Below are 72,089 nucleotides of genomic sequence, written 5' to 3'. Positions count from 1 at the left end.
TATACAGTAGGTAAATTTTTTTAAAGACCACCAGATAATGGGCTTTAACATCAGTTGAAACCTAAATTTTTCTTAGAGGGATTATAGAATAAAAGGATAAAAGTATCAAATATGATTAACCATATTATACTTATTTACATTAAAAATACTATAAAATTAGCATAAATAGAAAATTCCACTTTTGAGTATATAATTTGTTCAAAAAAATTACTTCATGTGGTAATTTTTATGAATAATTTCATATATTGATAAAATTTAGAACTACTTTTCACTTCAGAATTTTTCTATCTTTAAGTTTGGGGTGAATGGGGAAGATGTGGCTGATTAAAAAGGGCTAATGGCCCAAACATTACATAGATTTCTTTTCTCATTCAGAGGCCTTAATTGATATTTTATAAGTAAATGACAGTTTTTATTTTTAAACTTTTCTATTCATTTTGGGGAAGGTATCCCTTAATTTAATGACACATTATTCACATAGTTTTTATCCCAGGTAAGAATTACAGAAAATAAGCTACATAATTGAGATTAAGTCTGAGGCAATTCACTGAGGCAGCTCCAAAATAAAACGTTACTTGATATATAATTATTTTTTGTAAATAATTGTTGAGTTAATTTATTCTTGGTCTTTTTTTGGTCTTGGTGTTTAAAGACATTTACTTTGTTTTCCATCCCATACTTTTTTTGTTGTTAACAGAACCTTAAATTTATGTCTGAGAGTATGTACTGCATAGGAACTTATTTTATCAATAAAGATGAGTGATTAAAATTCCAAAAAAAAAAAAAAAAAGACCAGTCTATCACCAGAGAGGGACAGCACATTAAAACACAAGAGCTCCCACAAGCACTTTAATGCTAGTTGCTCAGAATAGTGGCCCACCTCCTTGAAACATGGTGTCTGGAATCTGAAAACCATCCTCTGCTCCACTTCATGAGAGGGTGGGAAAAAGCCAACAAGGGCATGCATCCTCTTAGTCAGAATGTGGGCTGTCACTGCGCTGCTATGAGACCTATGACAACTCTGTGCTAATTAGACCAAGGCCGTCCTTCCTCCAGATAGATACAGTCCCATGCCAGGGTGCATGGCTTGGTGAGTGGAGAGGAGGCTAGATTTCAGCCTATGTTTGCCCCCTCAACTAGGTACCCTCATGCCGGACACAACCTGCCCAACCATTTATAGTAACTGTGAGAAAAGTGGTGCTGGGGAGTAGATGAAATTGAAGGAAAGAGGGAAGGCTTTCATTCATCCATTCATTCAGTCATTCATTTAGCAAACAATTACTTAAGTAATTGCCAGGCAATGTGCTCAATGCAGGAGACAAAAATGCATAAACAAAGTGGGCAGGTCGATTGCCCTCCGTTATCTTACAACCTAGAGAGAACTGAAGACAAGGCCACAGACAAAAACAGTACTGTGTGGTAAGGGTCAGCATAGGTGAGGAAAAGAGCTCTACCAAGGTTGTCTCAGTTGTGATACTTTGGGCTGCAAGTAAGAGAAACCCTACTACAAGTGGCTTGAGAAATAAGGCACAACAAGGACAACAGAACAAGGGGAGGCTAACACAGCAATTCAATGACATCATCAAGAGCCCAGACTGTTTTCAACTATCTTTACCAGTGCTGGCTTTTGTCTTCATATATGCTCCTCAAAGTGGCTGCTGCACCTCCAAATATCATGTCCTCATCTCATGGTGTGAGATGATTGCAAACACAATTCTCCTCTAAAATTGCTTTTTAATCAGGGAAGACTATCTTTCTCAGAGTCCCCTGGCATACATGCCCATGTCCTCACTAAAGCAGAGAAAGTGAGAATACAGCATTTTTACCCTTCAGAGTAGGAAGCAGCTCTGACAGTAGTCAAAGGGCTGAGTGTGGGAAATAGCCACTGGTTAGATAACCAACAGTGCCTGCCAGAGGAGCACAAAGGGGGGACAACACAGCAGGTAAAATAATGGCCCCCTGTGAAGTCTCTGCCCTAATCCTCAGAATCTGTGAATATGACAAGAGTATCCTGGATTATCCAGATAGAACCAGTATAATCACATGAGTCCTTAAAAGCAAAAGATGCAGCAGAGAGGGATGTCAGTGATGTCTAAAGCTTGGGTAGTAATTGGCATGTTGCTGCTGGCTTGAGTATGGAGAGGGCCATGTGGTATCAAGGAAACAGGGACCTAAGTCCTACAACAAGCTGAATAAGTTTGGAAGCAGATTCTTCCCCAGAGCCTCCAGAAAGGAAGGTAGCCTTGCCTTGCAGGAACCCAGCCAAGCCCACCTGGACCTCTGGTCTGCAGAACTATGAAAATTATCTCACATGGCTATAGTCAGCTAAATATGTCATAATTTGATGCAGGCACAATCAAAAGTAAAACAACTCAATGAATCCCCAACAATAAAAAAAAAAAAAAACCTACTTGGCTTATTGTACCCTCAATGAATCCCTAACAATAAAAAAAAGAAAAAAAAAAAAAAACTAAAACAAGATCCCAGATGAGAAGGTATTCATGCTGTGTCTTGAAAAATTCAGAGTGAATACCAGGTAAAGGAAATAACATGAATTCAAATCTGGATGAGAGAAAGACATGTTATATTTGGAGACCAGCAGAAAGTTTGTTCATCTGAAGCATAGTGTGGGAGAAGGAAAGGAAGAGGAGAAAGATGAAAAGAATAAAGAGCTAAATAGAAATTAAATTGGATGGGTCCTCAAATGTCAAGTGTGGGCTTCATCACGATGGCAACAGGGAGCCATTGCAGGGTTTTAAGCAGAGAAGTGATGAGATCCGATTTCTGTTTTTACCAGATCACTGCCATTGCTACATGAAGAACAGATTGGTAGGTGGCAAGAAAGGGCCAGGTTACCAGGTAAAGGGCTCAGTAGTTGTTCAGGTGAGAGAGAATGACAATTTTGACTAGGAAGATGCTGGCGACGATAAAGGTAAGTGGGCCACTTTGAACAAAGGAGAGAATTGGCAGGACTTACCAATTAGACATAAGTGACGAAAGAAAAGAATCAAGGCTGAAGCCCACTTATTCATTCATTCAACACATTTCACAGGACACGCTCCAAGGACTGAGCTAGAAACAGGATGTTGCCTCAACGAAAACAAACATAGTCCCTACTCACAAAACTCGGAGACTTCTGAATTGATCAGCTTGGCCGTTTGTGGTACCATTCACTGAGAGAGGAGGAACAGGTTTGAGTTGCAAAAAAAACAAATATGAGAATGAAGATGTTGAGTTCCACTCTGTGTCTGTGGATACTTAATGCCCATCACTTCTCTGCAACCAATGGAGGTGTCCAAGCCTTGGGCCAGAGCCCATGGGGCAGATCTGAGCTGGAGATGGGGGGCTGGAGATCACCAGTTCACACAGAGAAGTGACCTTCTGTCACTCAGAAGATGATACCCAAGGGAAGAAAGATTAAGAGTTGGGCTGTGGGGATGTATTTGCCTTAAAATCTTCCACCTCCATCTTTTTGCTTTAGGGCAACCTTGGATGAGAAACCAACTGAAAACTGGAACTTTTTTCTTCAAGTCATGCTGGCTGAGCCTGGTGCCAAGAAGCCCAGGATGCTCCATAAAGCTTAATTGAATGAAGGAATGCATGAAACCCAGTGGGCAATTCTCTCTTAGACTATTTGGCATAAAATAGAGCAAAAGTTTGCTCTCTGCTTTTCTTAAATAGTTCTATTGCCCCAGAATGCAGTCCCTCATGATTTGGATACTTGAGTTTAATCCCAAATTTTCACTTAAATCATGCTATTTTGTCATATATAATGTGTTCCTGTGTATCATGTGTACCTACATTTTGGCTAACCTTTCTGGAAAATGCCCTCAAGAAAGTGGCCAGGTCTCATGGGAGAGAGGCACATCTTGGGAGGAATAATGCTGCCCTGGTAAATGTGCAGATCACACTGTCCTCCTCCAGCCACCTTCTCTACGAAGGCTGCCCCTTCCCTGTCTCCCTGGAGCCCTTCCCTTCCCACCACGTCGGGGGCCACAGCTGAGATGGCCATGCATGTGGCCAGCAGGGCAGGAGTTTCTGAGGCCACTCAGCCGCTGTGCAGTCAGGTGCATCGCTGGGGCCTGTGTGGGGCTCCTAGTCCCCTCTGCATGACTGGGCCTTGAGCCTCAGGCCTCAGGGCTCAGGCTTTGGTCCTTACCTCATATGCTATGGCCCACCTTGCCAGCCACACTACCATCCTCCTCCCCTGCCTGCAACACTCAGCAGAAGCTGCTCTGGCCTGCTTCTCCAAGATCCTGGATCCTCCCAGACTGGAACTTAATGTACCCAGCAGGCCAAGGCAGGAGGATACAGTGGCCCCAGAAGTCCTGCTGGGCTCCCCTGCTCCTGAGCTGTACTACACATGGATAATGTGCGTCCTTATCTTTCCCTCAAAAATTCTGGCAAAAAATTGCTTATTATATAGGGCAAAATGTGGTATCCTTTTTGATGCAGATCCTCTTCCTGGATGACTGAGGCACTTTCTTGGGAGACTAACAAGTAGATACCTGATTTCATCTGATTTCACAGGCTGTGGGTGCTTATGGAGGAATGGGCAGTAAGGAAACAGGATTTGGCATCCTCGTGTGCACATAACTGTTTTCCATCCCTGGAATTTATAGTTGAGGTAAAAATAAATCAATCAAAAGTGGCCATTTCACATCCCACAAGAAATCTACAGGATTGGAAACCAGACCAAGCCAGCAGTTGTGGAGTGGTTAGGAATATGCTGGTGTCAGACTATTACAGTTTTAGCCCACTCTGCCTTTTTACTAGTTGTGTGACCTGAAGCAAGTTACTCACCCACTCTGTGCATCAACTCTCTCAAGGATAAATTGGGAGCGATCATAACATCTACTGCAAAGGGCCGGGGGTGAAGATGAAATGTGATAATGCATGTGAAGAGCCCAACACGGGCCTCACACGTTGTCAGTTGTCAATGAGCATTAACTAGAACGTTGTCTTCCTAGGACTGCTGCAACAAAGGGCCACAAACCGGGCAACTCATTGTCTCTCAGTTCTCCCCGAAATCCTTGCTATGTGACTCTTGAGGCTGTCCAGTTCTGAGGCAGTCACTTAAGTGCCTGCCTAAAGAAAAAATACCCCTTTATTTTGCATTTAAACCTTATGATTTTAGTTCCCAGTAATAGAATTTTTAAGATAGGAGTGTATTAACTGCTTTGCAGGATAAAAAGAATTATTTAAATTATTCAAGAGAAATGGTTTTATACAATTTGAACGTACCCATTTACATGTAAAAATGAATGCTGAATAGATACAATTTCCATCTATTCATTAAAACAAACCCCAAAGCATTCCAGAAATCCTTAGCCTAATGTTATTCTTGGCACTGGAAAACAAAACTGCTTTTCTTAAGACAGGAAAATCACAACCCATGTTTTACAAAAACACTTATTGGCACTGAGAGTGGAGATTTCTTGCTCTTTTCCAGCTACTCTCCCCATTTTCTTCTCTGAATCCATCACACATTCATTCAACAAACCCTGACTGAGACCTTACTGTCTGCCAGCCTTTTTGCTAAATGCGGGGGCCAAAGCAGACCCAAACTATTACTTTCTTCAGCTTCAGTTTCACGGGGGAAAATAGACTACAAATCCTATAAGTGGTAGCTGCTTTGAAGAAACGGTATATCCAATAAAGAGACTGAGTGCTCGCTTCGGCAGCACATTTATTAAATTTGGAACAATACAGAGAAGAAAATCAGCATGGCCCCTGTGTGAGGATAACACCCCAATTCATGAAGTGTTCCATATTTTTATGGTAACAAAACCCCATATTCATCTTAACATGTTTCCAAAGGAAAATATTTTGTTTTGAGTGTTTCTTTTTTGTTCAGTGTATTACTTTTCATTTGATTAAATGTTTTTTGTTGTATTAAACCATGTATGTTGCTGCTTAACAATAAAAAAAAAAACAACTGTGAATCTTAATAAAAAAAGGACTGGGCTTGGCACCTGACTCAGTGGTTAGGGCACTGGTCACATACACCGAGGATAGTGGGTTCGAACCTAGCCCTGGCCTGCTAAACAACAATGACAACAACAACAAAAGAACAGCCAGGTGTTGTGGCGGGCACCTGTAGTCCCAGCTACTTGGGAGGCTGAGGCAAGAGAATAGCCTAACCCCAAGAGTTTGACTTTGCTGTGAGCTGTGACGCCACACATTCTACCAGTCTACCGAGGGTGAAAACTGTGAAACTGTCTCAAAAAAAAGGGACTGAGAATTATATGGGTGAGGGAAGCCTCTAATTTAGCATAGGCAAGGGAAACTCAGAGGAGGTGGACAAGGCTAGATTTGAAGAAAGAGCTGACGGAAGAGGGGAAGAAGCTCTGTGGCTTTGTGTGGGGGCAGGGAGGCATGTTTCAGGAAAAGGAACAGCAAGTGGCTCCATTTTAGGGGCAATGATTGAGATGCATTTGCTAATGGGAGGGGTTGCTATGTGTCTCCTCCCAAACCTGTCTACCTTTACTATATATACACAGTCTTCTTTTGCTAAGTCATTTTCTTTTTTTACAGGTCATTGTGAAAGTTTTGAGATACACAAAAATCAAAAAATGTAAAATCCACGAAGGCAGAAACAAACAAAGCCCTCCCGGAAAGACCAATAAGCTGAGCAAGCTGAAACTGGCACAGGTGAATCAGAAAAGATACCATGAAGTTTTGAACATATTTCCTCATCTAGAAGGATTCTACACATATTTCAGATAGATAGGGAGGTATATAGATATATACACAGAGATAAATGTCAGTACTATATACACACACATGTAAAGAGTCTGACTTTTGGCCAGGCAGCCATGGTGGCTCACACCCATAATTCTAGCATTCTGAGAGGCCAAGGTGTGATGATCGCTTGAGTTTAACAGTTGGAGACCAGCCTGAGCAAGATTGAGACCCCATCTCTACTAAAAATACAAAAAATTAGCTTGGCATGGTGGCAGATGCCTATAGTCTTAGCTACTCGGGAGGCCAAGGCAGGAGGATCACTTGAGCTCAAGAGTTTGAAGTTGCTATGAGCTAGGCTGACCCCATGGTATTCAGGCTAGACTGTCCCCACCCCCACCAAAAGAAGGGTCTGACTTTTTTTTTTTTTGATATGTGACTGGTGACAATTTCTAAACTTTACTCCTCTCTCTTACATCTCTACCACACACTCACACCTGAGCAAGCTGCTAAGAAAGCCTGGGTACACCTTCCTTTGGTGTAACATAAGAACAAAATGTAAGGTAAAGTTCCACAGCACACTCTCATCTGCGCTATTTAGTGCAAAAGGCACTAACCACTTGAGGCTATTGGGTACTCATAGTAAGAAGTACCGTACATATAAAATACGTGGGTCTCCAAAGATAGTACAAAAGAATATAAAAGATCCCATTAATAATTTCTAAGTTGATTATATGAGGTTAAACAAATAAGTTCACAAACTCATTCTAGAACAAGTGCTACCTACCTCATTGCTGAATATCACTACAGTCACCTTTGAAGTACTATTTCCTTTTGGAAAAAGCGGAAACTATGCATGGACACCAGTGCCTAGTCCACCCTTCAAACCACTTTCTCTAGGATGAGTTTGTGAACTTAATTGTCAGACCTTATATGATGACAGCTCTGATAGTCATTCCAGAAAAAGTGTTCCAAAACTGCTTTCCTAAAGTACTGTTTTGTTGTTGTTGTTGTTGTTTTGTTTTCAGATAGAGTCTTAAGCTGTTACCCTGGGTACAGTGCCATGGTGTCATCATAGCTCACAGCTACCTCTAGCTCTTGGACTTAAGCAATCTTCTTGCCTCAGTTTGTTTTTTTCTTTTTTAAAAATTTTTGCTAGGGGGCGGCGCCTGTGGCTCAGTGAGTAGGGCGCCGGCCCCATATGCTGAGGGTGGCGGGTTCAAACCCAGCCCCGGCCAAACTGCAACAAAAAAATAGCCGGGTGCTGTGGTGGGCACCTGTAGTCCCAGCTACTCGGGAGGCTGAGGCAAGAGAATCGCTTAAGCCCAGGAGCTGGAGGTTGCTGTGAGCTGTGTGATGCCACGGCACTCTACCGAGGGCCATAAAGTGAGACTCTGTCTCTACAAAAAAAAAAAAAAAAAAAATTTTTGCTAGGGACAGGGTCTTGCTCTCCCTTAGGCTGGTCTTGAACCTGTGAGCTCAAGCAATCCACCCACCTTGGCCTCCTAGAGTGCTAGGATTATATGCGTGAGCCACCTTGCTTGGCTGAAGTATTGTTAAAATTAATTTCGCCTATTTCTTTTAACCTTTTTAAACACGGGCATGGAAAATTTTTAAATTATATATGTGGCTCATGTTTGTCATTCACCCACAGCGTCTGTTACCACTAATATATACCAAAGTTATATTAACTTAACAATAGTTATATCTTAGGGTTTTTAAAAAAATCATTCTTTTGGCTTCTTCACATTTTTTGAGCACGTATTTAAAAATAAACAGATACTTCTTAGAGTTGGTGCGTCAGTGGAGATGAAAGGCCATTTTGGAGGCTTGGAGGAGAAAAGATCACTCTGCTCAAGAAGTGCAGAAAGTGAAAACATTTTCCAGTCAGCCGTGATTCTGAGACTGATATCTGCCCCCTACCCACTATTGAATTAAACTTGACCTGAGGCTGCCTCTGTGCCTTGAGTCCCTATGTAAGAACTGCAAACTAACTCTAGGCATGTAAACTAACTTTACACTAACTTGGGCATATACTTTTGTAACAAATAGCTGAGTCTCAGCCAATCATAGCAACCAAGCATCAGTCAATCATAGGCTCCCGACTGCTGAGAATATGCCCAAGTAAGGCAGCAGCCGGGCCATAACCAAGCTGTCTCTATTACCTCGCTGCCATTTTCTGTCCATAAACGCTGCCTCTCCATGCCATGTGGAGTGAAATTTTCAGAACCTCTGCTAGTTCTGAGAGCTGCACGAATGACAAATCATTCTTTGCTCATTTAACTCTATTAAATTTATTTTATTTTATTTTTTATAATAATTCAGCATCACCTAAATTTAAGTATCTAAAGATTTTCTTTGAACACTGCACATACTTTGGATGAAATGACTTTCTAATAGTGACTTTAGAGTTTGTAAATGCATTGACCTGCTGTGGCCTGCAAGTTGTAGCTCCTCAGTTCTGACTTATCATATTAAAAACTAAAAGTGTCCTATCTCTTCTAAGAAAAATTCACTGTTACTTTCAAATGATTTTTTTTCTTTTTTCTTTTTTCTTTTTTGAGACAAGAGTCTTACTCAGTTTCCCTGGGCAAAGAGCTGTGGTATTATTGTATCTCACAGCAAACTCAAACTCTTGGGCTCAAATGATCCTCCTGCCTTGGCCTCCCAAGTAGCAGAGACTGTATACACCGCCACGACATCTGGCTAGTTTTTTGTATTTTTAGTAGAGATGGGGGTCTCAGGCTGATCTTGAACTCCTGAGCTCAGGCAATGCATCCGCCTCAGCCTTCCAGAGTGCTAGGATTACAGACCTGAGCCACTGCACTCTGGCCAATTTTTTTTTCATTACCCAAATAAATTTTAAAATTTAAGTCTAATTTCAGTCCTATAAATTTTGGAACTTCACGAGCTAAGAAAAATACTAACTACGGATCTTCAAAAGGAAAATATATACAAATAAGCAAATTCGTGAGTTGATTGTTGGGGTCCAGAAAATGATCCCCAGAAGTATGACGCTTTCCACATTGAGTGCTTTGACCTACAGGAGAACCAAGGTCAAAGTTGACCTTGCTGACCTTTCTTCTGCCCTCTTCTCTCTCCTCCCTCTTTCTCCTCCAAAGCACAGGGAGGGACTATCTCTGTACTTTCCTTTCTGGGAATCTCATCAGTTTGGGAAGATTAACTATATCACAAGAGAAGAGACTATTAGTCTTCCCCCTGTATGCCCCACACCCAGACACACCCTGTCAGGCCTATTTTTATGAAGGCCAACTTTTATTACCTGACATTTGTTTACACACATTTCTTACCTTCACAATTTGTGTCCTCTTCACCCCACCCCACTCCCCAAAAGCTCCAGCCCCTTCCTTTGTATAGCTCAAGGCACTATATAACTATATACACTTTAATCATCTGGCTCTTCTTCGAGTCTTATATATTGTGGGACTCCCATCCATATGCACATAATTAAAATGGGTTTTCTTCTGTGAACCTGTCTATAGTCAGTTCATTTCCTAGATGCAATTATCAAACCTTCAGAGGGAGAGGAAGTTTTCTACACCCTACATCACATTCGACTAAAAATCCACAGAAAGAGAAAAGCTTCAATTTTAAATAATGAAAAAGTTACTCAAACAAAACCCTCATATTTAACTTCACTGTTCTTACTCTACAAACTAAAGCCATTGACTACAATTTGAACATTAAGGTATTAATTTTTTTTTTTTTTGAGACAGAGTCTCACTATGTCACCGTGGGTAGAGTGTCGTAGCATCACAACTCAAGCAACCTCAAACTCTTGGACTCAAGCGATTCTCTTGCCTCAGCCTCCCAAGTCACTGGAACTACAGGCGCCTACCACAACGCCTGGCTATTTTTTTGTTGCAATTGTCATTGTTGTTTAGTAGAACCGGGCCAGATTTGAACCTGCCTGCCTGGTTGTATGTGGCTAGCGCCCTATGCACTGAGCTACAGGCACTGAGCCAAGGTATTAAATTTTTAACAGCTGTAATGAGGTATAATTCATATACTTAACCATTGATCATTTTCAAGGGTATAATTCCATGGCTTTTTTTATTAAATCATACCTACATACATTAATGCAATCATGGGGTACAATATAATGGTTTTATATATAATTTGAAATATTTTCATCAAACTGGATAACATAGCCTTCACAGCATTTTCTTAGTTATTGTGCTTAAGACATTTATATTCTACATTTAGTAAATTTCACATGTACCCTTGTAAGATGCACCGTAGATGTGGTCCCACCAATTACCCTCCCTCCACCATCCTCCCCCTCCACTCCCTCTTCCTCTTTCCCCATATTCTTGGGCTATAATTGGGTTATAGCTTTCATATGAAACCTATAAATTGGTTTCATAGTAGGGCTGAGTACATTGGATACTTTTTCTTCCATTCTTGAGATACTTTGCTAAGAAGAATATGTTCCACCTCCATCCATGTAAACATGTAAGTGGTAAAGTCTCCATCTTTCTTTAAGGCTGCATAATGTTCCATGGTGTACATATACCACCACTGATTAATCCATTCATGAGTCAATGGGCACTTGGGCTTCTTCCATGACTTAGCAATTATGAATTAGGCTGCAATAAACATTCTGGTACAAATACCTTTGTTATAAAGTGATTTTTGGTCTTCTGGATATATACCTAGTAGAGGAATTGTAGAATTGAATGGCAGGTCTGTTTTTAGATCCCTAAGTGTTCTCCAAACATCTTTCCAAAAGGAATATATTAGTTTGCATGCAGAACTGTTCCCTTTTCTCCACATCCACGCCAACATCTCTGGTCTTGGGATTCTGTGATATGGGCTAGTCTCAGTGGAGTTAGATGATATCTCAAAGTAATTTTGATTTGCATTTCTCTGATGATTAAGGATGATGAGAATTTTTTCATATGTCTGTAGGACGTGTGCCTGTCTTCTTCAGAGAAGTTTCTCTTCAAGTCCCTTGCCCAGCCTGAAATGGAATCACTTGTTCTTTTCTTGCTAATATGTTTGAGTTCTCTGTGGATTCTGGTTATTAAACTTTTGTTGGAGACATAACTGCAAATATCTTCTCCCATTCTGAGGGCTGTCTGCTTGCTTTACTCACTGTGTTTTGGGCTGTGCAGAAGCTTTTTAGTTTGATCAGATCCCAGTAGTGTATTTTTGAAGCTGTTTCAATTGCCGGGGGTGTCTTCTCATAAAATATTCGCCCAGGCCGAATTCTTCAAGCGTTTTCCCTGCACTTTCTTCTCGTATTTTTATACTTTCATGTCTTAAGTTTAGATCTTTAATCCAGTGAGAGCTATCTTAGTTAATGGTGAGAGGTGTCGGTCCAGTTTTAGTCTTCTATAGGTCACCAGCCGGTTCACTCAGCACCATTTGTTAAATAGGGAATCTTTTCCCCACTGAATGTTTTTAATTGGCTTATCAAAGATCAAATAAGAGTAAGTAGCTGGGTTCATCTCTTGGTTCTTTATTCTGTTCCATACATCTACCTCTCTCTTTTTGTGCCAGTACCATGCTGTTTTGATCACTATCGATTTATAGTATAGTCTGAGGTCTGGTAGTGTAATTCCTCCTGCTTTGTTTTTATTTCTGAGTAATGTCTTGGCTATTTAAGGTTTTTTCTGATTCCATATAAAACAAAGTATTATTTTTTTGAGATCTTTAAAGTATGACAATGAATCTTTAATAAAGATTGCATTAAAATTGTATATTGCTTTGGGTAGTATGGACATTTTAACAATGTTGATTCTTCCAGCCATGAGCATGATATGTTTTTCCATTTGTTAACATTTTCAACTATTTCTTTTCTTAGAGTTTCATAGTTCTCTTTATAGAGATCTTTCATGTCCTTTGTTAGATAAACTCCCAAATATTTCATCTTCTTTGGCACTACTGTGAATGGAATTGAGTCCTTGACTATTTTTCAGCTTGACTATTGTTGGTATATATAAAGGCTACAGATTTATGAATGTTGATTTTGTAACCTGAGATGCTGCTGTATTCCTTGATCACTTCTAAGAGTTTTGTAATAGAATCCCTGGTGTTTTCTAGATATACAATCATATCATCTGCGAAGAGTGAAAGTTTGATCTCTTCTGACCCTATGTGGATACACTTGTTTGCCTTTTGTTGCCTAATTGCGATGGCTAAGACTTGCATTACAAACAGTGGAGACAATAGGCAACCTTGCCTGGTTCCCGATCTGAGTGGAAATGATTTCAATTTAGCTCCATTCAATACAATATTGGCTATGGGTTTGCTGTAGATGGCCTTTATCAGTTTAAGAAATGTCCCTTCTATACCAATTTTCTTAAGTGTTCTGATCATGAAGGGATGCTGGATATTATCAAAAGCTTTATCTGCATCAATTGAGAGAATCATATGGTCTTTGTTTTTTAATTTGTTTATATGATGAATTATATTTATAGATTTACATATATTGAACCAGCCTTGAGACTCTGGGATAAATCCCACTTGTTCATGGTGTATAATTTGTTTGATGTGTTGTGATTCTGTTTGTTAGGATCTTCTTGAATTTTTTTTGCATCCATATGCGTTAGTGATGTTGGTCTATAATTTTCTCTTCTTGTTGGGTCTTTTCCTGGTTTGGGGATCAAGGTGATGTTTCTTCATAGAATGCATTGGGTAGTATTCCTTCTTTTTCTATATTTTGAAAAAGGGTGAGTAATATAGGTACTAGTTCTTTTTAAAGGTTTAGTAGAATTCTGATGTGAAGTCATCTGGTCCCAGGCTTTTCTTTTTAGAGAGATTGTGTATACTTGATGCTACTTCAGAACTTGATATAGGCCTGTTCTACATTTCCACTTCATTCTGGCTAAGTTTAGAAAGGTGGTGCACTTCCACGTACTGGTGAGTTTTCTTCAAATTTTTGTATTTCTGAGAATAGAATTCCTTGTAATATTCATAAAGGATTTTTTGAAATTCTGAGGAGTCTGTTATTCCATCTTTACATTTCTGATTGATGAAATTAGAGATTTTAGTCTTTTTTACCTGGTTAGGTTAGCCAAAGGTTTATCTATTTTATTGACCTTTTCAAAAAAACAACTGTTTGACTTATTGATCTGTTGTATAATCCTTTTGTTTTCAATTTCATCTAGTTCTACTCTAAATTTGGTTATTTCTTTTCTTCTGTTAGGTATGGGATTAGAATGTTCTTCCTTTTCCAGTTACTTGAGATGTCCCATTAAGTTGTTAACTTCCTCTTTTTCTGTTCTCTTGAGGAAGGCTTGCAGTGCTATAAATTTCCCTGTTAGGACTGACTTGGTGGTATCCCAGAGATTCTTATAATTCACATTTTCATTATCATTTTGTTCCAAAACTTTGGTAATTTCCTTCTTAATCTCATCTATGACCCAGCTATCATTCAGCATAAGGTTATTTAGTTTCCATGTTTTTGTATGCTATGCAGATTCCTGTTGTTATTGAGTTCAACTTTTATTCCATGTTAGTCTGAGAAGATGCAAGGAATAATTTCTAATCTTTTAAATTTGCTGAGGTTAGACTTATGACCTAAGATGTGATCAATTTTGAGCTGATGAGAAGAATGTGTATTCAGTTTTGTTGGCATGAAATGTTCTGTAAATGTCTGTTAAATACAAATGTTGAATGATTAAGTTTAAGTTGAAAATTTCTTTGCTTAGCTTCTTTTTTGAGTATCTATCCAACACTGCCAAAGGAGTGTTAAAATCTCCAACTATTTTGGAGCTGGAGGAGATTACCTTGCTCATGTCTGTTAGAGTCTCTCTTATAAATTGAGTTGCATTCTGGTTGAGTGCATAAATGTTAATAATTGAAATCTCATCACATTGAGTGTTACCCTTAACAAATATGAAGTGACCTTCTTTGTCTTTCCTTACTTTTGGTGGTTTAAAGCCTATTGTATCTGTGAATAAATTTGCAACACCTTCTTTTTTCTCATTTCCATTTGCCTGAAATATAGATACCATCCCTTCACCCTGAGACTATATGTATCTTTTAAGGTAAGATGAAATTCTTGTATGCAGATATCTGGCCTGAGTTTTGTATCCAGTCAGCCAACCTGTGCCTCATTAGAGGACAGTTTAAGCCATTCAATTTAATTGTAAATATTTATAAACCTGGTAGAATTTTCAGTATTGAGTTTGTCAAAAGTCCAGTGGACATTTTCAATCCTTTTGCCACTGTGGAATTTGAAATTTGATCAAAAGTTTCTGAGTGACTTTACTTTAGTGGTGGAGGATTGCTCTGGTCATTGTGGAGGATAGGTCTGAGAATATCCTGGAGAGCTGGTTTAGTTATGGCAAATTTCTTCAACATGTGAAGTCATTATAGTATTTAATTTCTTCATCATAAATGAAACTCAGTTTAGCTGGATACAGGATCCTGGATTGAAAGTTATTTTGTTTTAGGAGATTAAAATTCAGTGACCACCCTCTTCTAGATTGAAAGGTTTCAGCAGAGAGATCTGCTGTCATTCTAATATTCTTCCCCTTGTAGGTTATGGTTTTCTTATGTCTGGCTGATTGCAGAATTTTCTCCTTCATTTTAACTTTGGTGAATTTAATTATAATGTGCCTAGGAGATGTCTTTTTCAGGTTGAGTCATGCTGAGGTTCTGAAACTATCTGCTATCTGAATTTCAGAATTTCTTGCCATGTCTGGAAAACTCTCCTTCATTATCTCATGAAGAAAAGCCTCTGTGCCTTTTGAAACCATTTCATCACCTTCAGGAATTCCTATAAGGCGAATATTAGTTTTCTTTGAATTATCCCAGAGCTCTCTGAGAAAAATGATCCATTTTTGCTCTCACTTTCTTCCTCTTTGAGCATTTGAGAGCATTCAAAAGCTTTGTCTTCAATGTCAGAAATTCTTTCTTCTGCCTGCTTCATTCTGTTACTGAGGGATTCTACTGCATTTCTCAGATCTTTGAGGGCTGCAAATTCTTGCTTGTCTCAATGTTGCAAAATGTCTCTTCTTTCAAAATCTTTGGTGATTTTGTCTTTGAATTCATTGAATTCTTGAGACAACTTTCAAAATGCTCCTTGAATTTCTAATTCCAACATTACCTCCATTCTATTAATCTTATTTGCAATCCAAATTCTGAATTTGATTTCTGACATCTCAGCCATCTGTTTATGAATGGGATCTTCAGTTGTGTCTGCAATATCTTTCCTTGGAGGAGTTGATCTGCTCTGGTTATTCATGTTACCAGAGTTTTTCCACTGATTCTGTCCCATGATTATTTTACACCATTTGGCTACATGAGCAGATAAAGTGAAGTTGGGTTGGGGGCTCCTGGAGTAGTGATTAATCATCCCTTTGCCCAAGAGGTGGGACTGGTGTCTGTACCTTTTCCCCTAGAGTTTTGCAAAGGACCCATACAGTGCTATGGCCTGAGACATTGGGGACCTGCTTGGTGTGGTGGTGCTAAGTGGCTCTGTCTTGTTTTCAGCTGGTATCTGTCCTATCCTACTAAATCATTTACTCCGGGTTGAAGTCTCAGCTGTGGAGAAATATCAGCAATTAAGTCACCCTGCCCCCCATGGGCAATAACTGGAAAAGGAAAATCAAACTTTCCCACAACCCAGGGTACCAGTTTGGATAGTCCTCATGTGATTGGCCCAGTTCAAGAGGTCCAAATCAATTTTCCTAGTCTGTACCAGTCTCAGGTGGGAGAGTTCAAAAATTCTCCAGCAACTAGATAGCAGGGATCTTCTGGCAGCTCAAATATGACTCACTCCAGTGCTCCATGAGGTCAGAAGGACCCACCCAGCAAAAGAATTAGTCTGGGAAGGTTGATGCCTCCTTCCCCACCTTGCACCTCTGTCACATCCAGTCACTGGTAACCCCACAGGGCTGTGACCCAGTTCCCTCCAATGAGCAGATGCTCCTCCAGGGTTTTGCGCCTGAGTCACAGGGAGATCTAGGTCTTCTTGGCCAGGCCACGGCTCTCTGTCACTATCTGGCAGGGGGAGCTGAGGTGTGATAACCTGCGGTGCTTAATGGAAGCTAGGGCAGTTCACTCATTTCCAGCCCCACCCCTGATTGATGTTGCTGACAGAACAGAACGATTTCGCAGAATTTGTTTCTGTCCCAGCTATATTCCCCTGTGGATCAGACACTGTTCATATTCACAGAAATTGCAATTCAGCCCTGGTCTGTGCCGCTGCCTGGAACTGGTGTGTTTGTCTTGGCTGCTGTCTGAGTTGGGGCAGACATGGTTAGAGCTCACACTCAGCTATCAGTTCCAGCCTCTCCCTGCCTACCTTTGTCTCAGCTACAATCCCTTGAGTGTCAGGTGGTTCTTAGGCTCACTAATACAGTGCTTCTGGCTCAGCCTCACGGTGGAAGTATGCTGTCTCTGCACGCATCCCTTCCAGACCCTGCCCAGGGGCGGCACCTGTGGCTCAAGGAGTAGGGCACCAGTCCCATATGCCGGAGGTGGTGGGTTCAAACCCAGCCCCGGCCAAAAACCAGACCCTGCCCAGGCAGGTACTGCCTCAGGCATACCCTTTACTCACCAGGCCTGCATTTCTGTCCCAGATCAGTTCCACCAGCAGCTGCCACCAGAGAAGATGCCCAGCTTCCTCTGGTTGCCCAGAGAATCAGGGAGTGTCTCTCCAATGTATCCCCAGGGGTGTGAGCCCTATTATTCCTGCTGCTGCCACTGCTGCTCTGAGCCACAGGGCCCTGCCTCTTCCTCTCCCATATGGTTCCCTCAGTTCACCATCTTCTCCTTACTCCCGTGCAACAGAATCAGCACAGACCAGCAACAGCCCCCGCCCTGTCCACACCTCTTGAGAAAATGCCCTAGAATCTGGACTCCATGGGGGGCAAGCCTCCAGACCTCAGGGTGAGAGTAGAGGGGAATACTGGGAGTTCATTATTGCAGGTAGAGAATATATACAGTTTAATGCCTGATGGGAGAGTGCCATGGCACATTTGTAAGTCCTCTGTAAGGAACGAGTTTCTGTTTTTAGATGGTCTTTCCTGTGGGATAAAATAGGAGCGGATCTGAACTCTGCTCACTTGTTTGTATAGAGTATACTGTGAGTTGTTCTCTTGGGGCTGGGGTCTCCCATCCACTTGGTGATGGATTTTGTACCTAGTGTTTGTTTCTTTGGGGTCGCAGCTCACCTCAGCCAGGTTGATGTGTGTTCTTCAGCCTTCTCTCTCAGCTCCAAGCCATCAGCTTACTTGCTAAATGTCTGTCCTTTAACTCTCCTTCTGGACGGGAGCCTCTGTGGAAAGCTGGTTCCAGTCGACCATCTTGCCTCCATCCTTCAATGGCTTTTAATATGCTCACAGAGTTGTTCACCCATCACCACAACAAATTTTAGAAGATTTTCAATACCACAAAAAGAAACTCAGCACCCCTTAGTCATCTGTCCCCTAACCCAGTATTCCCATCCTCCTCTGCACAGCCTCAGTCATTAATCTATTTTCCGTCTCTGTGGGTTTGTCTATTCTGGACATTTCATATAAATGGAATTATGTACACTAGAACCTCTGTAAATTGACCACCCAAGGGATTATAAAACTGGTCATCATATGGAGGTGGTCAACATAAGGAACCAGGCCTACTGCACTGATATGTACTGTGGTGCTTGTCTGGTCTGTGAAAATTAGGTCACCTTATGGAGGTGGTCAATGTTGGGAGGTGGTCTTTTGTGACTTCCCTCTTTCATTTAGCATGTTTTCCAGGTCCATACATGTTATAGCATGTATCAGTAATTTATTCCTTTTACTGGTGAGCAACATTTGCTTGCACTGATACCCACTATGGACCTAAAAGGAAGAAGCTGAGGCAAAATTCATATAAATAGTTTATTGGGGCTAAGCTTGAGGACTGTAACCCGGGAGCACAGATTCAAGTTACCTTGAAAATATATTCCAATTAGCAACAGGTACAAGTGGGTTTTTAAATTAAAAAGGGGGGACAGGGAATGAGCCCATACAAAATTTTATGTCAGACAATCTCATTACTTTATAGATATACCATCGATTAGTGATTGGCTATACATTGTCAAGCTACAGGATATGGCTTATAGTGTCCAGTGTGGCATTAATAGGTTAATTTATAGCTACTCATGGCAGCAGCAACTGGTTTTAAGAGATGAATACATAGTTCAAAGGGGAGAATAGTAAATGATTGTCTCATTTTGACATCTCTCTGGGCCTGATAATCTAAAAGGTCTCTTATAATGTGGAATAATATGCTTAAGCAAAACAATCACTCAAAGAAAGAAAAAAAATCTTCAATTTATTTCAAAGGGTAGTTAAATATTTTCCTGCATTATGTCCTGCCTTCAATAATCAATTTCATTCCCTCCTCTCCATGCCACATAGATTAACTGAGTTAAGAGACTCAAGTTCAAAACTTGAAATTTTTTTTTATTTGAAATAGACTCTCACTCTGTCACCCAGGGCTTGAGTCCATCACAGTTCCATCATAGTTTACAGCAACCTCAAATTCCTGGGCTCAACCAATCCTCTTGCCTCAGCCTCATGAGTCACTGGGACTCCAGGTACACATCACCACACCTGGCTAATTTATCTATTTTTACTAGCAACACAGTCTTGTTCTTGCTCAGGCTGGTCTCACCCTGAGTTCAAGCAATCGTCCCCTGTTGGCCTCCCAAAATGCTAAGATTATAGGCGTGAGCCACCATGCCTGGCCGAAACACGAATTTTTTCGTACTCTCATAAGTTCTTTTTTTTTTTTTTTTTTTTTTTTTTGGCCGGGGCTGGGTTTGAACCCGCCACCTCTGGCATATGGGACCGGCGCCCTACCCCTTGAGCCACAGACACCACCTCTCATAAGTTCTTATGAGGACATCCATGATTTAAGAATTCTAGGTATTTACCAGGATATCCACTGATTATCACCAATACCCCGAAAAGGGGTATCATCAATGACTTTTTTTGAATGTTTCAGTGATACAAAATGTGGCAGGAACCATGCAAACACTTGGTCTATATTATCTCATTTTGAATCCATATAACTACCCCGTGAAGGTAGTTATATGGATTTTGCATAGAGTTTACAAAATAGCTCTCAGATTGCCTCAGACAGGAGGTACAATAACCCACAATGCCTCTACCTGCTCCTTCCCAGAGTGTAGGTGGGACCTGTCAATTGCCTCTAACAGAATAAGATAAATGTGATGAGATATCACTCCCATGATCACTTCACCTTACCCAAGACAACTCCCTTTTAGCACACTGGAGTCAGAGAGACTCCTCGAGAGGTTGATGAAGTAAGTGCCCTTATCAGGAGACCACGTTCATAGGGTTGTTCCCTGCCCTCCTGTTCCCATAGGGTGCTTTCAAATTGTTTTAGATCTGAGCTTGAATCCTAAAACGTAACTCAGCTGAATTCTCCTAATCATGCAAACTAATGGCTCATCCCTGACCTTGATTCCCTACCATAACCCATTATCTTTTCATATATACGAAGCTGCCTGATAGAGGAACAATAACATGGGTTCATATCAGGCACAATTTTGAGAAGTTTCGGTGACCATTGGCCTTGGAAATAACTCCTTAAAGTTGTGTGGTTCCCACACACATTCACTGTGCCCCACTGTAGGATTGGATGTGTGGACAGTTAGTTACTCAGCAGACTGGATGGCAGCAGGCAAATGGCAGCACTTTGCTTTAGACGATTTGCTGCTCAGCAGCATCAGTATAACACCTACCAATGTACCATTAATCAGGATGGACAATCTAGTATTACGCTCCCAGAAATCTCTGTGAATATCAATTTATAAGAAATAATTATGGCAGTTAGATATGGTGTTGTGAACATATATTATTCTTTTGTGAAGACATTTGTAAACTACATGAATCAATTTACTATTACACTACAGGCAGAATGCTTTTAAGAGATGGATGAAAATATCTCTCATACATTATGGAGACGTAAAACTATAGTAGTTCACCCATCCAACAGCATATCAGAAATTAGAATTTACAAATTTCTTATTTCAATATGCTTTATAAAAATATTTTCCTTATTCTTATATATCCTTCTAAAAGATGGATCAAAAAACAGTAAACAGTCTGCAAAAAGAATAGGGAAATAAATATTTGTGTTATACTTTTTCATTACTCTGATCATAGTTGGAAGCATTTAAAGAAACAAATGCTTATTTGTGACAAATGACATTAAATAAGTATCTATTTTATGGTTTGTTTGTATACACATTTGTTTGTTAATTCAACTCACATTTGTCATGTATCTATTAAGTTCAGAACCTTACTATATACCTTGGAGGAAGATAAAAGAAATAGAAATATGGTTTCTTCTTTCAGGGACTTTCAGCTATATGGATCTAACAAAAAACATCTGGACTTATGAAGCACAGAGAACTCCTGAAACATACCTACCTGTTCTTGCCCATGTATTTAATCAGTACATATGGGCATAAGATAAAACCTAGAAGGATGTACATCAAATGTGTGTGAATCATTGTTCCCTGAGGGTGGTGAGATTTTATGTAATTTTAAAAATTATTTGTAGCTCTTAAACAAACAGAAAGAGCCCTTAAAAATAATCATGTATCCCTACTAAAGATTTGGGAGGCTCAGAACATGGTACCCAAAATAGGGTGCTTTGGCATGCTGAGTACTTTAAACTGAAAAAGTTTAGAAGGGCTTTAGAGGCAGTAAATTCCTTTTCACCTTCTCTGTACTCCTTTCTCCTTCCCCCTTTCTCCTCCAAAACAGGCCCCCAGGGAGGGCCAGAGAAAATAAAACTCCTCTCCCCCAAAGCAACACATAAAACCTAGAGGTCACTGTCTCTCTTTAGTGCCCCTGAAAGCAAGCCATAACACTCTCATTCCAGAAAGATCCTGCCCCATATCAGAGACCAAGAAGAATCTGAATGAACAGGCCATGCTGAGCACCCCCCATTCCCTCCCAGGTTATTGCCATTACATTGTACTCTTTTTGTCCAATCACACTACTACATGGCTTTCCATTCTTCGGGAAACTTAAGCGTAAAAACAGTTTTCCCTAGGTGTTCAGGTCATTTCAGAAGGCTCCTATATCACTTCAAATTCGGTTAAAATTCTGTTTTTCTCATGCTAACCTGTATTTGTAATAGAAGTGTGAGGTGTGGGCCCAAATGGGTGAGGAAAGGTATTACATCTTTTTTTGTTCCTGTGAGATCTTTTAAATTATTAGGTCAAACATAAATTGAACAGAATGATTAATCAAATCTACCAAAACAACAATGCAAATTTTTCTTTGATCAAAGAACCAATTAAGGGAAAATAAAGAATATTTACAGTCCATAATCAATTTTTTTTTTTTTTTTTAACAGGGGTTCAGTCTATTGCCTGGGCTGGAGTGCAGCAGCATCCTCATAGCTCACTATAGCCTTGGACTCCTGGCAGGGAGTGTCCTTCTGTTTTTTGGTTTCCCAAGCAGCTGAGACTACAGGTATACACTACTATGTATAGCTAATTTGGGAAGCTAATCTTAGCAATTTGATTGTGTGTGTGTCTTGCTGTGCTGTTCAGGCTGGTGGCCTCACGCAACACTCTTACCTTGACTTCCCAAAGTGCTAAGATTATAGGCCTGAGCCATTGTGCCCATGTCATTACAGGCCACATTCTTCCAAAAAAATGTTTTTTAATTGAACAGTATCTGCAATGGTATGTAAGTGCTCTTTCGTCCTTTTCCCCTCAGTGGAAGTTAGGGCTCATTTTTGTTTTTGCTTTGATTACAAGTTCAAAAACTTTATAGCAGTGCATGTCCAGAAAGACTTGGTTTTAACACAGCACCTTTGAATGAGTTTACATGAGACAAGCCACAGCAATGCTGGAGGGAGGGGTTCAGGGCCCTGGGAGGGGGAGGAAAAATTTGGCAGGAAAATTCAGCCGCAAACTTAGGGCACACACTGCAGCACCGTATACCAGGGAAGAAGTGGCAGAAAGATGCGTGAAAACGCACCAACATGAAATGCTCTGTAAGTAACTGGTTTCTTTCTCTGCTGCCCTGTATGAAAGAGCCAGATGTTCTTGCTGCAACTCTGGAGAAGCAGAAAGGCCCTTCTGAGATCTGTCATTCTAAGTATACAGACCTCTGCTCTGCCCCACGCTGTCACAGACCATGCATGCCCATCTCTAGCCTCTGGGCAGGAGGAGTCACTGGAATCACAAAGGGCTTTTTCATAGCTGGGACAGGTGGGTGAGAAAAAATTTTGTATGTTGATTTTGATAGATTAAGTCCTCTATTCTTCAAGTTTAATCTGTTACCCAGGAGTGGAACTAGGAAGGCTAAGTTTGTTGGCTGCATGCTCCTTTAGGGTAGGGACAGTGCCTGTTTCATTTACAACTGAAGACTTGGCACCTCTCACAGAGCCTGATACTTCATGGGGGCCGGGGGTGTGCAACAGGTAGTTGGAAATGATGAAATGAAAGAGTGAAAGAATGAATCCTCTCTTTTGGTCACTTTGAAAACTTTTTTTTTTTTTTTTTGAGACAGAATCTCAGAATCTCACTTTGTCGCCCTCAGTAGAGTGCTGTTGCATCACAGCTCACAGCAACTTCTAACTCTTGGGTTTAAGAGATTCTCTTCCCTCTGCCTCCCTAGTAGCTGGGACGACAGGCACCCGCCACAATGCCTACTTTTTTTTGTTGGTAGTGGTGCAGTTGTCATTGTTGTTTAGCAGGCCTGGGCCAGGTTTAGAACCCACCTGCCTTGGTGTACATGGCCAGCCCTACCCACTGAGCTATGGGCACCACTGTTTGAAAAACTTTCATCTGGATAATACCAATAGCCTCCTTCCTATGTTTGTCCCTCTCTAATCCATTCTCAAATGACAGCCAGAATGGTCTTTAAAAAAACAAATTGTTTTAAAATTAGATTGTGGATGGCCATAACACTGTAGGATACTAAAAACCATTGAATCGTTTACTTTGAATGGGTGTTTGTTCATAAATTGTATCTCAAAAAGACTATTAGAAAAATTAGATCATGGGCAGCACCTGTGGCTCAGTGGGTAGGGCACCAGCCCCATATACTGAGCGTGGCAGGTTCAACCCCGGCCCCAGCCAAACTGCAACAAAAAATAGCCAGGCATTGTGGCGGGTGCCTGTAGTCACAGCTACTTGGAAGGCTGAGGCAAGAGAATCGCCTAAGTCCAGGAGTTGGAGGTTGCTGTGAGCTATGAAGCCACAGTACTCTACCAAAGGTGATAAAGTGAGACTCTGTCTCTAAAATAAAAAGAAAAAAGAAAAATTAGATCATTTTGTACTTAAAACTCTTCGCTGGTTCCTCCTACTTCTTAGAATATACCAACTCATTATGATCTGCAAAATCCTGCTCTTTCTCCCATGGACTCTGCCTCTCTCTCCAATCTCACCTCCAGTAAGGTCATTGCCTCCCTCTCACTGTTCCCTGAATCTGTCCAGCCTGATCCTTCCTTAAGCTTCCCCACTTGCTCTTAGTTCTGTCCACAATATACTTCTCCATATATTTCAAACGATGGGCCTGATCACTCAGGTCTCAGCTCAAATGTCTATTTCCTCTTTAGATCATATTATTGTGAATCACCATCCACAATCACTTTTTATCATGTTATTGTATTTTTTTTTGTAAGACCAAGCACGTTATTAGAAATCTGTTCCATAAAGAGAACAAACTTAGTAGTTAGAACTATAAAATACCACTTCATGGAATGTTGTCATAGTTATGTTCTATTGCTGGTGTCTTAGTGTCATGCTACCATGAAGTAATTCTGTATTGAATCTGGGGAAAGTAAGGCCAGGGAGGTTACTTTTATACTACTTCTCACTATTTGAAATTGTTGTTTCTTTACTGTTTCCCTCACTTGAACATAAGCTTTGTGAGGTATAGAATCTTTTGTTTACCCCTGAAGAACAGTGCCCAGACATAGTAGATACTAACAAATACCTGTTAAATGTTGACTGCTTAGTTGCTCTGTAGTTTATTCCACTAAGCTTGTAGAAAAAAAGTTTAAAAAAACTCTTACTGCTTTTGAATGACTTTGCATTTCTACAGAGCATGGGAAAATTAGCAAGCTTCTGTCTGGAAATAACTGGTTTCCAAAGGTAAAAGATTAAATAATGTTAACATCCATTATGCAAGGTGTATTATATAATGCTGCCAAAGTTTCGATCATATCTGCCTTGGGCGTGAAAGGGGGGAGAGGAGAGTGGCTGGTCTTACAGATCCAATCAATACTAAAGGGCATTTGCATTTTCTTTGAAGCTACTGTGAAGGGAATTGTGTCCTTGATCTGCTTCTCAACTTGGCTATTATTGGCATATACAAAGGCTACTGATTAGTGGACATTGATTTTATACCCTGAGAAGTTACTGTATTTCTTGATCACTTCCAGGAGTCTTGTAGTTGAGTCTCTGGGGTTTTCTCAGTATAAGATTCTATCATAAGTAAAGAGAGAGAGTTTGATCTCCTCTGCCCCCATTTGGATGACCTTAACCACTTTCTCTTGCCTTACTGCACTGGCTAGAACTTCCAGAACTATGTTGAATGGTGAACCTAACAAAAGAGTTGAAGGATCTGTACAAAGAGAATTATGAAACTCCACAAAAAGAAATAGCAGAAGACCATACAAATGGAAGAACATACAAGGCTTTTAGCTGGGAAGAATCGCCATTGTTAAAATGTCTTATATATCCAAAGTAATCTACAGATTTAATGCAGTTCCCATTAAAATACCAAAATCATACTTCGAAGAACTGGAAAAAATATTTGTTTTGTATAGAACCAGAAGAAAACCATATAGCCAATGAATTCCTAGTAATAAAAACAAAGCTGGAGGTTATCACTCTACCAGACTTCAGGTTATAGTACAAGTGATCAAAACACCATGGTATTAGACAAAAATAGAGACACAGACATATGGAACAGAATAAAAAAATCAAGAGATGAAACTAGTCTCTGCTTGCCTTCTGATCTTTGATAAACCAAACAAAAGCATACATTGGAGAAAAGAACCCCTGTTCAATAAATGGTGCTGGGAGAACTGGATAACCACATGTAAAAGACTGAAACTGGACCCACACTTTTCACCACTTACATAAATTGAGTCAAGATGGATAAAAGATTTAAATCTAAGACATGAAATGATAAAAATCCTAGAAAGAAAACATGGGAAAAACTCTTCTGGATGTGGGCCTGAGGAAAGATTTTATGAAGAAGACTTCAGCAGCAATCTCAACAACAAAAATTAACAAATGGTACTTAATTAAGCTAAAAAGCTTTTTCCATAGCTAAGCACACAACAATTAAAGCAAAAAGACAATCTTCAGAATAGGAAAAGACATTTGCATGTTATCAATCTGACAAAGGGTTGATAACTAGAATCTACAGAGAACTCAAATTAATCAAAAGAAAAGCAAACAGTTCGATGTATCACTGGGTAAGAGACATGAACAGAGCCTTCTCTGAAGACTACAGACAAATGGCTAGCAAACATATGAAAAAATGCTCATCATTCCCCATCATCAGAAAAATGCAAATCAAAGCCACCCTGAGACATCACCTAACCCCAGTGAGAATAGCTCCCATCACAAAGCCCTAAAGCTCGAGATGCTGATGTGGATGTAGAGAGAACAGAACACTTTTTTTTTGGCGGGGGCTGGGTTTGAACCCATCACCTTCGGCATATGGGACCGGCGCCCTACTCCTTGAGCCACAGGCGCCGCCCGAGAACAGAACACTTTTACACTGTTGGTGGGACAAAAGTATGGAGAATCCTCAAAGAACTCCATATAGACCTCCTATTTGATCTTGCAACTTCACTAGTAGGCCTCCTTCCAGAAAAAAAGAAATCTAAAATCTAAATTCCTGCTGCTGTAAGAACTGAATAAAAGTGTCTGTTATTGCTATAAAACACTAAAAAAAATCATTTTTTCATAAGGACATTTGCACTAGATTGTTTATTGCAACTCAATTTACAATCACCAAGAATTGAAAACAACCTAAATGCCCATCAACCACCCAGGAATGGATTTAAAAAGATGGAGACCTTACATCTTTTGTATTAACCTGGATGGAACTGAAACACTTTCTTAAGAGTGTCTGTCACAAAAATGAAAAAACAAGTATCCGATGTACCCAATACTAACATGAAGCCAGTAGATGATCTAACACTCCCATGTAGGAGAAAAACTCAAGATGAGGAAAGGAGGAAGGGGAGAGAAGTAGGGAGAGAGGGGGATTGGTGTGCTCCCACTTAATGGGCACAATGCGGGGGTATATGGCACACCTCCTGGGGCAGGAAACAACTACAACAGGGACTATACCTAACAAATGCAAACATTGTAACCTAATTCTTTGTACCTTCAAGTAATCAGCATTGTCCTTTTTTTTCCACCTTCATTCCCAAGGCCTATCCCCATCCAGCTCCACCTCCTCTCCCCAATTATTTTACCTTCCAGGAATAAAGAACATGCTTCTATTGCTTACTATAATTTATTTACTCTTTGCCTTTTAAATTGAATAGTTGCTATAGGTATGATCAGTCCAATAAACTTTCACAACAAAGACCTGAGGGGCTATTAGACCTCAAAACTTCCCTCTAAATTAACAATATGATGATGTTCTGTAGTTTTTAGGATAAATGTACTTTGTAAACTACTAGTTTGAAACCTATGTCTGATAAAAATAACTTACTGCTTCACCTGAATATGTATCTGAATTAAGTCACCTACTGGCTCAGTTGTGTGTGTGAGCCACATATATTTATAGGATGCATCTGTTCAATAAACCATGAGATGCACAAGACAAACTAAAACTCCCATATTCCATGAAGGTATTAATCACAACCAACAGATTATCTCAGTAAGCCTTGTTCTCCCTAAATGGCTTAATTAAGCATTCCAGCTAATAACCTGGGTTTGGGCACCACCTAATGGCAGAAAATGTTTTTTTAAAAATCCTGGCCAAGTCCAGTAGCTCATGAGTCTAATCCCAGTGCTTTGGGAAGCGGAGGCAGGAGGATCCTGTGAGACCAGGAGTTTGAGGCTGAGCAAGATACGATTGCACCCCATGATTGCATTAATGTACAGCTATGATTTAATACAAAAAAAAAAAAGATACGATTGCACCATTGCACTCCAGCCTCAGTGATAGAAGAGCCCGTCTCTGAAAAAGGAAAAAAATTCCTACTTTGCTTCCTGTGGCTTGCTAATTTTTATATTTTATCTTATACTGCCGTAGAAAATTCTGTCTGCTTTCTTAGAAAATTCTGTCTGCTCTTTCTTGACCTATATTAACAGTTTATTTTCTTCCCCCATCTGATCTTTTCTTTCCTCATACTGGCATTGTCATTATATAATTTATAATGTTCAGTTTTCTTAAATGATTAAACTCTTTCCATACCTACTTTGGAATATGCTATCTTTCACAGTGGGAAAATATACCAAAGAAATGAAAACTGTAAAAACCATTTTAATTGCATCATTTTCATTAAGATTTTTACTCTTCTGCACTGTATATCCTAATAACTTGTTGAAGAAAACAGTGTATATTTCTGAAAACACAGTACTTTTAAAAAATTAATTCAGCATCTTAACATTGCTAAGACCAATTCTGAATGCATAAATGGTAACATACACACCTTTGACACTATATGCATTGAATTTTTTCAAGAAGTCCTTGCCTGAACCTAATGTTCATTTTGTGATTAAACAGAGGTAAAATATTTGGGACAGTATCAAACAGATAACCAGTGTTTTAAGAAAAGATATTTATTATTTATACCACTGCAATTAATCCTGTAAGAACAATATACATCATGTTTCTTTAAAAGGATCAATTCCTTTCAAATACAGAACTGTATAAAGCAATACTGTCAACACAAAACAGTGGTCACATTACATATCTCAGGCTTAAGCATTGCAAATATGTTTTTTAATCTTATGGCTAAATATTTTCACTGAAACAGTGTTAGCACTTGGACAAGATAATAGCTGCAACAGAACAAAAACTTCTTGTTCATGCTCTTTAGGGCTGAATCAGTACTATGTCCCATTTAAAAATATATTGCCTTTAATTGTTTTTATGATAAGGTTTTAGGCAGACTAGCTTCTACTTACGCACCAAAAAGAGATATGTTCTCTTTCCTTAGTTTTATTCTGTATCTTCTGTTTTCTATTTCTCATACTAGGACACAGATGTATCATGACTGATGTTTTCCAGTTTTAATTAAAGAACACTTACACATATACTGACCAAACTGAGACAATTCAGAATTCAGAAATGTAACTAGTAGAGTACAGAAGAGAAACTGTGTCTATGACAAAGGAATAAAAAATTCTTGATAATTTTAAGCATAACAAACTAGGTTCTTTATTTAAAAAATTTTCTTTTTGGTTTTAAAGGAAAAAGCATCAGTTTCAAGATGGGTTTGGTCTTCAATTTAGTTGGACAATAATACAATCAGATAAAACCATAAGACATAACTTGTTTGTAACATCATGAAATGACACTGAGTATACATTTTTCCCACCTTTTTTCCTGTGGAAAAACAACTCAGTAATCAGTGATGGAGAAAATATTTTCCAAGAGTAACAGAATATCTATATAGTCAAAGAGAATCATTTTTTAACATATTGCTATGATTTTCAAAAAATATAAAATTAAATTTACAAAAAACCGGAAGACCAAATATAAGCAGTCTGGTATTTGCTTCAGTGACCAGCACTACCATAATGATCTCTAGCATAAAAGCAAGAAGTTCATGGATCTCAAGCATCGTCAGTAACTGCCAGTATAACTTGTAACTACTGTCCTTGCTTCTTTGAGAGATACCTGCAAGAAACAAAAATGTCAAAGCTATACCATGCTAAGTTCATGAAGACACACTAACTTTTCTCCCAAAGGATGTTTAATAAAACTTTCAAGATGAGTAGCACTAATGATCACTAACATCTGTTAATTGTATGTCAAGCACTGTTCTGAATACATTTATTCTTTTAAACTTCATAACAGCTCTATGAAAAGCTTCTATTAGAAATTATATTCCTATTTTATAGACACAAACAACTTAAGCAATTTGCCCAAATTCACATAGTTAGAAAGTGGCAGAGCTCAGATTCAAAACAAGGATGCAGGGCTTACACTCATTATCATTCCATACTACTACCTTACTTCCAAATTACCAAAGTCCAGCTATCTTAATATTGCAATTTCTAAATATAACTCAAACCCTATTTAATGAACTTTTTTTTTTACATAACGATAGTGGGCCAAAGATCCTAAGACTCAGATCAAGAATATAAAAAATGCAAGATATGAATTTACTAAGCAAAGTTTTCTGTATATTATTTAATAAGAATCTATCACTAAATTAAAAAGTTCATCTCCATTTCTCACATTGTGAACTACTATAACGAGTGGTGTGTGGGTACAGAAAGAATTCTTAAAACCAGCAAACTTGGATACTTTTTTTTGAGACAGTGTTTTGTTCTGGTGCCCAGGCTAGAGTGCAGTGGTGTCATCAAATCTCACTACAACCATAAACTCCTGGGCTCAAGAGACCCTCCCACCTTAGCCTCCCAAGTAGTTGGAACTACAGGCATGTACCACCATGCCTGGCTAATTTTCTTACTTTTGTAGAGACAAGAGTCTTGCTATGCTGTCCAGGCTGGTCTTCAACTCCTAACCTCAATCAATCCACCTGTCTCAGCCAAAGTGCTAGAATTACAGGCATGAGTCACACCACCTGGCTCCTGAGCACATTTTTATGGGGCAATTTGCTTGCTTTGTGGCACTACACTAAACATCTTCTCTATGACTCAGTTACATCATCTGCAATTTGAAGATAATTAAAATGTCTCATAATAATACAATCCAAATAATCCTTCTATTAGGATTATGAGACTCTAATAAGAAGCTATGAGTCAAAATGATCTGAGAAGCCAAAAGTAGAATCTGAAAAGCCAAAGTGTTATTACACAAATAGTTTCTTTTGTTGTGGTATTACTGGAACCAGATCTTTAAAGATCTAATTCCAAAAAAATTACTTAGTAATCCCTTCCACTTCTCTAGAGTTTTTTCCCTGCCTCCAAATCTTGATGTTTATATGCAGTCTATATCCAGACTTATGCTTAGAAAAAAAACTAGACTATATACCAAGATAGTAATAATAGTCATCTTCAGAAAGGAAAATCAAGAGTAATTGTTTTTTCAGTATAATAAAGTTTTTCCTTTTTCAGCTACACACGGAAGTGAGTTATAAATTTTAACACTATTCAGAAAATTTTTCAATTTATATTTTATATGATGTTATGTTACAGCATGAGAACAGAGATTATAGTCCCATGTGATTCACAAAGGAGTGGCCTAATTTCACAAAGTTATTTAGAGGTAGCATTGTGAAGGTGTAGTAGTCTCTCAAGTGCTCTCTACTACAAGTATTGAAGAGTTTATGAGATGTGCCTAGATAAACAAGTAAAACGTTAAGACACAAGAGGAAAATACTATTTGGGGGATGTCACTGGATTAGAAAATATTTTAAGCTGGGAATGGTAATTCATACCTGTAATCTCAACACTTTGGGAAGCAGAGGCAGGAGGATTTCTAGAGCCCAGAGTCTGAGTCTGCAGTGAACTATAGTCATGTCACTGCACTCCAGCCTAGATGACAGGGCAAGATCCTGTCTTTTTAAAGCAAAGTTTTCTTTATATTATTTAATAAGAATCTACTACTAACTGCTAGCTCATGCCTGTAATCCTAGTACTCTAAGAGGCCAAGGCAGGAGGACAGCTTGAGGTCAGAAGTTCAAGACCAGTCTGAACAAAGTAAGACCCCATCTCTACTAAAAATAGAAAAACTAGCCGTAGCATTGTGGCAAGCACCTGTACTCCCAGCTACTCAGGAGGCTGAGGCAGCAGGATCGCTTGAGCCCAGAAGTGTAAGGTTGATATGAGCTAGGCTGAGGTCACAGAACTCTAGCCCAAGCAACAGAGCGAGACTCTGCCTCCAAAAAATAAAAAGGATAAAAAAATAAAAATTAAGAGTTAGCAGGGTCACCAATTTTTTCATTCATTAGAGTAAAAAGAAAATGAAGAAACAATTAGCACTTACCTTTCCCAATATTTGTGATTTAGCTCCAAAAAGTCATCTAATTTTGCTATTTCTTTGAGGTACTGGGTTAATTTTAAAAGTTCTTTGTCTTTATCTCGATTTAAGTGCGCTTTCATAAAAGGCCTTATCTATTAGGAAACAAATATTACTCAACACTTCACATTGCATTAGGACAACAATAAACGTACACAATTCCATCATTTTAGAGTTAATGAGGCTAAAATATCACCAAGCACATCAATACTAAAAATTACTTTTCTATTAGCCTAAGTTTAATAAATAGAAAGTCATGTATAATGTTTACAGTATACATTAAAAGCTCTTCCATCTATTTTACCTAAAAATTATCTTTTCAGTCTGAACCTGACACCACCAGCTTTCTTAAGAGCACTTGAACCCCTACGTGGCTACTCTACTTTGCAAAACTGCTTAGACTTTTCCCTTCAATCATTCTAGTTGTTTTTTACTAATTAATTTCATTCACATTATTTCACTCATAAAAAGTTAACCCAAATACAGGGGCAGCGCCTGTGGCTCAAAGGAGTAGGGCATCAGCCCCATATACCTGGAGGTGGCGGGTTCAAACCCAGCCCTGGCCAAAAACAAAAACAACAACAACAAAAAAGTTAACCCAAATACAAGCTTGATCTGGTAGGAAAATAAGATAAATTTTAACTTTAATAATTTCCATTTATTTTTCTATGAAATATTTGTGTCTGAGATATAATTACACTTTCTATAACCTGCCTTTGCTCATATTTTATCATGAGCATTTTTCTTCGTCACTAAATTTTCCATAAAAATCATTTCTTAGTTATGCAACAGTTTTTCATAAAAAGAATAATCTTTCATTTTCCAAATTTTTAAGGTTGATGTATTTTAAGACAAAAGGATTCATTTAGAAAACACTACCTTCAACTATAAAATTCAGGATAGTAGATGGGGTGGAGGATTGCAATTAGTAGATGTTGATTTTGACTTGGGTGATAGTTATAGGAATGCATATGTTTATATGCAATCTGTATCTAGATTTGTGCATATATGTGCACTTAGAAAAAAGACTAGAAGACTATGAACTAACATGGTAATAGTGCTTATCTCTGTAAAGGAAAATCATGAGTAACTGTTTTCTCAGTGGAATAAAGTTTTCTTTAGAACAATTATCTTTACAATTTGTTAAACTGTAAGTTTCATGCACTTTCTGTTATAGCATCAATAAAGAGTATTGCTTTTCCTTAAAAGACATCGGCTCTGGGCAGTGCCTCTGGCTCAAAGAAGTAGGGTGTGGGCCCCATATACCAGAGGTGGTGGGTTCAAACACAGCCCCGGCTAAAAACTACAAAAAAAAGACATCGCTCAAAAATCTTTAAACAACTCAAGATAGCCTCTCAAAAATTTTAATTAACTTTAGAAAAAATGATATGTCTGGGATTTGCTTCAAAATATTATGGAAGAAGTAGGTAGAGTATAAAGCAAACTATAATAATCCATGAATAAGCCATTCAAACTGATGACAGATACATGGGGTTTTGTTAAACAATTCTACACAGTTTTGGTTATATTTGAATGTTTCTGTAATACATTTTTTGGAAAAAAATTACACATATGCCTAAAGCACACATGTGAGGACTGAATAAATCTTACATACCAAGTATTATTATATCCTTATTCTGATTTGTCAAAAATTAGAATTGGTCATTAGTTATCAACTTTACATAGTAACACTGAAAAATGATTGACATTTATAATCACTGTCACTTACTCAGAAGCAAAAGCAATGAGCCTAAAGGAGTCTCAATACCATAGCTATAAAGAGTAGGGAAGATTTCAAATATTTTTCATATATTTTTCTTCTGTCATTAGAAAAACACATCACCAGTCCAAAACTGACAGAAGAAAAATTTGCCAGAAATTCTACTCTCATCAGAACAGCTTGGGGCCAAGGACATCCATGTACATGGCTGTTAGCTGGGCTTCCAACCCCCTTGATGGAAACCATAAGAGCTGTCCATGGTTAAGTCTGCACAGGGGCGAGCACTTGTGAGAAATCTCACTTCCATCAGGTAGTTTGGCAGTGCTGTTTCACAGCAGCAGCAGTGAAGATGGAGAATCAGAAAGATGCTTTAAAAAAAAAAAAAACACCCTATTGGATTGAAAAAAAAAGAGAGCGCAGCCAAGTGTAGGGGCTCATTCCTGTATTCCTACTACTCTGGGAGGCCGAGGAGAGTGGATTGCCTGAGCTCACAGATTGGAAACTAGCCTGAGCAAGTGAGAGACCCCATCTCTAAAAATAGCAGGGTGTTGTGGTGGGCACCTGTAGTCCCAGCTACCGGAGGGCTGAGACAAGTGAATCGCTTGAGCCCAAAAGTTTGAGGTTACTATGAGCTATGACACCAAAACACTCTACCGAGGGCAACAAAGTGAGACTCTGTCTCAAAAAAATAAATAAATAAAAAAAATAAAAAATGCTCTTTCAGGCTTTGCTTAGGCCCTCCTGCTGGGAGGCTGGGAGCCTGATGGGATGACAGCCGTGAATAGTTTCTGTAGAGTCCTGGGCAATAGGGTCATATTTCAAAATAGCTTTCATTCACTTCCTAAAGATTGCTAGTAAATAGTAAAGGCAAATAGTAACTTTTAAACTACAAATACACAATGTATCAAAGTGATTCCAAATTTAAACAACAGGAAAGGATTTTAGAACTGCAACAGAAATACAGGGTCAGTGGCTGGTAAATAAGATTTTCAACTCAAGGCCCTGCAAAGGGTGAAAAATCTACTATTCACCTAATTGACTTCACTTGTTTCAGTATCACTGTTTATGGGACCATTTTTCAAAATTGATCTAAGTTATCACCAGGAGGACAGGCAACATATATGCCCATCATCTTGTCTCATATCAAATACTTTTAGAAATTTTAGATTTGTCTAGATTAGCTGAATTCTACCAACTTTTCCTTGTATAGACAAAAATGGAGTTTTCAGAATATCAGCTGTTTTATCCATGATCAACATTCATATTCTTTAGTTCAATACTATATTCATATTCACAGTTCCTTCTACATACTGTATGTCAAACGAACTAGCAAACTTAAGTTATTAGAGGTTAACTTTAAAAAATAAAGTCTTATTTTTAAAATCTGAATGAATGCTTGAGATTTCTACTAAGTACATTATGAAACCATGATAAAGAAGCATAGTATTTGAAAATATTCCTCAGTTTTCAGAACTGCTCTAAGTCAATATGGACAAATCATTATTAATTACCTTTAAAGAAGTTTTCAAAAGGAGACATACAAGAGACCACCATTGTAATGACTAAACATATCTCCTGAAGTAAAACTTGGGGGGACAGAGACATATGTATTTTTTAGGAACCTTCAGTGAGTCTAGTGAGTACCCCAGTTTTTTAAAAGCCCTTCTGTAAAGTAGCATGAAAACTAGACATTTATAATATCATCTCACCATGTATCAAGAGATGAGTTGGAAAATAAAGTTTCCTATACACATGAAACTAATGTTTGTAATTTCCTTAAACATTATAACCTCACCTCCTAGCAAGATTAGTTTCACAGAAAAATCTCTTCTAAGACTCAAGAATACATTTTATACCTTATACCTGGTGAACTACATACAGGAAAGGTATTTCTCCCAAAACCTCCAACAGAAACCATTTTCTTAAGGTAATTTTTCTTCCAAGTCAACAGCTTTTATATTTGTGGCAATTCACTACCTAGATGAATATATAATACTTAGACCACCCTTAGTTACACCAAAGACCAAATAAACAATCTCTAAGGAAGGCTTCAAAAATGTACTTTTATGTTTTTTCTTTCTTGCCTTTTAAAATTATTCAGTTGGCACAAAAGTTTAGGACTGAGAATAAAAATGCAGACTCTATTCACATTAGTACCATAATACAGAGCTATTTTTTTCCATTTTCATATTGTGCCAACATGTAAACAACTACGTGGACTAGAAATTTTTAAGATTCAAATTTCTCTTACCAATTCTATGCTTCTACCAGGATGAAATCTCACTATCACATGTATACAAGGATGCACTCAACTGCTTGCTAAGATAGCACTGACCTGCAAACCAAGTCACTAGATTCTCACCCACATCCTATCACTAACTAGTTATATACATGCTCTTGGGCAAGTCATGAACTTCCTAATCCTCAGATTATTGCTAAAGAAGGCAGGCAAGATGACTGTGGTTCCTTATAGATCTGGCATTCTATAATTCTAAGACCTGAACTTACCCTATATTAATTTTCAAAAACTTTCATTTCAGTTGAAAAAGAAAAAAACAAACTACCCTTACAACTAGCTCTCCAGCTCTTCAGAACATCAGAAATTCCAAGATTTGTATCATTAATAAAATATCTGCTAATTTCGCTTGTTACTCAAAGTCAGCAACCCCATGTTGCTCTCCACAGAACTAATCAAAAATAAAATACTTGAATGAGTTAGCTAACTAAAAAGTTATCAATGCAAAAGACAGGATGTTCAATCTTACATGAATTTTTCTAAATACTTAAAATTTTTCTTGCCTGTGAGCATAAAAATTAATGAAATTCAACACTGTTCACCACAAAAGTTCTACCACATGGTCCAGAATACGTGAGCATATGTAAAAATCATGGCTTACCTTTAGTCCATTCTGTGGGTTCATTAGAAAATTTCTTCCTATATCATCAAACATAATGGTGTTTTTTTTGCTGTAAAACTCCGAAAACTTTCCCCATATAACACCAAGAGGCTTTACCTTAGAATGAAAGTTTAGACTTAGCTCAAATTTTAATAGTTCATCCTATCTTAAAAGCAGAGATATTGCAAACTGCCTGCAAAACAATCCAGAGCACTCTTTCCTCCCATAAAATGGCTGTGAGCTGATCCTAAGTGTAACCCACTTTAAACACAACAAACCTTGCAATGTTCAAATTTCTGAAAGGTCTGTCCATGTCTAACTGAGCTAAACTCTTTATAAAACTTTCTATAATTTTAACATGAAGATTTGAGGGTAAAGAAAGAATAATTATTTAATTTAAAAAGTAAGGATCTAAAGTAATTGTTTAGATGACTGCTAAGCAAATGACTTCCTGGGCTAATACAAGCCTTCTTGGAGCTTTGGCGTCACATGGGGTCTCTTTTCAAAACTAGAACACCTTACTAAGAGAAAAAAAATGTATATGGCTCTTTTCATTGATAATTTAAATATTTTATAGAAGAAAAAGTTTCGCCTTTAACTCAGTGACACAGATGCATAAATTTTTAGGACACCTGATTGCTTAACTTCAAAAGCACCTTAATTTATAAATTTTTGCTCGTATTTCTGAATTCTTAAACTAAAGCTTCAAAGAGGTAATTTCTTGTATGGTCATATCTGTTGGTACTTGCATGAAGGCTCTGTTAAGACTACACCATAAATAAGTGGTTGCCTCTAGGGGCTCAAAGGAAGACTTTTCACTACGTACTTTACTTTTGTTTTGGAAATTATGTGACTATCTTACTCATTAAGAAAACTTTTTGAGTAAACAAATTTTTAGAAGAAAATTACCTTTGCTGAAGGTCAGAATCTCATTTATGATAACATAAGATTATGTGGTAATAGTACTTACATGAGATTAGGTGACAATAAATAAATGGTGACAAAGCTTGTATGTTTTCTTTTTCTCCTTCTAGAATTTATTTTAATATAAAGAAATCTTTTTCCTTCCTAGTGTCCTGTCTACTGCAAAGAATGTTATTGAAATATTTTAATTTTACTAAAATTTTACTTTCCTAATTTTTTTTCATTACTTGCTTACTACTGAAACAAAACTCTCCAAATACTTGAAGACAAATATATAGGAACGAACAAATACGCCATATTCTTGATTTTTTTAACCAACAAAAGCCTCAAGAAATATGACAACAAAGGTCATTGTTTATAACACCTAGAATGAGAAATCCTACATTGTTTTAAAAAGTGCTCTCTTTTGGTAATTACGTCAAGCACCTAACACTGCTGGCCACTGAAAAATTTGAAAAGATAGAAAAACACAAAGTAAAATTTTAAATCATCTATAATATAGTCAGTACTGAGGATAACAATGAGTTATTCTGCTGTATCTACCTCTAGGCTTTTTTATAAATAGCAGCAGCCTCAGAGAGTTCATAAGATTTGTTTAGCTAAAAGGAAAACTAATCCAAACAAAGTTTAAGAACTATTTTCTAATGGCTTGCTAACACTCCTCTCTAAAAGACTTCTTTCACTTTAAGTGTCATGAAAATTTTTAAACCATTAGATATTCTACTACATCAAATGACCAGCTGCGTTTCATTATATGGGTAACAACAGTTTATATATCCAATTCCCTATTGCTGGATATTGAGAATTATTTTTAATTCCTTTAATTTCTCACTGTTATAAACACCATGTTTAACATTTCCCCAAATTTTTTTTAACATCAAGATTGTATACACTTTAGTAGGTAATTATATTTTCCCCCAAGGTATGCAGCACTTCCTTTATTGAAAAAGTTTCTATGCCATTAAACCACTTTATTTTATATTTTGATGACTTTCACACTGACTTCCTAAGATTTCCTAGTATCCTACGTTCTCCCCAATTCCTATTAGTTTGTGTGCTTTCAAATTGCATAGACCATGTCTCATGCATCTCTTTATCCCCAAAGTGCCTATCACAGGGCCTTACATAGAGTAGGGGCTCAATAATGAGAAGTTATTTGATGAGTAAACAAACTGAAGGGCCCTAATCTTTTTAGCTCAAACTTTTTCTCTTAGCGTTCTTGCTGCTATTCTCTCTCTAGGGCCAGACATCTCTCACCCCAAAGTACACGTATCATGATGTGTCTATTTTATTACCAGTTTCATGTAGGGCAGGATGAGTATGTCTTGGTTTGTTTCTAGTCTATTCCTTGATGATATTCAGTATTTTTCCCACCAACTCTGTCCAGCAACCTTGTGCTATCATCACCACGGGACAGTTGTCCATAACCACAAGTTCCTTTCTTAATATCCCTACTTCAAGATCCTTAATTTTATCATTTAAATTCAAATTTTTTTTACCTTTAACATATTTTCTTATGTCAAATTCAACTGCCACTCTACTATCTACTCACATGAATTTCTAAATTTTTTCTGTAATTTATTTCGCCGGGATAAATACAAAAACTATACAACTATTTACCACATCTTTAAATCTAGTAAGATGGCTTCTTACATCTATTAATCCTCTCCTTGGAGTATGCACTGTTATCATAGCAGCACTGTCCAACATGAAGGTAATCTTATAATTTGCATTTGTGCTCACTCCCAGCTCCTATAAACACAAAAATTCGTGAGGTTAAAATACAATAACATGGAGTATTTCTAAATATTCTAGCTACAATTTCCTATAATACCAAACTTCTACCCTACTGGCTGTGGCATCTTGCTAAACAACTAGTATTTTAGCTTCACTTAGCTTAAGTAAATAACGGCAGTCCAGGGAAAATAAACTAGAACAGATTACTTCCTAATTTACCACGTTAGAAGACCTCATCACTTTTAAGTATTACACATCAAAGAAAAAAAAGGAAAGTATTATTGTAATATAAGGAAATAAAAGGGGGAAAGCTTAGCTGTAATTTTTCTTAAAAAAGACAGGAGTTCAGTAAAGTCCACCATTAAACAGACTTTAACCTCAACCCTGCTCCTGATATTGGCAGTTATTTCTGTACTATACACCGTCCAGTAAGAATAAAATTCAGTTCCAGAACTTTTTAACAAGACAAACGCGTTTCAAAACTTTTTTTTTTTTTTTGGCCGGGGCTGGGTTTGAACCCACCACCTCCGGCATATGGGACCGGCGCCCTACTCCTTGAGCCACAGGCGCCGCCCTCAAAACATTTTTAAATGGATTCTTTTCTAACACTTACTTTCATTTTAGCTTCAATCCACTTCATATTTGTTGCAGCTAAAACAAGAAGAATGATAATAAAATACATATGAAAATTTTAAATCTCATTTTTAAAAATGTATATAAGTAAATTTTCTAAGATCAAAAGTTTTAATGCTTAATAACATTCCCTAACACAGGGGTGTCCAAGCTGTTTTTCCCATCTGCCACACACTGAAAAAATTAAGAGTGGTCTTGGGATGCACATTAAATACACAAATACTTACAAAAGATGATCAGCAAAAAAAAAAAAAAAAAGTATACTTTTCATTTTTCATAATATCTGGCACCAAAGATAAGCAAAAAAGGTCCTCACAAAATCAGCATGCAGCCCCAGGCACAGGTTGACTACCTTGTCCTAGAATATTTATAGTTGTTTTTCTTTTAAATACTTGTAATAATAAACTTATGTTAGGATATCTTCAAGACAGAATAAAATTTAAAAAGTTTTTTCTCTAAGATATAAGTACCAATGCTCAAAAGAACTTTAAACCTAAAATATTTATAAACAAAACCAAAATTCTTTTGGTTTTTTAAAATTCTTTTAAAAAACAGCCCTACCACTATTCTTTATCAATAATTTCCAAACTTAAATTTACAGTGCCAGGATCACAACTTCCTTCCATGTTCCTACTTCCACGCACAGACGAGTATAGTGTTATATCCATATAAGAATATTGTTACATGTTAAAACTACCCAGATTCAGTGAAAATCTGCCTTTTATCAGGCTCAGCAAACTCCATGCTCACTGATGCTAACAGCTTACAACAAAAAAATCAGAGATAAATTCACAAAGTGTACCTACGTTATCTATCTACTCACTGTCAGACAGTAACCAGAATTCAATCCTCATGGTTATGTGCTTCTGGTCTCAACGTACTAGATCAAACTACATATGTATTACCAAGTAAAATGCTTAAGAGAAAAAGCAGTTTAATTATTTAAAGTGTGTGTGTGTTTTAAAAGCAGAAGAGGTTTATCTAAGTTCTCAAAATAAAACTCTTGACACACGTATACACTAAGCAAAAGAATCACTTCACACGCAAAATTGACCAATTGAACCAAAATGTTAAGAGATTGTTGATCTATGTTGAAAATAGTCACTAGATGTTAAAAATTTAATTCAGTATCTACTCTGTTTCCAAAAGCTTCTAATTATTAAGTAACTATTATATGTCAGGCATTGTACCAGTTGTTGTATTGATATTTTTATTTCTAGAACTTGTAACATAGGTTTAGTTAGTATTTCTTGGATGAGGAAATTAAGGTTCAGAGACATTACGTGATCTACCTAGTATCACATAGTAGTAAAAGAGCCAGAATTAAAACTCTAGTCTATTTAATTCCAAAGTGAAGTCTACCCTTTTCAACATACTACCACGAACTATCAACATTTACAAAACAAACTCATTTTAAATACATGATTGTAAAAGCTGCTCTAGATTTAAAACTCGGCAATAATAGAGTATAAAATTTTTTCTCAAGTGACATTTTATTACTAAACAAAAATTTAATTACCAGAAAACTTTCTACACCTATTTTATCAAACCAGAAAAATACTATTACTTAATACCTATAATTGATGGTATTTTATTTAATTCACAGTGAGTATAATTCTTCTCTGCTTATAGCACTGCCAACCAGCAACACAACTTTAGATATTTGTGTGGAGGGAATGTAAATCAATGCATTGCTTTATTTTTTCAAGAAAGTCTTGCTACCAAAAAAAAAAAAAGTCAATTGAACTAAATAGTGCAATTAATAATACAGAAAATTTCCTTCTTGGGCAAACTCATTATCTTACCATGGACATACATTCTTGGGATGGTCTGTAGACCACAATTTGAGGAACAGTGCTTTAGTCTATATATTAATTTTTCCTTAAGAAGTTCATGTTGCCTTTATTTCTGGAGAACTACATCGCTTTGATTTATTTTTAAGCACGTATTTCTCCAAGTGAAACTGGGGTGAGGAAAAAAGGAGAGAAAGCAACAATATTTGGAAGCATCAAGAATTCTACAGGAAAAAATCAGAAAGAAAAACTTCTAATCAAGGTGAGGCCATTGTGAAAGTGAGGCCATTTTTATTTTGACACTATAATGCACTCTTGTCCTATACTTAACTATCTCAGTGGTATTTGGCAAATGTATGTGTCAGTTTAGGGGGGCCTTTTATTTTGACACAAGGTTTCACTCCATCACCCTCCCTAGAATGCAGTAGCACCATCTGAAACTGTTGGGCTCAAGCAATCTTCCTGCCTCAGCCTCCCAAGTAGCTGGACTATAGGTACTAGCCACCACATTCGGCCAATCTTTCTATTTTTTTGTAGGGAGAGAGTCTCACTCTCACTCAGGCTGGTTTTGAACTATTGGCCTCAGGCAATCCTTCCACTTGGGCCTCCTGAAGTACGAGGACTGCAGGCATGAGCTACCATGCCTGGCTATATGTGTCAGTTTATCGTGTGATACATGCTTCATTTTAAAAATCTGCTAAAAATAAAAATTGTCTCATATTTAAACACAGGTCATATTAAATCACATTTTATAGAGCAAAATAATATAAAAGACAACCATATTTCTATGTAAATCTAAACAAAAATATAGCTTACACCAAATAACAATGTCATAATCCTCATATGCAGATGTTAGGAATTCATGAAGATAGGGCCGCATTAATTCTACCCCAGTCTCTGCACAAGACCTATGGTCTAAAAGAAAATTGATCATAAATGATTATTAGTTTATTATCATGTAAAAGTTTCCAATATCAATGAAATTATAATAAAATATAATATATTATGAAATGTAATGTAAATATTCAAATGCAAACTGTTTCAGAATGAACTGACAAACGCAGCCAAACAGTTTTTGTTTGTTTTTCTCACATTAACAAATTATTACTGCTGAATCACTCATATCTAATATGTGTAATAACTAATATGCGTCGCATCTAATTGTGTACCAAAGCACACAGTTTAAAATTCTTGAGATCCAATTTCAGTCAATTTTGCTCAAAGTGTGAAGAGCAATACTGAAAGCTCAGGCTTAAGTAGCAAGCTGTGAACTGTTTTCTCATCTAGTTTCTAAAATTGAAATGTTATTTTATGGTAATAAAAACAAAGCAGGTCCACCTATACTCAAAATTTGCCAGCCACTTTGCAGATATAATCTCATTTCAACAAAATGACAGTCTAATTAACTCAATTAAGTTTTTAAATAACCATATATTAACTTAAGGTCACTATTTAAAGTTTATGATTTGAAGTACATAAATTCTAATATCATGAGTTAACTATTTCTTGCCAATATTAAAAGGTATGATGAACATCTTTTTTTGACATGAGAAATTTTAAATTCAAGAAACTACTTGAATATAATTAAACAGAAAACCAGGGATGAATATAAAAAGTAATTTTTAAAATATTCTTTATAAACATCTAAATGTTAAGCAATATTCCATGGTGTACATACACCACTATTTATTAATCCATTCGTGGATCGATGGGCACTTGGGCTTTTTCCATGATTTAGCAATTATGAATCGGGCTGCAATAAACATTCTCATACAAATATCTTTGTTATAATGTGATTTTTGGTCTTCTGGGTATATACCTAGTAGAGGAATTATAGGATTGAATGGCAGGTCTATTTTTAGATCTCTAAGTATTCTCCAAACATCTTTCCAAAAGGATTATATTAATTTGCATTCCCACCAGCAGTGTAGAAGTGTTCCCTTTTCTCCACACCCACGCCAACATCTCTGGTCTTGGGATTTTGTGATATGGGTTAATCTTATTGGAGTTAGATGATATCTCAAAGTAGTTTTGATTTGCATTTCTCTGATGATTAAGGATGATGAGCATTTTTTTATATATCTGAAGAGGGAGAGGGAAGGGACGGAGTGGGGGAGGGTAATTGGTGGGACCACACCTATGGTACATCTTATAAGGGTACATGTGAAACTTACTAAAGGTAGAATATAAATGTCTTAACACAATAACTAAGAAAATGCCAGGAAGGCTATGTTAACCAGTGGGATGAAAATATGTCAAATGGTATATAAAACCAGTGTATGGTGTCCCATGATCGCATTAACGTACACAGCTATGATTTAATAAAAAAATAAATAAAATAAAATAAAAATATCCCACAGCCAAAAAATAAAATAAAATGTTAAAAAATAAAAAATAAAAATAAATAAAGGTTAGTCAATAGGGAATAAGTTGGTTAATTCATGATGCTCTCACAAGCTAGAATACTAGATGATCAAAAAATACATATATGAATAATATTTAATGACTGAGATGTTCAACCTATCATTAGGTAAAAGATAAAAAGATATAAATGCCAGAAGATACACATGAGAATATAAATATATCTTTGGGCCTCAGAATGAAAGATTCTGACTTTTTTTGCTTATCTGTGTTTTCTAAAATGAATTTATTTTTGTAATCATAAGAGAGGCTTTCAAATATTTCATGTGAACCATACCTTGCTGAGAAAAAATAAACAGGAAAAAAATCTGTGTAACAGAAGATCAAAGTCATTATTAACTAACTTACCAAATAATGTATAATCAACATCTAGCACCAAAAGCTTTTTCCCTTCCCTAGGAGGATTCAAAATTTCCACTTTGTACTCTTTTACTCTTCGAGAAATTTTCAGTAGGTTTTCTTCTCTAATGAAAAAAATAAAATTAGATGAAATATCCACTAATTCCCACATGACAACCAAGTTCTTTGAAAGTGAAAAACACTTACCTATTTTCTACTTCAACTACTTCATCTTCAATATCAAAGTCATTGACAACATCATCATTGTCAGGAGGTGGACCTAAGACATCTTCCTATTAAAAGGGAAAAAAGTTTTATGTTACCATATTATCTTTAACAAATACACGCACAGAATAAAAATCAAGTGAGAGGCACAATTTGAGTTCAAGAGCCTTCAAGCACACAATGGAAAATTTCCACAATTAATTTGTCATGTATGTCCCTTGGACAGATTTACCATGTCAAACTTGACCACTATTATATTTATAGTTAACTATATACTAAAACATTCCGCAGCATTTATTTTGTGCTCAGTTGCTGAATTAATTACATTCACTGTGCAGCTTTTTTTTTTTTTTTTTTTTTTGCAGTTTTTGGCTAGGGCTGGGTTTGAACCCACTACCTCTGGTATATGGGACGAGCGCCCTACTCCTTTGAGCCACAGGTGCTGCCCCACTGTGCAGCTTTTTACACTGACTACTAGACTGATGATTTTACCACAATTAAAACTATGATATAACAGTATAGTATAAATCATAATTATCTTCAAAGAGACAAATGGTAACAAAAGTAAACATTTACCAAGCTCTCCTCACGAGTTCCCATCATCATGATTTTAGTATTTGGTTTCAGTTTGAGAGCTCCAAGCTTAACATCATTTTCTGCAGGTTTGCCTACAATACAAGCAAATGACTGTTTTCTCACTAAAGTTCAAGTGCTGGTTTCACTATTCCATTATACAAAACCCTAACATTAAAAGGTTTGGTACAAATACCACAGCAGTTTTTGTCTGTTTCTCTCACATTAACAAATTATTACTGCTGAATCAGTCATATCTAATATGTTAAAAAGTCAAAACTAATACAAGGGTTTTTTTCCCTAATTCCATCTTAGACCTTGTTTCTTCAACATGTTCATTTTCTTCAACTAAACAAAATAAATTCATATTTGTTGTTTAAGATACAGATAACTTTTCCAGGAAACCTTAAATTGAGTGCCTACAATAAAACTGGAGATTTACTGCTACTTGAAACTCATCCTTCAATGATATAACAAACACAAACACCATTAAAAATCCCTTATAAACTGAATATGGACACTACCTAATAATTTTTAAATGTCATCTTTACTTTTGAAACAGAAAAGATAATTTGGGAAGACTACAAGACCAAAGCTGTAATGAAAATTTTGTGCTAAAAAACAGATACCAGAAAATAGTAACAGTTTCACCTGAGACTCCTGTAGCAAAGGCTTAAAAAGCAAACACCAGTTGCTTGTTAAATAATGTACGATCAATATCTAGTACCAAACTTATTTTCTTCAACTAAAGAAAATAAATTCATACTTGTTGACAGAATCAAAAGTGATCTTAATGGCAGTATTTTCAAGTAACCTTTAATATTCTTACTTTTACCACTAAAATCATTTTAGAAATATTTCTATCAAAGAAATCTTAAAAATAGCAAATATAAATTATTATTAAACATTAATTCATAATTATTAAATTTATAATATTAAAAATTCAATGCAAAAAGTTTGAAATGTGGAGAGAATTACCTTTAACTTTGAGTCCGAGTAACTTCTGGCGTTCTGGCAGCACTCCTGTAAGGGTCTTAAGAAACTGTTTGAGATCTAGCACAGTATCATCTTCTGAAAGTGTGGTCACTGAATATTCCTGTCCACCCCATTTTACAATGATAGGGAGAGCCATTCTCGAAACATATGAGGACGCAGCTTTCCTTCAGGAAAAAACACCTGGAAAGGAAGAAACATACAAATGAACACTGTAAAACAGATCCTATAAATGTATATAGAAGCCAAACTTGAAGTTTTATAATGTGAGTGCCTTCAGCTTGAGCCCTATTTTACAACTTGATGATAAAGAGGGTTCCTCTCCTTACAGAAGTGCTACAAGAACAGAAATTACCAGGAGTCAATATTAAATTCCCCCATGCTCTTTAAATTTGGCTTAGAGTTACTACTTCCTAATATTCTCAGATTTACCCTGTTGTTCAATTGGAATTATCATTAAAGAGCTACCTATACCCCTCCTGCTCCCTTTGGTCAGGTTTATACGAAAGGCAAGTTCCTCCATAACAGATCACCCACGTTCATTTAACATTTGCGAGGTAATGTGGTTTAGATATTAAGAGCAGATGCTAGGGCCACACTACCTCGGTTCAGGTCCTCTTTCTCCCACTTAGCTATTTGACTTTGAGAAGTTACTTGACTCTCAGTACGTGGGTTTCTTTATCTATGAAATAGGGATACTACTATGTACTTCTTAGGGCTATAATGAGGATTAAATTAGTTAATATATATTTATAAATCAAATAGTGCCAGGCATGTAACTAAGTATTGATTTAATAAATATTTTTTAAAACTGGAAGTTTATTATATGTTCCAGGCACTGTGCTAAGTAAATATTAAATAGCTACTATTTGCTTCTTATTTTATGGACAGTTTTTAACCAATTTTATTTTAAAAGGCTACTTGATAAGAAATTTCCCTCTTTTAGAATTAAGGAAACAAGCGTTTTGAGAGGCTATAGAGTCTGCACATGGACACAAAGCTGGTAATAGAATAGATCTGATTCAGTATCAGATTCTGAAATATCAGTTTCCTCCCCTACACAATTAGACCAACAGAAGTTAAGACATTAGAGATCAGTAAAAACAAAACCTACAGGCATACATCTAAGCAAACAAAGATTATATATAGCAGCTTCTATTCTCATCAGTAATCATATGTAGGTCTCTTCCCCCATAAAGCTTTCTATCTTTCATAAACTTGTTGCCACCACAGGTCAGAAAACTGAATTTTCTAATCTCAAAATCCTGATATTTCCATATCCTTTCACTTATTTGATGAAACACATGATTGCACTGTTGATGCAAATACAAGGACCAACCAAAAGAAAGAAGGCAAATTTTGAATCTCAATATGCAAAAATTTGGAAAGGAAGTGTTTTCTAATATGCCCATTAGAGCACATACATTCATATTTATATTACCCATATAGTATGAACATAAATATAAAATGTATTTATATTTACTCTTATGTTTATAATCCATTCTATTAAAAATTTAAAGCACGTGTATTAAATTTAGAGCAATGTATTCCATTTTAGATAGAATTTGCTCTTATGAGCTTCAATTAAAAAACCAAATGGAACTTTTGAGTCAAAAGGAAATAGAGTTGAAATATTATTCTCTAAGAAGTAGGAATACAAACAATTATTTATAAGAGCTAGGAAGACAATCAGCATTAAAGTTCAGTGACATCACTTGAGTTCCAGATGACCTTGGACCAGTCATTGTTCTTCTAGACCAGTGGTTCTCAACCTTCCTATGCTGTGACCCTTTAATACAGTTCCTCATGTTGTGTTGACCCCTAACCATAAATTTATTTTCATTGCTACTTCATAACTGTAATTCTGTAATACTGTTATGAATCATAATGAATCTGGTATGCAGGATGTATTTGGGTGACCCCTGTGAAAGGGTCATTGGGGCCCCCAGAGGGGTAACGACCCACAGGTTGAGAACCACTGTTCTAGACAAATGCTTCTCAAAGTGGTTCCTGAACCAACCAACAACACTGGCCTTACTTGGTAACTTGTTAGAATGTAACAGAGGTGGAGAAAAGGGAGCTAGCAATTCAAGTTCTAAGAAGCCTCACACCCCCAAATCTGATGAATGCTAAAATTTGAGGGCTACTGCTCTAAGATCTTCAATATGCTCAGTCTTAAAAGACAGTGCGCCAGATGGCATGGGCTCTACGTGCTGAATAAAGTAGCATACAAACATTACCAATCACCTATACCTACCACAAGTCGAAATTCCAAGTTGGCAAATGCCTTAAAGAGCTAAGTATAACAAAACAAACACCATAAAAAATTTTAATACTTGAGTCTTTAAAACTTTTAAGTTACTGAACCTCATTTCATCACTATTGAGATGATTCACACCAATGAAGCAGCACAATATAAATGCACAAGCTATTGTTTTCACATTTAATCTCTCATACGATTCTAATATTTTGTGTAATTTCAGACCCTATCAGATTTATAAACTGAAAAATGACTCAGGGAGGAGGAGTGGAGCGAAGGTGGCACTCAAACGCAAACAAGTAAGCAAAAAGTATATCTTTACAGTAAACCTGGAGTCAAGAACAGCTGTTTAGTTAGGCTGGAGTTCTTCTGCCTAACATACTGTGTTGACTTTGCCTAGTTAATTTCTACTTCTGGGCCTCAGTCTTCTCAACCACAAGATGAGGCTATTAATATTTACTGGACAGAAATAATGTTAAGGCATAAAATAACACCTGTGACAAGCACTTCGTAAACTGCAAAAAGCAACATGAATTGTGGTAGTGATAGGATAATAATATGTTAAAATAACTTCATTATGTCATTTAATCTTCACAATCTTGAACCAACAACTTGTCTGCATTTTACAGACGGGAACCTGAAAAAGAAATTAAACAACCCGTCCAAGTCCACACAACTAAAAAGTGACAAACGAAAACAAAAAGGGGGGTGTGGGGGTTTAGGACAAAGGCAGAAATTTGAAAATACAACACCAGAAATGACACTTTGAGAACTGATGGGAGAGGGTTAATTCTTCAACAATCCTAGCAAAAGGTTAACTGTGAAGTACTCTGAACTCCTGGCCAGGACAGCACATCAGCCGCAACTGCGAGGTGGTGCAGAAGCGAGAGCTGTGCAAAGCGTCTGGCACCGGACAGGATCAGAAGGCAGGTAAGGGCTCCAGAACCAAGAGGGCCAAGATGCTTTCAACCAGGAGGGTAAGGGGGGGATGGGGGGGGAAATGCACAAGTCCAAGAAGAGGGAGGAATTAAGTTTGGGAACGCAAAATCCAGTGGGGCACAAGAAGGCCTCGAAATAAGCGAGAATGCCGGAACCGAGGGCAGCGGGCCGCGGGGAGCGCGCCGGGGTCGGAGCCCGGGCCCTGGGCGTCGGGCTAGGATGAACGTGGCTCCCAGCCTGACGCAGGCGGCGCAGGGCAGGACACGCCGCACGGGTAGCAAAGCCGCAGCCCCCCAGCCCGAACGCCGTTTCCACGGGCAGCGCGGCAAGGTGCCCCGCGCCCCCTCACCTGGAGCGCTGAGTAACCAGCGGCAGCGGACGCAGAAACCTACTGCAGCGGAACCAAAAGCCACCGGAAGAGAAGGGCGGGACCGGAACCGGCTGAAGAACCGGAAGTGGGTGGTCTGAAACGGAAACATGCTGGGAATGGGATGGCTGCTTACTTCTTTCGGTCTCCTTTTGGGTGCTAATTTTAAGTAACCGCGGCCAGGGATCCCCAAAAAGCAACGAGAAAGCCACGCCTTTCAGAGACGGTAACTCCTGTGCAGCTGCCCACAATCCCTGGGTGGCCTCTGGCTCTCGTCGGTTCTGCGCATGCTCCAGCTTAAAGGCTCGTCTGCCGGGTGGGCGTTCTGCTGGTGTGACGCTTACTGTATTGTTATGCCAGAGTCAGAATTGGGTGTGGGCTGTTCGTTAAGTTATCCAGGTGTGCTGAGATTCTTCTCGGGATTCTGGGTTGTGACTCGTATGGCCTTATTCCTTATGTTCCAGATGATACTGAAATAGTGATCTTGGAGAACTGAAGACTTTGAAACCCCAGGGGCCACCAGCGCTAATAATATCAAAGGCTTAGTATTTTACCCGTTTTACTCCATCCACGGGGAAACTGAGGAGCATCAGGAAAGAGAATGAGCGAACCTAAGTGTCTCAGAACCTAGGGAGCGAATCTCAATATGAGAGCTGCGACAGAGATGACTCTAATCGCATCCTGTCTTATCTCCGCCCTCCCATCTCTGCGGCTCCATACCGTCTTCCCTCTGAATACAAGAAACACTGACAAAAGAAATTTTAGACTTTAATGGAAATTAGGAGCAGTCCATACAGATAACTCCAACACGAATTTGACAGAGAGGTAACTGATGCCTGAGTCAGTCTTGGAGTGACGGAAAGAAAGCAAAGACTCAAGATTAGTGTTACAACGGTTTTTTAGTTTGGAAGCACACTGTTTTTTTCTTTAAATTTCCAATATGACTGTACCCTTAGTAGAAGCACACACTATTTTACATTCTTCTTCCCTTTTTTGATAATTTTCTACTGCACTATTAATGTGTATCGGCTCATTTAAAAAATTAAGACTTTTCAGTGAAAAGTATGCCCTTCAAAAAAAAAGGGAAAGTCTTACTCAAAAAATCTTTGCCTAGACCAATAATACTCTGAAGTGTTTCCCCTAACCGTTTTCTTCTAGTAGTTACATGGTTTCAGTTCTTATACAGTATTTAAGTAATGTACTCACTCATAGTGCTGATAATGAAGATCTCATGGAGACAGAGAATAAAATAGTGGTTACCAGAGGCTGAGAAGTGGAGCGGGGAGTGGGAAATGAAAAGAGGTTTATTAATGGGTACACAAATAAGATTAGATAGAAGAAATAAATTCTAGTGTTTGATAGCAGAGTGATTATAGTTATCAATAATTTATGTTAATATTTCAAAATACCTAGAAGATTTGGAATATTCTTAACACAAAGATAAATGTTTGAAGTGGTGAATATCCCAATTACTCTGATTTGATCATTACAGATTGTATGCATATATCAAAATATCACATGTACCTCACCTTATTTATGTATCAAATAAATAATAAATAAATTTTGAAGGAAAAGAAAATCTAAAACTAAAAGAATTTGTAAAAATATATATATATATATATATATCACACATTAATAGTCAAGTCAAAATGATCCTCAAAAGACAAAGATTGTTCTCGGAAGGTCCTGGGGGGGTGGAGGGCGGGGGGGTGGACGGACAACACGATCTTGAACTCCAGAATGAATAATCATTTTTTTCTCAGTCCAACCTCTTTTCCTCGCTTTGTTCAGCTGCTAACTAGCTATTTGCCACTTATATTTTTACTATTGTAATTAAAGAATCTTGGTTTCATTAACCACCAAAGTCAACTAAAACATTTTTAGGGTTCACTAATCTTGACATAAGCAACATTATTCATGCAGAGGTACTTGAACCATGCCACAAGGGGTCTGATACGTTACTTATTACTAGAGTGTAAATTTAATAATTGCCAAGTATTAAAAAGTGCTATTTCTCAGAGAATTAAGGCAGCAGAGTATTTTGGACAAATGGTCTAACAGATGATTTCATATTATCTTTTACCCATATCTCAGTTCCTCCAAGTTTATTTCTATTAACTAAACATTCATGAAATCAAAAATAATGTTAGGGTAACGCGTGGAATAGATTGATAACTAGGAAGGAATCAGAGTAGACCTAGCAAAGTGCTCACAGTAACTCAGAACTGCCAATAAGAAGAAAAACTTTTGGCTCCTGTAGCTCCTTGCACGTTCGATTCCAAGGCATTCTCTTCATTCACATGTCTCTGCAGCAGTGCTCACAGTAACTCAGAACTGCCAATAAGAAGAAAAACTTTTGGCTCCTGTAGCTCCTTGCACGTTCGATTCCAAGGCATTCTCTTCATTCACATGTCTCTGCAGCAACTGAAGATGGGTGGGAATTCCACCACAGATTGAAAAGTCTAAGAGACTAAAAGAAATACAGAACCCATTTCACAAAATCAAATGGTAAACTGGTGATGTGAATATGACCATGTTTAGTTTGGAAAGCAAAAAGACATTCCTGCACCTGGACCAGAAATTCACTGCTATCCTGCTTTCATCTCCCCCAAACCTATTTATTCCTTTTTCTCTCTCAGGTCATTTTCTTTCTCTGCAATTATGTTCTCTTGTCCAGCTCAGACAGATCTACTTCTCTCATAAAGATTTCCCTCTTCTCCCAGTTGGAAGACAATCTTTTTTTAAATTTAGCTCTTACTTTGTTTCGCTTTTCTACTACCTACTCCTTTGCTGTTTTATTGCCTTCAAATAGGAAGCTGAAAATGATTGAAATCTGCCCCACAGTTTTGAAAGACTAAGGAAACCTGGCAAGTTACTGTCCTCTTCCCATCTTGTTCTCCGAGAACACTATTTAAAACTCCACCCTCTTTAAACCTCAGGATTTCTGATTTATGCCCTTGCTCTAGGCAAATACATTATCCCATACTTTGGCAGTTCCTCTTTAAACTTGAGTCTAAAAATCGATAAAGCTGTATATCTGCACTCATACTCTCTCCTTTTACTTCTGTTTCAATTGAGGCAGCTTCCTTCCACCAGAAGCCAACCTTTATGCAGGTATTTATGTTCTGGCTTTTTATAAATCCAAGATCCACTTCTTTTGCTCTTATGTTTTTAATCTTTTCTTTTTTCCAGAATGTGTAGGTTGAATGTTTTTAACTTTTTTCTATTGGCTCATTCCCATCCATAATAAAACAATGCCATGATATCTTGCCAACATAGCTACCATCCTTTCCTTTCACAGATGTCAATTTCAAAGCATTGTTTATAGTTGTCTAAAGTTGACTCAATCTGTAATTGTGTATTTCCTTGAGATATTATTTGTTTAGTGACATTTTTCTCCCACTACATTGTAAGTTTTGTGAGGGAACAGACCATGTCTGATTTATTTACCATTATATTTTCAGAGCTTAGCATGATATTGGCTAAATAGATGCTCAATAAGTATTGCTGAATGAATGAAAAATAAATGTTAAGTAACTAAAATATATTATAAAATAATACAATTGTCCTTAGTATTGGTGGAGGATTGGTTCCAGGATCCCCATGGAATACCAAAATCTGAGGATGCTCAAGTCTCTATCATTAAGTGGATAAGTATTTGCATATAACCTATGAACATCCTCCTGTAGATTTTAAATCATCTCTAGATTACATATAAACCTAACATAATGTAAATGCTTTATAAATAGTTGTACTGTTTTTTATTTCTATTTTTATTGTTGTATTGTTTTTTATTGTTTTTCTTCAAATATTATGTACATATTATGCCTGTAATAATATATGTCAATGAATAATTACAATTTGTATGTGACTCTTGAGGTATAGTGAAGTTCTGAAATACATACCAAAATGTTGACCAATCATAGCACTTGGTAAATATTTGTTAAATGAATGAATGAAATTATGTTTATGGCATTATAGAACAGGTGGTTTTCATCTTATTTACATTTTTCTGTATTATCTGAATGCTTGACCGTACTTTTGCATTACTTTTTTCTTCATTACCAAAGGCATTTTTTAAAATATGCAAATAATATAGCCTTATTCTGTTAACTTTTAGTGTTTATCATCATCAATCTTTTTTATTTTATATGTTATATATAGACATACACACATGTATATAGTTTATGTGATTTTTTAAAAATTTTTATTTTAAAATAATTATAGATTCACAGGAGATTGCAAAAAATAGTCAAGTGTATCCTTTACCCAGTTTTTCCTAGTGATTACATCCTGGGATTATAAGTGTAGTATAATATTGAAACCAAAAAGTTGATATTGGTACAATGCACATACATATAGCTATGATTTTTGTGGGGTCTTTTTTTTTTTTGAGAGAAAGTTTTTCTCTGTCTCTCGGGCTAAAAGGCAGTGGCATCATCACAGCTCACTGCAACCTCAAACCCCCCAGGCTCAAACTATCCCATTGCCTCAGTCTCCAAGTAGCTGGACTACAGGCACTCTATGACGTCACCTAATTTTTCTATTTTTTGTAGAGACAGGGTCTCACTTTTGCTCAGGCTGATCTCAAACTCCTGATCTCAAGTGATCCTCCTACATTGGCCTCCCAAGGTGCCAGGATTACAGATATGAGTCACTGCGCCTGGCCTATATACATATAGTTTTATGCCATTTTATCACATGTAGATTCATGTAACCACCACTACAATTAGCCTGCAGAACAATTCTGTCACCACAGACATCATTTGTGCTACCTCTTTCTATTCATACCTACTCTCATTCCTCCTGCCATTCCTAATTCTTTCTTTATTTTTTTTTGTAGAGACAGAGTCTCACATTATGGCCCTCGGTAGAGTGCCGTGGCCTCACCCAGCTCACAGCAACCTCCAACTCCTGGGCTTAAGTGATTCTCTTGCCTCTCCTCCCGAGTAGCTGGGACTACAGGCACCCGCCACAACGCCCAGCTATTTTTTTGGTTGCAGTTTGGCCGGGGCCGGGTTTGAACCCGCCACCCTCGGTATATGGGGCCGGCGCCTTACCAACTGAGCCACAGGCGTCGCCCATCCTCCTGCCATTCCTAATTCTTGGCCACTAAAATCTGTTTTCCACCTCTATGATTTTGTCATGCCCATAAAGTTATGTAAGTGGAATCATACAGTATGAACCTTTTGAGATTGGTCTTTTTGCACAGTACAAGGCCCTTGAGATCTCTTTGAACTGTCATGTATGTCAATAGTTCATTCCCTCCTATGGCTGAGTAGGATTCCTTGGTATGATTTACCACAATTTGTCTAGTAGACCATTTGTTTACAATTTATTGATTGATTTATTTATTTTTTAAGACAGAGCCTCAAGCTGTTGTCCTGGGTAGAGTGCTGTGGCATCACAGGTCACAGCAACCTCCAACTCCTGGGCTCAAGCGATTCTCCTGCCTCCGCCTTCCAAGTAGCTGGGACTACAGGCGCCCGCCACAACGCCCGGCTATTTTTTGGTTGCAGCCGTCATTGTTGTTTGGCGGGCCCAGGCTGGATTCAAACCCGCCAGTTCAGGTGTATGTGGCTGGTGCCTTAGCCACTTGAGCCACAGGTGCTGAGCCTGTTTATAATTTAAATGTTGATCTATTAAGAATTAAGTCTGCCACCTTATTTTCGTTTTCTGTTTGTTCCTTTGCTTTTGGATTTTTTATTTTCTTATTCCTATCTTTATGCTGGTTGCATGAATAATATTTCAGAATTCCATTTTGATGTGTCTGCAGTAGTTTTGAGTGCATCTCTTTGTCTAATTCCACAGTGGTTTCTCCATGTATTATATTTATACCTTACAATCTACTGATGTTATTTTACTTGTTCAAATGAAGCTCTTGTACTCTCCCCAATTTATAATGTCTTAAGTATTTCCTGTATGTAAATTGACAAGTACATCAAACAATGTTATAATTTTTGCTTGTCATCATAGCTTAGCAAACTCAATAAAAGAAAGTCTATTGTATTTTTCCATATTTTTTACTCTTTCCATTGTTCTTCCTTCCTTCCTAATGTCCCAAGCTTCCTTTCATAATTTCCTTTTTACTTAGAGAACTTTATTTAACCGTCCTCTTAGGTGGGTCTGCTAGCTACAAAAGTTTTTAGTGTTCCTTCATTTGAGAATGTCTTGCTGTCCCCTTTATTCCTAAAGCATATTTCCAGTGGATGTATTACAGAATTCTAGGCTCACTATTCTTTTCTTTTGACACTTGCAAAATGCACTCCTTCCTCCAGGACTCCATAGTTTCAGATGAGATATCTGCTGTCATTCTAATTGCTTTCCCCCCATTCATAGGCTACTGTTTCTCTTGTGTTGCTTTCAAGATTTTTTTCCTTTCTCCTTAGTTTTCAGAAGGTTGCTATGAAGTGTATAGTGGGGATTTACTTATGTTTATTCTATTAGGGGTTCACTCGGGTTCTTTAACCTGTAGGTTTATGTTTTTAGCCAAATGTGGGACATTTTCAAACATTATTCCTTTAAATACTTTTTCAGGTCTACCCTATTTTTACTCTCCTTCTGGAGTTGTGATGACACCAATATTAGATATTTTGGTATAGCCTACAGGTCCCTAAGCCTCTGTTCATTTTTCTTTTCAGTCTGCATGTATTTTCTCTCAATTCAGAGTAGATACCTTCTAATGTTCTAACTTAAGGCTCACTGATTCTTCTCTCCCTTCCATTCTTCTGTTAAACACATCCATTGATTTTTTTTATATTATGAGGTTATTTTTTCAGTTTTAAAATTTCCATTTGTTATTCCTTTGTAACTTCTATTTCTTTGCTGAGGATTTTTTCCATTTGTAAATTACTTTTATTTTTTTATTAAATCATAACTTTATACATTTATGCTATTATGGGGTTCAGGATATTGCTTCGATATACAATGTGAAATGCTTACATTGAACTAAGTAACACATCCATCACAATTATACTTCTTTCTTAATAGTTTTGAAATGTACCGTTGCATCATGCACATTAGGTGAAGTCCCCCCAAATACCCTCACTCTTCCCATATCCCCCTTCCCCTCCCCTCTCTCTCCTCTTCCCTTCTACTTTCTGGACTATAGTTATGGTTTGCCATTCATATGCATGTGTAAGTGATTATACATTGATTTCATAGTATATCGGGTACATTGGACACTTTTTTTCCCATTCTTAAAATATTTTACTAAAAAGAATATGTTCCAGCTCCATCCAGATAAATATAAAAGATGTGAAGTCTCCATCTTTTTATGGCTGTGTAGTATACCATGGTGTACATATACCACAATTTGTTAATCCATTCATGGGTCGATGGGCACTTGGGCATGGCACAAGGCCATGCCTTGGCTATTATGAATTGGGCTTCGATAAACATTATGGTGCAAATATCTTTGTTGTAAAATAATTTTTAATCATCTGGGTATATACCTAGTAGAGGAATTGCAGGATCCAATGGTAGGTCTATGTTTAGTTCCTTGAGTGTTCTCCAAACTTCTTTCCAAAAAAGTCATATTAGCTTACATTCCCACCAGCAGTGTAGAAGCATTCCCTTCTCTCCTCATCCACACCAACATCTGTAGTTTTGGGATTTTGTAATGTGAACTAATCTTACTGGAGTTACATGATATCTCAAAGTGGTTTTGATTTGCATTTCTCTGATGATTAAGGATGATGAGCATTTTTTCATGTGTTTGTAGGCCATGAGCCTGTCTTCATCAGAGAAGTTTCTGTTCAAGTCTCTTGCCCACATAGAAATGGGGTCATTTGTACTTTTCTTATTGATTAGTTTGAGTTCTTTGTAGATTCTAGTTATCGGATCTTTGTCAGAAGCATAACCTGCAAAAATCTTCTCCCATTCTGAAGGTTGTCTGTTTGCTTTACTTACTGTGTACTTGCCTGTGCAAAAGCCTTTTAGATTAATCAGATCCCAGTAATGGATTTTTGGTGTTGCTTCAATTGCCCTGGGGGGAGAGGGGGTGCTCTTCATAAAATATTCTCCCAGACGAATTTCTTCAAGTGTTTTCCCTGTACTCTCTTCTAGTATTTTTATAGATTCATGTCTTAAGTTTAAATCTTTTATCCAGTGAGAATCAATTTTTCTTAATGGTGAAAGGTGGGGGTCCAGTTTCATTCTTCTATAGGTCGCCAGCTAGTTCACCAGCACTATTTGTTAAATAGGGAGTTTTCCCCCTACTGAATATTTTGATTTTTTTAGTGTTTAACTTTTTATTATTTTTTTAAATTTTTTTATTAAGTCTTTTGTACATAGATCATAAATACATTTATGCCCATTTCAGCGTGTTCATTATTTGTACAAATTGGAGTGCTTACATCATACTAATCAGCATAGGTTTCATCTCACTTACCCAATTATAGCATTAGGACAATTGTGTTCTACACATGATAGAACCAACTTGTACTTGCAATGTGCTCCATAGTTGTGGTCCTTCTATGATCCCCTACTATCCCTCCCATCCTCTCCCCATCCCTCCTTCATCATAACCTAAAGTTGTGTTTCATTTTTCATATGCAAGTGTGAGTTATTATACATTGGTTTCACAGTAGTACTGAGTACATTGGATACTTTTTTTTCCATTCCTGAGATACCTTGCCAAGAAGAATATTTTCCAGCTTCAGCCATGTAAACATAAAGGAGGTAAAGTCTCCATTTTTTTTACTGCTGCATAATATTCCATGGTATACATATACCACAATTTATTAATCCATTCATGGGTCGATGGGCACTTGGGCTTCTTCCATGACTTGGAAATTATGAATTGAGCTGCAATGAACAATCTGGTGCAAATATCTTTATTGCCAAATGATTTTTGGTCCTTTGGGTATACACTTAGTAGAGGAATTGCAGGATCAAACGGCAAGTCTACATTTAGATCCCTGAGTGTTCTCCAAATTTCCTTCCAGAAGGAACATACTGGCTTGCATTCCCACCAGGAGTGCAGAAGTGTTCCCTTTTCTCCACATCCACGCCAACATCTGTTGTTTTGGGATTTTGTGATGTGGGCTACTCTTACCGGAGTTAGATGGTATCTCAGAGTGGGTTTGGTCTGCATTTCTCTGATGATTAAAGATGATGAGCATTTTTTCATGCGTCTGTAGGCCATGTGCCTGTCTTCTTCAGAGAAGCTTCTGTTCATGTCTCTTGCCCACAATGAAATGGGATCACTTGTTTTTTGCTTAGTAATAAGTTTGAGTTCTCTGTGGATTCTGGTTATTAGACCTTTGTCGGTAGCATAACTTGCAAAAATCCTCTCCCATTCTGAGAGCTGTCTATTTGCCTTACTTACTGCCTTCTTGGCAGTGCAGAAGCTTTTTAATTTGATCAGATCCCAGTAATGTATTTTTGATGTTGCTGCAATTGCCTGGGGAGTCTTCTTCATGAAGAATTCTCCCAGGCCAATTTTCTCAAGTGTTTCCCCTGCACTCTCTCTAAGAATATTTATAGTTTTATGTCTTAAGTTTAAGTCCTTTAACCAGTGAGAGTCAATTTTTGTTAGAGGAGAAAGGTGCGGGTCCAGTTTCAGTCTTCTACAAGCTGCCAGCCAATTCATCCAGCACCATTTATTGAATAGGGAATCTTTCTCCCAATTTATATTTTTAATAGGCTTATTGAAAATCAAATGGTGATAAGTGTCTGGGTTCACCTCTTGGTCTTCAATTCTGTTCCATACATCTACCTCTTTGTTTTTGTGCCAGTACCATGCTGTTTTGATCACTATCAATTTATAATAAAGTCTGAAGTCTGGAAGCGTGATTTCTCCCGATTTGTTTTTATTTCTGAGTAATGTCTTGGCTATTTGAGTTTTTTTTCTGTTTCCATATAAAACGAAGTACTAATTTTTCCAGGTCTTCAAAATATAAGAGAGGTGCTTTAATAGGGATTGCGTTAAATCTGTAAATTGCTTTAGGTAGTATAGACATTTTAAAAATGTTGATTCTTCCCAGCCATGAGCATGGTATATTTTTCCATTTGTTAACATCTTCAGCTATTTCTTTTCTCAGAGTTTCATAGTTCTCTTTATAGAGATCTTTCACGTCCTTAGTTAGATACACTCCCAGATATTTCATCTTCTTTGGCACTATTGTAAAGGGAATAGAATCTTTGATTGTTTTTTCCCCTTGACTATCATTATATAAAGGTTACAGATTTATGAGTGTTAATTTTTTATCCTGAGACATTACTATATTCCTTGATCACTTCTAGGAGTTTTGTAGTTGATTCCCTGGGGTTTTCCAGATATATAATCATATCGTCTGCGAAGAGTGACAATTTGATCTCCTCTGGTCCTATTTGGATTCCCCTTGATTGCCTTTTCTTACCTGATTGCAGTGGCTAAGACTTCCATTACAATGTTAAAAAGCAGTGGAGACAGTGGGCATCCTTGCCTGGTTCCTGATCTGAGTGGAAATGTTTTCAATTTTACTCCATTAACTATGATATTGGCTGTGGGTTTGCTGTAGATGGCCTTTATCAGTTTAAGAAATGTTCCTTCTATACCTATTTTCTTAAGCATTCTGATCAACAAAGGATGCTGGATATTGTCAAAAGCTTTTTCTGCACCAATTGAGAGAATCATATGGTCTTTGTTTTTTAATTTGTTTATGTGATGTATTATATTTATGGATTTACATATATTGAACCATCCTTGGGACCCTGGGATGAAACCCACCTGGTTGTGGTGTATAATTTGTTTGATGTGTTGTTGGATTCTGTTTGCTAGGATCTTATTGAATATTTTTGCATCAATATTCATTAGAGATATTGGTCTATAATTTTCTTTTCTTGTTGAGTCTTTTCCTGGTTTGGGTATCAGGGTGATATTTGCTTCATAGAATGAATTGGGAAGTATTCCTTCTTTTTCTATGTTTTGGAAAAGATTAAGTAATATAGGTACTAGTTCCTCTTTAAAGGTTTGGTAGAATTCTGATGTGAAGCCATCTGGTCCCGAGCTTTTCTTTTTGGGGAGATTTTTTATAGTTGATGCTATTTCAGAGCTTGTTATAGGCTTGCTCAACATTTCCACTTCTTTCTGGGTAAGTCTGGGAGAGTGACAAGTATTGATCTATTTCCTTCAGATTTTCATATTTCTGAGAGTAGAGTTTTATGTAGTATTCATGAAGGATTTGCTGAATTTCTGAGGAGTCCATTGTTACTTGGCCTTTATCATTTCTGATTGATGAAATTAGGGATTTTACTCTTCTACTTCTGGTTAGGTTAGCTAATGATTTATCAATTTTATTGACCTGTTCAAAAAACCAACTCTTTGATTAGTTGATCTGTTGTATGATTCTTTTGTTTCCAATTTCATTAAGTTCTGCTCTAATTTTAGTTATTTCTTTTCTTCTGCTGGGTTTAGTGTTGGAAAGTTCTTCCTTTTCCAGTTGCTTGAGATGACCCATTAAGTTATTGACTTCCTCTCTTTCTGTTCTCTTGAGGAAGGCTTGCAACACTATAAATTTTCCTCTTAGGACTGCCTTTGCTGTATCCCAGAAGTTCTGATAGTTTGTTTCTTCCTTATTGTTTTGTTCCAAAAATTTGGTAATTTCCTTCTTAATCTCGTCTATGACCCAGCTATCATTTAGCATGAGGTTATTTAGTTTGCATGTTTTTTATGCGTATAGAGATTCTCGTTGTTACTGAGTTCAACTTTTATTCCATGGTGGTCCAAGAAAATACAAGGAATGATTTCTATTCTTTTAAATTTTCTGAGGTTAGACTTGTAACCTAAGATGTGATCAATTTGGGAGGATGATCCATGGGCTGATGAGAAGAATGTGTATTTGGTTTTGTTCAGATGAAATGTTCTATGGATGTCTATTAGATGCAAAAGTTGAATGTTAAGTTTAATTCTAAAATTTCTTTGCTTAGCTTCTTTTTTGAGGATCTATCCAACACTGCCAGAGGAGTGTTAAAGTCTCCAACAATTATGGTGCTGGGGGAAATCAAATTGCTCATGTCAGTTAGAGTTTCTCTTATAAATTGAGGCACATTCTGGTTGGGTGTATAGATATTGATAATTGAAATCTCATCATGTTGAGTGTTGCCCTTAACAAATAAGAAGTGACCATCATTGTCTTTTCTTACTTTGATTGGTTTAAAGCCTATTGTATCTGTGAATATAATTGCAACACCTGCTTTTTTCTGATTTCCCTTTGCCTGAATTATAGATGACCATCCCTTCACCCTGAGTCTATATTTATCTTTTAAGGTAAGGTGCAATTCTTGAATGCAACAGAAGTCTGGCCTGAGTTTTTGTATCCAGTCAGCCACCCTGTGTCTCTTTAGAGGGCAATTTAAGCCATTCACATTAATTGAGAGTAATAATAAACCCAACAGAGTTGTGGGTATCGAGTTTTTCAAAAGTCCAGTGGACATTTTTAATCCTTTTGCCACTGTGGAAGTTAGAATTTGATCAAAAGTTTCTGAGTGATTTTACTTTGGTGGTGGAGGATTGTGTTGTTCATTAAGGAGGATAGGTATGAGAATTTCCTGAAGAGCTGGTTTAGTTATGGCAAGTTTCTTCAACATGTGAATGTCATTAAAGTATTTAATTTCTCCAACATAGATGAAACTCAGTTTAGCTGGATACAGGATCCTGGGTTGAAAGTTATTTTGTTTAAGGAGATTAAAGGTTGATGACCACCCTCTTCTAGCTTGAAAGTTTTCAGTGGAGAGATCTGCAGTCATTCTAATGCTCTTCCCCTTGTATGTAATGGTTTTCTTACTTCTTACAGCTTGAAGAATTTTCTCCTTCATATTAACTTTAGCAAAATTAATTATAATGTGTCTATGAGAATTTTTATTCAGGTTGAGTCATTCTGGTGTTCTGAAACTGTCTACTATCTGAATTTCAGAATCTCTAGGCATGTCTGGAAAATTCTCTTTAATTATTTCATGAAGCAAAGCATCTGTATTCTTTGCAGCAAATGCATCACTTTCAGATATTCCTATAAGGTGAATATTAGACCTCTTCAAATTATCCCAGAGCTCTCTGAGAGAATGATCTGTTTTTGTTCTCCACTTTTTTTCCTCTTTGAGTGTTTGGGAGGGTTCAAAAGCTTTGTCTTCAATATTGAAGATTTTTTCTTCTGCCTGCTCCATTCTGCTACTGAGGGATTCTACTGTATTTTTTAGATCTTTGAGGGCTGCAAATTCTTGCTTTAATATGTCAAAATCTTTGGTCATTTTATCGTTAAATTCATTAAATTCTTGAGACATCTTTTGAATTCTGCTTTAAATTCTAATTTCATCATTTCCTCCATTTTGTTGATCCTATTTGCTATCCAAATTCTGAACTCGATCTCTGTCTTCTCAGCAATTGGTTTGGGAATAGGATCTCGTATTGTATCTGCTTTATCGTTTCTTGGGGAAGTTGATCTATTCTGATTGTTCATGTTGCCAGAGTTTTTCTGCTGATTCTGCCTCATGATTGTTTTTCACTGTTGCTTGGTGGTCTGGTAAGGTGAGATTGGATTGGGGTTTCCTGGAGTTGTGGTTAACCAGCACTTTGTTAAGGATATGAGACTGATGACTGCAGCTTTTTCCCCTTTAGCTTTGCAAAGGACTTGTATAGTATTACACTTTGAGGCTGGGGGAACCTGCCTGGTGTGGTGGAGTTAGGTGGCTCAGTCTTGTATTCAACTGGTTCTTGTCCTATCCTGGTGGATCAGTGACTGGTGAAGTTTTAGCTGTGAAGAAATACAAGCAATTAAGAAACCCCACCTCCCCAGACAACAACTGGAATGGGAAAATCAACCCTTCCTGTTACTACACAACCAGGGTATCCCCCTAGAGGGTCCTTGGGTAATTGTCCCAAGTTAGGGGTTCTGAACCAATTGACTCTGTCAGTATAAACTCTCAGGTGGGAGAGTTTGAAAGGTCTCCAGCAGCTAGATAGCAGAGGTATACTGGCTGCTCAGATTTGGCTCTCTCCAGTGCTCTACAGAGTCAGAAAGGCCCACGTGGTAGCACAGTAGGACCAGGGGGCTGAGTCTCCTTCTCCACTTTGTTCCTTTTTCATGCCTAATCACTGGTGACCCCGCAGGGCTTCAGTCCTATTTCCTCCAATAATGTGAAATGCCAAGGCTTAGCACCTATCAGAGTCAAAGGAAGGTCAATGCCCCAAGACCCAGCCACTGCTCTTGGCTACCAGCCAGCTGTGGGAACTGAGGCCTGCCTACCTCAGGTGTTCAGTTTCCACTGGTGAGTATTCCACTTGGGCTCAGTCTAATCCTGGGGTACCAGGCCTGCAAATGCTTATTTCCCTCAGCTATCGCGCCTTTGTTCCTGTCGCTCTGCAGCACCAGTATCCCTATAGAGTGACTTATAGTTTCCTCTGGCAGTGCACAGAGTTGGGGGGGGGGTTATTTCTCCAAGATTGGACCCCGGCGTGATCACTTTATTGTTGCTGGATCTTTGTGGGAAGTGCCCCTGCACAGTTCCACTACTGCTGCCAAAGCCCGAGAATTCTGGCTATAGGACCAGCTCTAGGAGCGTGCTGCACATGAATCTGGCAGCAGGGCGGGGTATATTGCATGGATTCTGGCAGTATCTTCAGCAAGATCACTACTCCACTGGCAATTCTGGTCAGGCGGGGGCCTGCTGCAGAGGCAGGGCAGGCTCAGTGCACAACATCATTGGTCTCCAGATGGGCAGGGCACAGAGCGCGGCCTCGGTGGACTCCCAGTGGGCTCCCAGTGGGCAGGGTGTGGCATGCAGTCTCAGCGGTCCAGGCGGGTGGGGCACAGCGAGGCCTCGGTGGTCTCCAGGTGGGCAGGGCGTGGGTGCAGCATGAGGCCTTGGCAGTCTCCAGGCAGGCAGGGTGTGGCACAGAGGCAGGAAGGGAGCGGGGGACCTACAGGGCAGAGGGCTGGGTACTCGTTCAGGCAGGCTGGGGGGTCGCTGTTCATGAGCCTCTTCCCTCAGTCTCTGCGGCGGTTAGGGATCTGGTTTATCCGTTTAGTGGGGAAGAGTGGACTGAAAGTTCAGAATGGCAGGGAAAATGTAAGTTCAGTTTTTCTGCCTGGTAAGAGAATAATCAGAGTCACTGCAGGGTCCCTCTGGAGGAAGAAGTCCCCATTTTTTACTGTTCTCTCCAGTGGGTTGAGACAAGAGGTCCTCAGTTCACTACTTGCCTGTAGAAATCCCACAGGAGCAAACAAAGAGCGAAAGGAAAAGGAAAAAAAGAAAAGAACCCGCAGCTTTTTGGGGGGAGGGGTCGGGCATTTTTCTTTTTGGTTGAGTTTTGTACCTGGAGATTGTTGTCTTGGAATTGAAGCTTGCCTCAGCAAGGGTGACCTGTAGTTATCTCTCTTCTCTCTTGTTTGGGCTTCCTGTCTTCAGCTCAATTGGATACCCTCTGGACATTGTTCTTCTCTCTGGACAGGAGCCCATGTCGGAGGCTGCATCCAGTCGGCCATCTTGTGTTTAACTTTTTAAACTGAGAGACAATGAGTATCTTATGGATGGCAGGCAGAGGTCACAGGAGATCTTTCCTTTTCTGAAGTGCTCTCTGCAGCATAAAACAGCTTTTATTTCCTCTTTAGAACTAATAGTCTTAGTAGCTTCCAATTCAAGATTCAATGACAATGGTGCTCTTGATATCCAATTTGAGGATTTCTTGGCTGCCCTCCCTGGCTCCCAGCAGTGCAGCCAGGGGACCATGAGGAGGGACAGTCAGGGTCCGCAAGGGACCAAGGGCCCATCATGAGCCACAGGGGCTGCCGAGTCCCTGTGTTGCTGCTGTCGGGCCACAGGACGAGCAGACAGGGCCCCAGCTGGTGGCTGCTGCGACAATCCAGTCTGCCCTCTACTGAATAGTTTTGATAGGCTTGTTGAAGATCAAATGACAATAAGTAGCTGGCTTCATCTCTTGGTTCTCTATTCTGTTCCATAAATCTACTGCTCTGTTTTTGTGCCAGTACCATGCTGTTTTGATCACTATAGATTTACAGTATAGCCTAAAGTCTGGTAACGTGATATCTCCTGATTTGTTTTCATTTCTGAGTAATGTATTTGCTATAGGAGGATTTTTCTGATTCCATGTAAAAACGAAGTACTATTTTTTCAAGTTCTTTAAAGTATGGCAATGGTATGGTGCTTGAATAGGGATTGCATTAAATCTGTAGATTGCTTTGAGTAGTATGGACATTTTAACAACATTGATTCTTGCCAGCCATGAGCATGGTATGTTTTTCCATTTGTTAACATCTTCAGCTATTTCTTTCCTCAGAGTTTCATAGTTCTCTTTATAGAGATCTTTCACGTCCTTTGTTAGGTAAATTCCCAGATATTTCTTCTTCTTTGGCACAATTATAAAAGGAATAGAGTCCTTGATTGTTTTTTCAGCTTGACTATTGTTGGCATATATAAAAGCTACTGACTTGTAAGTATTGATTTTCTACCCTGAGATGCTGCTGTATTCCTTGATCACTTCTAAGAGTTTTAAAGTTGAGTCCCTGGGATTTTCCAGGTATAGGATCATATCATCAGTGAAAAGTGAGAGGTTGATCTCCTCTGACCCTACTTGGATACCCTTGATCACCTTCTCTTGCCTGATTGTGATGGCTAAGACTTCCATTACTATGTTGAATAGCAGTGGAGACAGTGGGCATCCTTGCCTCATTCCTGATCTGAGTGGAAATGTTTTCAACTTTACACCATTCAATATAATATTGGCTGTAGGTTTGCTGTAGATGGCTTCTATCAGTTTAAGAAATGTCCCTTCTATGCCTATTTTCTTAAGTGGTCTGATCATGAAAGGATGCTGGATATTATCAAAGGCTTTTTCTGCATCAGTTGAGAGAATCATATGGTCTTTGTTTTTATTTTATTGATGTGATGTATTGTATTTATATATTTGCATATGTTGAACCAACCCTGTAACCCTGGAATAAAACCAACATGATCATGGTCTATAATTTTTTTGATGTGTTGTTGAATTGTTTCCTAAGATCTTATTGAATATTTTTGCATCGATATTCATTAATGATATTGGTCTATAATTTTCTTTCTTTCTTGGATCCTTTCCTGGTTTGGGTATCAAGGTGATATTTGCTTCATAGAATGTGTTGGGAAGTATTCCTTCTTTTTCTATGCTTTGGAAAAAGTTGTATAACATGGGTACTAGTTCCTCTTGAAAAGTTTGATAGAATTCAAATGTGAAGACATCTGGTACTGGACTTTTCTTTTTTGGGAGATTTCGTATTGTTGATGCTATTTTAGTGATTGATATACATCTATGAAAGATTTCTAACTCTTTCTGATTGAGTCTGAGAAGGTGGCGTGCTTTCAAGTATTGGTCCATTTCCTTCAGATTTTCATATTTCTGGGAATAGAGATTTTTGTAGTAATCATTGAGGATATTTTGAATTTCTGAAGTATCTATTTTTATTTCTCCTTTGTTGTTTCTAATAGATGATGTTAGAGATTTTACTTTTCTCTTTCTGGTTAGGTTAGCCAAAGGTTTATCAAGTTTGTTAATCTTTTCCAAAAACCAACTTTTTGTTTTATTCATCTTCTAAATGATTCTTTGTTTTCAACTTCATTTAAGTCTGCCCTAAGTTTGGTTATTTCTTTTCTTCTGCTGGGTTTGTGGTTGAATGTTCTTCCTTTTCCAGTTGTTTGATATGATCCATTAAGTTGTTGGCTTCCTTTGTTTCTGTTTTCTTAATGAAGGCTTCCAATGCTATAAATTTCCCTCTTAGGACTTCCTTTGCAGTATGCCACAGGTTTTGATAATTTGTGTCTTTATTATCATTTTGTTCCAAAAATTTGGTGATTTCCTTCTTAATCTCGTCTTTGACCCAGCTATCATTCAGCAGAAGATTATTTACTTTCCATGACTTTGTTTGAGTATGAGGGTTCCTGTTGCTGTTGAGTTCAACTTTTAGTCCACAGTGGTCCGAGAGGTACAAAGAATAATTTCTATACTTTTAAATTTGCTGAGGTTAGACTTGTGTCTTAAGATATGATCTACTTTGAAGGATGACCCATGGGCTGATGAGAAGAATGTATATTCAGTTTTATTGGGATAACATGTTCTGTACAGGTCTGTAAAGTTCATTTGTTCCAGGGTCAGGTTTAAGTTTAATATTTTTTTGTTTAGTTTCTTCTTGGAGGATCTATCCAAAACTGTCAAAGGTGGTGTTAAAATCTCCAACTATTATAGTGCAGAAAGATATTAAGTTGTTCGTATCCATTAGGTCTGCTTTATGAATTGAGGAGCATTCTGATCGGGTGCATAAATGTTAATTATTGAAATCTCTTCATGTTGGGTGTTTCCCTTTACAAATATGTAGTGACCTTCCTTATCTTTATCTTTGTTGGTTTAAAGCCAATTTTATCTGCTACTAAAATTGCAACCCCTCCATTTTTCTGGTTTCTATTTACCTGTATTATACAAGTCCATCCCTTCACCCAGAGTCTATTCTTTTTTTTTTTTTTTGAAGTTTTTGGCCAGGGCTGGGTTTGAACCCACCGCCTCTGGCATATGGGGCTGGCACCCTACTCCTTGAGCCACAGGCACCATCCACCCTGAGTCTATTTTTATCTTTTAAGGCAAGGTGAAATTTTTGTATACAGCAGATATCCGGTCTGAATTTATCCAGTTAGCCAGCTGTGCCTCTTTAGAGGACAATTTAAACCATTCACATTGAGATAAATGATAAGCTTGGTTGTGTTTTGGGTGTCATGATTTTTGGATGTCCAGTGGACATTTTTCATCCTTTCACCACCGTGGAAGTTGGGTTTTGTTCAAAATTTTCTGGGTGAGTTTACTCTGGAGGTAGAGCATTGCTCTGGTTGTTGTGGAGGATGGATCTAAGAATATCCTGGAGAGCTGGTTTAGTTATGGCAAACTTCTTCAACATGTCTATATCATTAAAGTATTTGATTTCTCCATCACAAATGAAACTCAGTTTAGCTGGATTGAGGATCCTGGGCTGGAAGTTGTTTTGTTTTAGGAGACTGAAGGTCGATGACCATCTTATTCTGGTTTGAAAGGTTTTGGCTGAGAGATCTGCAGTTATTCTGATACTTCTCCCTTTGTAGGTGATACTTTCCTTACATCTGGCTGCTTGCAGAATTTTCTCCTTTGTCTTAACTTTGGCAAAGTTAATCACAATGTGTCTAGGAGATGCTTTATTTGGATTGAGTCTTGCTGGGGTTCTGAAACTGCTATTTGAAATTCTGTATTTCTTGTAATGCTTGGGAAATTCTCCTCCAAAATCTCTTAGAGTAAAGCATCTGTACCTTTAGTACCATCCTCTTCTCCTTTGGGAATTCCTGTAAGATGCAGTGCACCCCACCCACAGGTCTCAGTCCTCACCTGTTAAGCCTCTGCTCAACAGCCCCACTGGAAAAAGAGGACCACGCCCTAGCCCTCAGGTCTTGGTTCACACCCAGTAAGCCACTGCTCGAGGGTTCTGTTGGAATCAGGGGAACACGCCCTTGCTCTCAGGTCTCAGTCCACACCTAGCAAGCCTCTGCTTGCAGGTCCAGCAAGGGCTGGAACCCAGCCCTGTCTGCCAAATTCAGTCCACATGAGGCAACCACTCTCCCACTGTGGGTGCCATCAGAGCCGAGGGTTCTGCACTGCATCCCACCAGACAGCCCAAACTGAGGGTCACCACCACCCCTGGCCAGGCGTAGTCATAACCAGGGGACTGCTTCTTCTCCCACTGAGTGTCCCTTTCTTCCCCCAACCTCATTCTTCCTCATTATCCTGATGGTTGGCTGGCCACACTATGCCCAGATCTCTCAGGACAAGACCAAACATTCTGTGCTCTGCAAGGGGCAGAACTTCAGAACACCATGTGAGGGGAAAGGGTGGATTGGGAGTTTGGACTTGCAGGGGGACATATCTGTTCAATTTTATGCCTGGGGGTTGGTGTCCAGGTTCATGAGTGGGACCTCCCTGGAGAAAGAGACCTGGAGTTTAGTGGCTCTCTCCAGCAAGGTAAATGAAAGGTCTTTTGTTTCCTGTTCATTTGCAGATAGCCTGCGGCAGGCCTCCTGTTTAGGGGAGGAGTCTCTCATCCTCTAGTCAATAAGCTTTATACCTGAAATTTGTTTTCTTGAATGCTCTCACTTGGAGTTACATCTTGCCAAACTTCTTTCTTGGCTCAGCTCCCCACCTCTGGCTTCATAGAGTCCAATTCCATCCAGTTTTTCTTCCTCTGCCGAGGGTTGCTACCAGTCGGCCATCTTCCCAGAATTCCTGCTGAGGTTTTTTTGTTTGTTTGTTTCAAGCATATTTCTAATTGCTCATTGGAGCATCTTTACAGTAGTTGTTTTAACATCCTTGTCAGGTAATTTCATCTTCTGTGTGATCTTGATGTTGACATCTGTTATCTTTTTCCATTCAGTTTGAGAGTGAAAGTTCATTCCAAGTTGCTGGCATGATGAGGACTCTTCTATTATATCCTGAACATTTAGGGAGTCTCTTGTGAGACTCTGGATCTTATCAAAATCTTCCTTTAGCAGTTTTCTGTTATGCTAAGTTAGAAGGAGAAGGGAGATGTCACTTTCTGATGGTCTTGTTGGGGTGGAAATCAAAGTTCTCCATTAGGCTTCCTCCTTTGATAACCCAGCTTTGAGGGGGCAAGTTACCTCTTTAGTGCTGGGCACAGGTGGGAGTTCAGGTACCCCAGTAGCCCTCCACCGACTCCATGCTTATTGGGAAAGGGAGGTATGCTTCATTATTTTTTCTCAGGTGGCCTCCACGGACACTTTGGAGGGTGTGAGGAAGATTTATTACCACCACAATGGTGATAATTCTGGCTTCCCACTCAGCCTTCCCTGACACGATCCTGGTGTGGGGAATGTTGGGACACCTCATAGCCTGCCAAGGGTGAAAGTCCAAGCTTCCCACTCAGCTACCACTAATGGGTGGGAGTGTGACTACTGCTTTTTCTGTGATATTCGGTTAGAATATATATAGCAGTGTGTCAGAGGTCTCCACAAATGCTCCCAGGTTTAGCAATTCAGTAGAAGGATTCACAAAATTCTAGCATATACCTGTATTCACAGATAATATTTACTACCCATTACAGAGAAAAGGTAGAAACAAAATCAGCACAGGTAAAATGCTCATCAAGTGAAGTCTGGAGGAAACCAGGCATAAGATTCTAAGAGTTTCCTCCCAGTAGAATCACACAGAATGCACTTAATTCCTTCAACAGTGAATTGTGACAACAGTTATGAAGTTTGTCTACCAAGGAAGCTCAGTAAATACCCAAGGCCTAAGGTTTTGAGGGAGGTCGATCACATAGGTACATGATCTTACCATGTATCAAAACTCTAGACTCTCAGAAGGAAAGCAGGTATGCAGCATAAGCTTCATTCTTTGAACTTAATATAAAATTTAATGTTTTCTGCCTTGCTAGGCTTTCCTTGTTCTGGCTCTTTGGCTAGGAAGATCAGGCTTTGGGGGTGGGAATGTTGTCTGAGTCCATGGGCATTTCCAAGTTGTCTGTATCTCCTGCACCCAATCAGGGATACATAGTATGAAGCAAAAAGACAGTGAACTTGCTTCCATGTCCTTCAAGGTAGTAGCCAGTCTGCCTTACCTCTACCTTTTAGAGTCCCCTTATATTTATTTTATTTATATATATATCTTATATACATATATATTATATACACACACACACGTATATACGTATATAATATATATACGTGTGTGTGTGTGTGTGTGTGTATTATTCAGAGTTTTCAGCTGTACTTTGCAGAAAAAAAATAGAAGTGCCTCTACTCCATACCTATCCCCAAACTGGAAGTCTCTCTATTACTTTTATAATTAGGAGAAAAGCAATTTATTATTTTCATTTAAAAAACAAAACATATGTATATGACAGAGGGCTTACCATAAATACAGGGTTAAATTACCAACAGGAGTGAAAAAAGTCATGATTTAATTCCACTTATTTTAATAGTAAAATGCATTTTCCCTCAATTATAAAAATAGTATGTATTCATTATAAATAAAAACTGATTCTACTTTTTTTCAATGCAATTCAATATGTTAGTTTTCTTTATTTAGGAAAGGGAAAGAAAATTCCAAAGTTAGTAAAGATTGAAGGGTGGTGTTGCAGAAGATCAACATTGATTTAATTTCATCATCATTTTATAGAGAAAAATAAGAAAAGTAGAATTCTCCTATAGTTGAAATAAAACAGTTTCTCCATAAAAGGCCCTGTAAGTAGTTTCCCAAGCACAGTGTTAATAGAAACAGTAAACTCAGGCTTTTTTATAGCCCAAATCTTGTGCATAAGAGATCATCTTCTTAATGATCATGATCTTCTGATTCAATAAAGTGATAATTATAAATGTTCCTACTCACAGATTCTTGATTAATGAAACTATTTCTGAGATGAAAATTTTAGCATAATATATTGCTGCCT

The 72,089-nt window shown here is 38.0% G+C and overlaps 1 protein-coding gene and 1 non-coding gene across 2 annotated transcripts; one reads left to right on the top strand and one right to left on the bottom strand.

Annotated features, from left to right (window-relative positions):
• The first annotated feature begins 5,668 nt into the window (after nucleotides 1-5,668).
• Nucleotides 5,669-5,778, top strand: LOC128569371 (U6 spliceosomal RNA). The gene has a single exon (XR_008375334.1). It is a non-coding gene; the product is annotated as a U6 spliceosomal RNA (small nuclear RNA).
• Nucleotides 5,779-28,434: 22,656 nt separating this feature from the next.
• UBLCP1 (ubiquitin like domain containing CTD phosphatase 1) lies at nucleotides 28,435-49,706 on the bottom strand. Its single transcript, XM_053567133.1, has 11 exons — nucleotides 49,627-49,706; nucleotides 46,064-46,261; nucleotides 45,089-45,180; nucleotides 44,495-44,580; nucleotides 44,297-44,412; nucleotides 42,344-42,442; nucleotides 39,715-39,752; nucleotides 39,018-39,116; nucleotides 36,441-36,557; nucleotides 31,791-31,918; nucleotides 28,435-29,513 (listed from the first exon to the last, which is right to left on the bottom strand). Exons 2-11 carry the CDS (start codon nucleotides 46,215-46,217, stop codon nucleotides 29,486-29,488), a joined length of 957 nt encoding a protein of 318 aa, XP_053423108.1. The 5' UTR covers nucleotides 46,218-46,261; nucleotides 49,627-49,706; the 3' UTR covers nucleotides 28,435-29,485.
• Nucleotides 49,707-72,089: the final 22,383 nt, after the last annotated feature.

This window comes from Nycticebus coucang, chromosome 17 (genome assembly GCF_027406575.1).
Source record: "Nycticebus coucang isolate mNycCou1 chromosome 17, mNycCou1.pri, whole genome shotgun sequence".
Lineage (NCBI taxonomy): Eukaryota > Metazoa > Chordata > Mammalia > Primates > Lorisidae > Nycticebus > Nycticebus coucang.
The sequence above is the reverse complement of the archived record's forward strand: the minus strand, read 5'-3'. Positions and strand labels throughout refer to the sequence as shown.

Bases quoted from the DNA above. Each gene is read 5' to 3' on its own strand.
- UBLCP1 (XM_053567133.1), bottom strand. From the start codon at position 46,217: ATGGCTCTCCCTATCATTGTAAAATGGGGTGGACAGGAATATTCAGTG. The intron at 39,753-42,343 runs GTAAGCTATATT...TTCTTGTTTTAG, and splicing joins TTATGACATTGTTATTTGGT to CTGCAACAAATATGAAGTGG. The intron at 36,558-39,017 runs GTAAGAAGCCAT...TTTCATTCTAAG, and splicing joins CAAGGAGAGGATTAATAGAT to GTAAAGCCTCTTGGTGTTAT.